Source organism: Arachis hypogaea, chromosome 16, assembly GCF_003086295.3.
Source record: "Arachis hypogaea cultivar Tifrunner chromosome 16, arahy.Tifrunner.gnm2.J5K5, whole genome shotgun sequence".
Taxonomy (NCBI): domain Eukaryota; kingdom Viridiplantae; phylum Streptophyta; class Magnoliopsida; order Fabales; family Fabaceae; genus Arachis; species Arachis hypogaea.
In genome coordinates, this window is record NC_092051.1 from 59,809,104 (window position 1) to 59,876,103 (window position 67,000).

Here is a 67,000-nt window from a genome sequence, read left to right on the forward strand (position 1 = left end):
ACCCATAATTGGAATCCTTCGGAACCTTGGGAAAGGAATGGAGGATTCATGCTAGAGAAGCTTTCTCACAGTGAATTGGATTGGGGTTTGGATGGATATTGTGACATGTAATCCTACCAAATTGTGGTTCATGAAACTGTGTGGTATAATCAGTGATCGAGCATCATCTCTTCTTATGAACATTTAAACCAAGGGATTGGGAATTTGTTCGTTTTTAGAGAGAATTGGTGAGCCAAGGGATTGGGATCCAATCATATAAGATTGCCAAGCAAAATTCAATGAATGCATTGGTTGAGGAAGGAATAAAAATGTTTTAATTCGGAGATCTCAATATCTCCTAACACCCAATGAATTCCCCATTTCTGATTTCTACTTTCTCTTTACATTCTGCAATTACATTCATGCAATCACCCCCATTCCCTTTTAATTTCAGCAATCTAGCTTCTGCTCTTTAATTCATGCAATTTAAGATTCCGCCATTTAAATTTCTTGTCATTTACGTTTCCCGCCAATTTTACATTCCGCAATTCTCATCTAAATCTTGATTCCGCTCAACTAGAACAAACTTCTAATCCGAATTGCTCACTCAACCAATCCTTGTGGGATTCGACCTCACTCTATTGTGAGTTTTTACTTGACGATAACCGGTGCACTTGCCGGAAGGAATTTTGCCGATCGTGCAATTTCCTAAATCGTAGCATAACAAGTTTATGCGCATCAAGTTTATGGCGCCGTTGCCGGGGATTGGTTTTCGATTGACAATTCTCCAATTGGAAGTTAACTAGATTGAGCAATTTTTCTTTTCTTTTGTTAATAGTTTTTGTTTCAGTTTATTACTGCTAATTTCTGCAAATTTTAATTTGTTTTCTTTGCTTATTCACTTGTTAGCATACTAACCACTAGCTGTTTGTGATATTGCCTCACTATGGAATTTCCACTATCTTTGGATGAGTATTGTTTGAGACTGAGCACATTGCAAAAAAGAAAGGAGTATCCATCATCTTTTGGTCAATCAAAATTCATGAGAAACTCTCCACCACCACAGAATGATTCATGTTATTATGCTCATGGTGGGTGGGAGTATCAGGAACAGGAAACGGGGTACTTCCCAGAGCCACAAAATGGTCCATGTTTTGGTGAATTTGATCACTACTCAAGTTGTGGCTGGGAAGATCAAAACCAAAGAGATTTCACTTATTCACACCCCATTCATCAAGAGCCATCACCTCTGAATTATCCAACCTCACCTCCTAGTTTTACATATCCAAATTCTTCATCACTTGAGCATTTCTCAGCACAAAATTCCTTCTCAAATTCATACAATTCATTTCACTATCCACAAGACTCATTCCACTACACACAAGAGTCATACCACTACCAACACTCCAACCAAAGACTCTATCAGCCCACACAAAACACATACTCCCAGCCACCATATCACAGCCAAGATAATCAACCTCATCAACCCAATCCGAACCAACAATTTCAAGATCAATTAAACAGGATAGAAGGAATGATTGCAACTATGGGCAGAGATGTGGCCGATTTGAAAAGCTTTAAGGAAGAAGTGATATCCAACTTACAAAATCATGGTGCTGCCATTCAAAAGCTAGAAGCACAAATTGGATATCTATCAAAGCAAATCCCTACCCACAATTCTTCTAGTGATACCATGGCAAACCCAAGGGAGGAATCAGAAGAACAAGAAAGGGAGAAAGTCAATCAAGGGAGATCACACTCCAATGACACAGAGAGTTGCAAAGAGGAAGGGTTCATTGAACCACAAATTCAGGAAGCTTTTGATGAACAGGATACTCCAACTGTCCAACAACAACCAAGTTCTGAGATCAAGGATGTGAAGGCAGTAGAAACAAGCACCAAAATAAGGATTGTGACCGAGAAACAAAGGATCATATCCATGAAGAAGAGAAGGTCGAAGAACAATCCAACTCCTGAGCCAACAAGCAAGTTCACTCAAGCCAATCACAAGGGAAAGCTTGCTGGAAAGAAGCATTCACAACAAGGGGCACTAACTAGCTCCTTTATCCACTTGAAGTCATTCCTCTTAACAAACTGGAAGAAGAGGAAGAAAGTCAGGAACAGCATGTCAAGCTAATGACGTTAAAGAAGCGCTTGTTGGGAGGCAACCCAACCAAAGGTAGTTTTTCTTTTCTAGTTATTTCAATAAAAGAGTTAAGTAGATTTATCTGTATTGCAAGGAGCTAAGTTTGGTGTTGCACACCAAAACAATTCAATGGTGAATGTGAGATTCTAAGTTTGGTGTTCCACAAAAAAAAAAACTTCATTAAAAGCACATTTCTACCTCAGCATGACTAGTCACTAGCTCCAACCAATCAGGGAAACTACTTAAACAATAGTTTAATTTCTAGTTCATAGTTTCTTTTTCTAGTTCATAGTTATTTTCTTAATAAAAGCACATGAGGTTTTCTGCATATGATCCCAATTGCTGCATATGGCAAGGAACTTAGTTTCGTGTTCACACACCAATCTAAGTTAAGAGGCCTACAAACATCCATGCATGCTAACCAATTCTCAAAGTGCTTGGGGAACAAGCAACTTCTAATAGCTTTGCAGGAAGACAATCAATCTCATGGAAGGAATATACATCATCATCAAAGAGAACACCAAGGCTAGGAAGGATGATGAACAACAAAGAAGATGCTAAAAGGTTGTATTGTCACTTAATTACTTGTACTTTGAATTGCTGATATTTGAAGTTTGCATGCACCCCTGCTTTAAGTTTGAGTCATTGCAGTTTTTGTTTGTCTGTTTGTTTAATTTTCAAATAAGTGATAGTCTAAGTGTCTGGATAACTTCATCTTCTTAAACAAATGCTTGCCATGCTTGTTCTGTTTCCATAAAATAAAAGAAATGTTTGAACAAAAGTAACTCAATTCCATTTGGTAAGAAATCAAATAAGATTAAGTGTTGGTATGCATGTTTGATTGAATAGTCAGCTCACTAAGAAATAAAGTTAGAATTGTCACTTTTAGTGGAAATTAGGATGCTGTCTATGGATCTTGATGAATAAATGTCTTTGGCCATGAAAAAGAAAGAAAAAGAAGAAGAAAAAGCCACTGAAAAAGGGCAACCAAAAAGCAAAAAAAAATTGAGAAAATAAGCTAGGCACCAATGGTTTGAACTTCTGAGACAAATGCCTGTGGTGTTTATGTATTAAGGATATGCTTGGATGAATAGGTTCTGAGGAGTGTTTCAACACTTGGTAACTTGGGTTAACTAACCCGGGATTATCAACCAAAAGTCCATTATCAAGAGCAACCTAAATACAAAACATTTAGTCACACAAAGAGGTGCTGGGCACCAATGTCTCAAGAAGAAATGTGAACTAAAATGCCTGTAGTGGATATGTGTAGTGCACTAATAAGAAAAAGAAAATGCCAAAGGCTTGAGCAACACATGACACTGAGCAACAAGGAGCAAATAAGCTCAAAGAAAAAGAAAAACAAAGAAAAGAAACTTGCCAAGGATATGTGAATAACAAGAGGCCATAAGCAGTGTTTTAGTGGAAACATAAAAAGTGACATTCTTACCTAAGAAACAATAAAGTGATGCTGCAACAACTTTCTGCATGAACACCCCATTAATCAATGTCAATTACTTACTGATATGGCTAATGAATTTACTTTCTGTTTCATTCTTTCTTCTCAATAATTCAGAACTTGCTTGGGGACAAGCAAGGATTAAGTTTGGTGTTGTGATGCCAAGGCATCTTAGGCTAGTTTCACTAGCCTTTTTCTTTTATTTTTAGTTGTTTTATGCATTTTCTAGAGCCTTAAGTAATCATTTTGGGCCAAATAGTCATGCTTGTCTTAAATCATTCAACATGAAGATTTTGATGCAAATTCCATGAGTTTTTAGTTATATTACTTGAATGCTATGAATGGAAGATTTCTCATGAAATTTTGCAAGACTTTGATGCAATTGTTTGGATGATTTCAGAGAAGAAGAGGCTAGGCAAGGAAGCAACAAAATCAATAAAGGAAGCTTGAATATCACATGTGGAGTTTAAGTTCCAGTTTAAGCTTAAACTGGAACTTAAACTACCAAGCCATATAATGCTGGAATTGAAGTTTAACCTCCAGTTTAACCTTAAACTGGAGGTTAAACGCCAGAAGTGAGAATCTCACCAGGGGAGCATTTCCACGTTTAACCTCCAGTTTAACCTTAAACTGGAGGTTAAACGCCAGAAGTAAGAAAGGCACCAGGAGCATTCCACGTTTAAGCTCCAGTTTAACCTTAAACTGGAGCTTAAACGTGTTCGACTATTTTTCTCCTCCAGGGTTGCTTTCTCATTTCCACGTTTAAGCTTCAGTTTAACCTTAAACTGAAGCTTAAACGTGCTCGAGCTTGTGCCTCCAGGGAGTGCCAGCGTTTAAGCTCCAGTTTAAGCTTAAACTGGAGCTTAAACGTGTTATATGGAACAGCTTGACCATGCCTTCTTCAAACATAAATAACTTGAGCTACAAAACTCCAAATGAGGTGATTCAAAATGCATTAAAAAGAAGACATCTAGAGCTTTCCAAGCATATATGGAATGCATGGTGGATACTAAAAATTGAGGGAGAAAACAGCCCCGTAATGTGCATAGAAGAGCATAGTACCAACATGCAATCAGGCCAGCTGACCTCTTCACCTTCCATGAAGTATAACTCGAGTTGTAGAAATCCAATTGAGGTGCTTCCAGTTGCGTTAGAAAGCTGACATCCATAGCTTTCCAACGAGGTATAATAGTCTATATTTGGCATCAAATTGGCAAGGTTGACAAGAGAACAAAGTGACGACTCAAGAAAGGGGGGTGCAACGTTTGAGTGTAGTTTAATGGATCATTATCCTTTTTGGATCAATTATGTCACTCTACCCTTCAAGCAAGCAAGGCCCATCAACAACACCAAATCAAGGCCACAAGAACCATCTAGAATAGTTTATTTTCATTTGATTGTAATTTGCTTTGAATTTCATTTTCATTTTGTAATTTAGGGAGCCTATTTAAAGGCCTTAGTTTCTGCATTTGAGGGGGACGGAGGATTGGAGGGGAATCCAGCCCCTGAGGGGGACTTTTTAGACTGGGGAACTTTTCTTTTCATTTTTGCTAGTTTTGGTAATTGAATTCAGAGCTATGACTCACTAAACCCCTTTCATTGGGTTAGGGAGCTCTATTGTAATTCAATGAATCAATAATAGTTTTATCTTCTTCTTCAATCTTTTCTCTTGAATTTTGTTAGAAAGCTTCTCGATCTAATTCCATTGGGTAGTTGTCTTGGGAAAGAAACTACCCATAATTGGAATCCTTCGGAACCTTGGGAAAGGAATGGAGGATTCATGCTAGAGAAGCTTTCTCACAGTGAATTGGATTGGGGTTTGGATGGATATTGTGACATGTAATCCTACCAAATTGTGGTTCATGAAACTGTGTGGTATAATCAGTGATCGAGCATCATCTCTTCTTATGAACATTTAAACCAAGGGATTGGGAATTTGTTCGTTTTTAGAGAGAATTGGTGAGCCAAGGGATTGGGATCCAATCATATAAGATTGCCAAGCAAAATTCAATGAATGCATTGGTTGAGGAAGGAATAAAAATGTTTTAATTCGGAGATCTCAATATCTCCTAACACCCAATGAATTCCCCATTTCTGATTTCTACTTTCTCTTTACATTCTGCAATTACATTCATGCAATCACCCCCATTCCCTTTTAATTTCAGCAATCTAGCTTCTGCTCTTTAATTCATGCAATTTAAGATTCCGCCATTTAAATTTCTTGTCATTTACGTTTTCCGCCAATTTTACATTCCGCAATTCTCATCTAAATCTTGATTCCGCTCAACTAGAACAAACTTCTAATCCGAATTGCTCACTCAACCAATCCTTGTGGGATTCGACCTCACTCTATTGTGAGTTTTTACTTGACGATAACCGGTGCACTTGCCGGAAGGAATTTTGCCGATCGTGCAATTTCCTAAATCGTAGCATAACAAGTTTATGCGCATCAAGCATGCTTCCCAAAATTTTTATTTGAATTATTTTATTCTTTTCAACTTTTCTACCTTTTTGTTTTTATCATCCATGTTCCCAATAGGTTTCCCACATGTAAACCATACACAATTTCTACCTTAGGCTAACCAAGGATTCAACTTAGGATTTTTAGTTTGTTTTTCTGCTTAAGGCTAGTAATGTGGTTTATAGAATAAAAGGGGATTTAAAGGCTCAAGGGGGCTAACAAGGGTGATGTAAAAGGTAAGCTATTTTGGGGTAAGTGAGCTAAAATCAAATAATGGCCTCAATCACTCTCTTGGTATGTATTTCTATTCTATAATTGGACATATAGATTAAAACAAAGTAAAGAACATCAGAATAAATAAGAAGGGCGGAACACACAGGAATAAAATATTATAGTTTGAATGTAACCATAGAATTAAGCTCAAAACTCACAGGCTGTGTGTTCTCTAGCTCAAAAATCATTTATCAGTTATGTATGTCATGCAGGTTCAGTTAAAAATTCCCATTATTCTCAATGTAAAACTTAAGGTGGCTTTAAAGTTTTAGTTTCTCCTTGATGAAATGTTGTTTACTAACTAACATGTAATGCTATATATACAAGTCGTGTGGATTATTTCTTATTATGTTCAAGTTCCTAGTTTACTTCCTTTTTATATTTTTCAATTTAAACTAAGATATCTTATGCTAAAAAGGGTAAACTATACTAATTAATCCACAATTTCTATAACTAATAAGTTAGAATTGCAACTAAAACTAAATGGCTAAAATATGAACTAAAGATGCAAAATGCAGAAAATAGAGTATAAATACATGAAAATAGCAATGTATAAGTACTGAGAAAAGAAAAATAAAAATAAAAAGAAAAATACAGAAAAAGAGCAAAATAAAATGAAAGAGTCTGTAGTGGTTCACCAAAAAATACGCCAGAGATGGCGACCTCCCCATACTTAAAATAAAGCATCGTCCCTGATGCTCACTCAAGCAGGGTGTGAAGGGGTGTCATCACTAGAAGGGTGGGTAGCTGGAGTCTCTGTGATGGTAGTCTGAAGATTTGCCTGCTGCAGAGGAGGTGCTGACTGGATAGGGATCTCGGGGTCTACAACCTGAATCTGAGGCGGAGCCTCCTGATGTGATGCGGCCTGCTCTGTGTCTGCCTGCGCAGCCTTGCTCTGTGGATGGGTTGCTGCCTCGTGATCATCCGCCTCCTCCTCAGATGCCTCGGATGGTGTGTCAGGCTCGGAGGGGATGTCGCCAGATCGTATCATTAGCTTCAGGTGCTCATAGTGTCGCTTGTTGCGACGCTCCATCTTGTCAAGCCGTCGAAACAAGCGGTGCACTAGATGATAGACGGGCTCTGGGGCAGGTGGAGGTGCAGTGGTGGTGGCAGGGGTAGCTGTGGAAGAAGAGGGGCCGGCAGATGGTGTGGCTGTCTCAACAGTAGTAGTGAGGAAATGAAGTCTGTAGCCCAAAGCCAGAAAGTTTCTACTGTGAGGGATAATCTTCTTGCATTCGACAGCAGGTGGCTTTGCATCAGCATCCTCCCAAGGTACGTCAGCTCGACGGCCTAGCTGTGTAATCAGATAGGGAAAGGGAAGAGTGCCTCGGACGTGGACCCTAGCCATATAGTACCGGATAAAGCGTGGCAGGTACAGGTCCTTACCCTCCATCACACCCCATAGGAGGGTGATCATAGCGGCTGGTATCTTATTCTTGTGAGTACTCGGCATAATGAAGTTGCTAAGTATCTGATGCCATAGCTGAGCCTCATCATTCAAGTAAATCCGCTTGATTCCCTTTGGCATGGTAGTGTTCTGACCCATAATGCAAGGAACGGTCAGGTCAAGAGCTATCCTGGCCTTGACTGCATCCCAATCAAACTTCATGAAGCGCATGTCCTCCTCAGCTCTTTGATAATCATCCAGCTAATCAGTTTTAGGCAGAAGTTTCTGAACATCTTCAATGGCCTTTTCAGTGACCAGAATCTGCTTCCCTCTGAGGTTCACTGCATCTGGGGAAGTCTTGAAGTAATTGCAGTAGAATTCCCTTACCCAAGATGCATTGACCTCAGTCAGGTTTCTTTCCAGGAAGAACCAGCCTCTTTGTTTGATCTGATCAGAGGTGTATTGCTGGACTTCTTCTGGGATCTTCAAAGTCCTCTCCAAGTATAGGTTCCTTTGCAAACACCAGATACTTCAGCTCACAGTATCGGTTTGCAAACTTTACTAGATCGTTAGCAGGGAGTAGCTGGTCAGCCTTCTCCTGCGGGGTAAAATTTTTCTCCCGCCAGGAGTCATCGTGCATGATGTCCATGATGGACATGGAGGATTCTCCTCTTTTACGTTTGCCAGTGGTCGCCTTTGCTTTTCCCTTTCTCTGGGAGGCAGACATCCTGAAAAATAGAAAACCAGGATATAATAAAAACAGGAAAACAAATAGGCAAATAGTCAAAAGAAACACAAAGTGGAAAAGGAGCAATAGGATAAGGAAAATGAGTTAAGTAAATGTGCATTAAGGATTGTATAGGAGTTAAAAGTTTGAAAAGAGGAATTCATAATCCAAAATGTAATAGAAGGCATGTTAATTAGGAAAAAATTATCAGTATACCATGGTTAAAAGATTAAAAAAAAAGTGAAAAACCAGAAGAGATGTTTTGAAAGGTTAGTTTGGTTAGAATTGAAAAAGAGTTCAGGAAGTTAAAATTAGTGAATTAGTGAAAAATGGGGTAAGGTAAGTGGCATAAGGATAAGTTTCTAAGTAACAAGCATTCATAATTAGAAGCTACAGGTAACTCATAACCAAACAAGGAAAACATGTTGATGATGATTCAGATAGATATAGAAATAGCAAAAATTGGAATAGAAATATCAAAAATGCAATTTATGAACCAGGAAATCAAAGAGAATGAGAAAGCTTGCCCTGGCATTCAGGAATTGGTTTGGTGATATCTAAGGAAAGCACAGTGGAAAATGCCAAAACCAAGACATGAATGGAAATATTTTACAGAAATTTGGGCAGTATTCCGGCTAAAATTGGATTATCCTGGAAAATAAACAGCAACAGAATAGTTCATATGAATCAAAAATAAAGCTGCAAATAAATAGTATGAATAAGAAAGAGCATAGAAGCATGAACTTGAAGAGCAGCATATGATCGTTACTAAACTTCACAGCAATAGTAGAATTGTAAATTGATAAAACAAGAAACACGAACAGTGCAATTAAACAGGCCTAAATCCACTAACCACATCCTAGGCTACCTAACAACCTAAAATCCACTACAACATGCATAACTAACTAGCCTAAGTATGAACATAAACAGAAAAAATATGAATTAACTACGAATGGATAGAAGGGTGGCGTGTGCGGAACTTGGTAGGCAAATTAAGGAGAGTGGGGCAGAGAGGTGGCTGGGGATGGTGGCGGTGGTGTCTGGCGTGGCGGAGGAGGCTGGCGCGGCGGCGGTGGCTGCTGTTCGGAGGAAGTGAGGGAAAAGGAAAGGAAATGGGGGTAGGGGGTAATAGGGGAAGGAAGGGGGCTGTGGTTGGCGCTGGGCAGTGGTGACGGCGGTGCGGTGGTTGTGATTGCGGAGGAGGGCAGTGGCGGTGGAGGGGGAAGAAGAAGGAAGAAGAAGAAAGAGGGGGGAAAGGAAGGGGGATGGGTGGCCGGCAGGGTGGCGGTCGTTCGGTGATGGTGGCTGGGTGGTGGTGGTGTGATCGGAGAAGAAGAGAGGGAGGAGAAGGTTTGGGGGGGCGCAAATGTTAGGGTTCGCGTGACTTGGGGGGTTATAAATTTGAATCCACGCGATCGCGTGGGGCACGCGGTCGCGTGGTTGGAGTGAAATGGGGGTCGACGCGATCGCGTGAGTGGCGCGATCGCATGGGATAGCTAAAAGAGTGAATGACGCGATCGCCTGGGGCATGCGATCGCATCGCTGGAAATTGTGCTAAACGCACGAATCCAGCGTTGTTTCAGCGCAACTCTCTGTCTCCTTTAGGAGTGTTGTGTAATCCATGCGACGCGATCGTGTCGCTCACGCGATCGCGTGGGATTGATGTTGTGCAAGTGACGCGAATGCGTCAGGGACGCGATCGCGTGGGCATTTTGTGCAAAACGCACAATGGCCGCACGATTCCAGCCTAACTTTCTGGACGTTGGGATTTTTATGCCGATCTCCAGATCACGTGGCCGCGTGAATGACGCGGTCGCGTGGGTAGTGTTTTTCGCAATTTGACACGATCACATGAGTGATGCGGTCGCGTCGCACACCATTTTTTTATGCAAAATACAGAATGCAATGCTAATATGAATGTTATGCATGATTCCAGGTTCAATGAAGTAAAATAAAATAAAACTCAAAAATAAACAAAACGAAATAAAATTAAAATTGAAAAAGGAACGATCATACCATGGTGGGTTGTCTCCCACCTAGCACTTTTAGTTAAAGTCCTTAAGTTGGACATTGGATGAGCTTCCTGTTATGGTGGCTTGTGCTTAAATTCATCCAGAAATCTCCACCAATACTTGGAATGCCAATAGCCTCCGGGGTCCCAAACTAGGCATGTGAAGCTTCTGAGCAGCTTCAAACAGATTGTCAGGCTCCCGGGGTGATGATTGTCAGCATAGATTCCAGGATCCCAATCTTTGCTTTTAAATCCGCCTTCGTCTTGATCTATACTTTTCCATCTGGGCGGTTTAGAAATTAGATTCTCACCAGAATAACCAAACGTTTTCCGAGATCCATCCGATTGATCATGATGCCAATCCGTGCACTTCGAGTCGAAGCGTGGAACCTTATTGAACCTTGTGCACCAGCTCTGAGTACGAGCCATTTCCTTTTTACTCTTAAAGCCGCAAAGAGCTCTAAGTTGGCCATCTGTTTCAAGCAAACCATATTCAAGTGGAAAAACACAGTTAAAGGTTAAGGATTGTACCCACTTGAAACTTGTATTGGGTGGTAATGGCCTTGGGATAGGTGGTTCCAGTGGTTCTGTGAGTTCTACTCCCTTGTACTCTTCTGTGAATTTCTCCACTTCTTTGCAAGATTCTTCAGATGTATCCATGTCCTGATCAAAGCCATTTATGTCTTCCTCATCACTTAAGTCATAGACCGGAGGTTGAGAGAAATATACCTCCGTATCATCTTCGTATTCACTTGGAGAAGATTCTTCGATCTCAGAGAATTCACTTGCGGATGCAAGCTTATTACTAGAAGAACTTGACTTGAGATTATCATTATCAAGGAGACTTGCATCTTGGGTTATTCTGTCTAGTTCTTCATGAAAGACTTGCTCTGGGGATTGCACACAATTTCCCTTAGCATCAATTGTAACGTCCTTGACAGAATGCTCCACAACCTTGGATTCCCATGGAGGTTCAGCGTCTCCTAAGTCTTCAACCAACTCTTCTTCTTTAACAATGACAGCTTCCTCTACTTGTTCCAGGACGAAGCCATGCTCTGTCTTATCTACTGGAGTTTCTAGTATCTCCTTCATGCTACGCTCTTCGTTAGATTGTCCACATAGTGCTATGGGAGGTTCTTGAATGCTTGAACGCCTAGAAGATAATAGACTTACTGCTTGCACCAGTTGATGAAGGGTTATTTGAAGTTGATCTACTGTTTCCTTGAGGCGAACTTCTGATTCTCGGGGTGATGGATTTGGACGTGGTACATTGGGAAGTGGTGGTGGGAGTAATTGGATTGGAATCGGGGTAAATGAGGATCATACGGTGGTGAATGGTGAAAAGGAGCTTGTGAGTGTGGTGGTTCGGAGTTATGTTGAGAGGATGGTCTATAAGCACAGGGTGGGGCTTATTGGTAATTACAAGGTTGTCCACCACGTCTATTTGCTTGGTATGCATTGTAGAATGGTCTTTGTCCATGATATCTTGGAGGGTGTTGTTGCCTAAAGGGTTGATCAGATCTTCTTGGCTCCATCCATCTTTGATTGGTCTGACCTTGATGCATGTTCCTATTATAACTTCCATTCCTTTCAATAACATTAGAACCAAACTCGAAGCGAAAAGGGTGAGAATTCATAGTGGCTAATAAAAATAAAAGGGGAAAATAAAGACAAATAACAAGTAAAAGAAAAATATTTACAATAACCAATAATAAGGCACACGATTGCAGTTCCCCGGCAACGGCGCCATTTTGAAAGAACTGAAGATTGATGGTTTAGATGTTATAGTAAACTCTCGTTGCAAGTATAGTTACTAAACCAAGCAATCAACCTTTCTCACAAACGTTTTGGTTGTCACAAGTAACAAACCCCTAAATAAATTGATAACCGAAGTATTCAAACCTCGGGTCGTCTTCTCAAGGAACTGCAGGGAAGTATGTTCTTATTATTGGTTATGGAGATTGTAAATTGGGGTTTTGAGAATGAGGAATGAATAGTTTAATTAGCAAATAAAGTAAATGAAGAACAAGCAATTTAAATGGCAAGTAAAATAAATAAATGACTGTAAATAAACTTTTGGCAAGGTATGAGAAATTGGAGGTCCTATCCTAGTTATCCTTATCAATGATGATGAGAATTGAATCTTAATTCCACTTTGTTAACCTTTACTAAGATAAAGGAAGGTCAAGGGATTAACTGGGTTGATCTTCGGATCCTATTTATTTCCTAAGAAATGATTGAGATTATTGAAGTTCAATTTAATTAACAAAGATAACAATTATCAATCATGTTTGAGTTTGATAACTCCTGAGTTACTGATTTCTTAACCAAGGGCAAAAGGAGAAAAGTAAATCTATTGGAATAAAAATGCCTTCAGATGGGAATAACAATAATGTAAATAAAAGAAAAGCAATAATAAACTAAAATACCTCAATTAACATTAATTCAAAGAGTAATCTGTAACATAGAAGAATTCATAAATTAAATTGCGAAAGTAAATAAAAGGGAAGATTGAACCTGATAAAGGGATAATCCTGAAAGCGAATAAAATCCTAATTCTAAATCCTAATCCTAAAGAGAGAAGAGAGAGGAGAGAACCTCTCTCTAAACTAAATCTAAATCATGAAAACTAACTAAAGTGGAGACTCTCCTTTGAATGGATGCATTCCCCCACTTCATAACCTCTAGTCTATGCCTTCTGGACTTGGATTTGGGCCAAAAAGGGCTTCAGAATTCACTATGAGCGTTTTCTGCAATTTCTGGTGTGTGGCCTCTGTCACGCGTCCGCGTGGGTCATGCGGTCGCGTCATTCGGAGTTTTTCTTGTCACGCGGTCGCGTCAGTCATGCGACCGCGTCATATGTGTTTCGCTCGAGACGCGCGGTCGCGTCAGTCATGCGGCCGCATCAATGCCTTTTCACGCTGGCATGCGGCCGCGTCGCCCATGCGATCGCGTGGCTGCCAGTTTCTTCAAAAACTCCGTTTTGTGCTTTTCTTCCATTTTTGTATGTTTCCTTTCCATCCTTTGAGTCATTCCTGCCTTAGAAGATCTGAAACTACTCAACACACTAATCACGGCATCGAATGGAAATAAAGGGTAATCAAAATAATTATTTTTAAGCATAGGAAACATGTTTTTCACATACATCACATAATAAAGAAGGAAAAGTAAAACCATGCAATTAATATGAATAAGTGGGTGAAGGATTGAATAAATCACTCAAACTAAGCACAAAATATATCATAAAATATGGGTTTATCAATCATGTCATGTTTTTCTATACTTTTTCATACAAGAAATTGATGATTAGTGCTAAAATATTGAATGCTTTTGTGCTTAAATGGTATATTTCTTTGATCTTTTGATTTTATAAATTTTGTAGGAAATAAGTGGAAAAAGAAGCAAAAAAAGCACAAATTAAGCTCAAAAAGAGAAAAGAAGAATTTTGGGGCACGCTTTGGAACCTTAGGCTACGCTTTTAAAAGTCATGGCATGATATATATATATGCATTAATGCCTTATGCATGCATTTAATTATTAAATCCAATGAACCATGGCATTAAATGAATGAACGCTAACGTTCATTAATTGGCATTGCTAATAAAGCCAATGAATGCATGCATATAATATTATTAAATCAATCCTTTGCCAAGGCATTAATGAAAGCATGCATGCATTTAATTATTAATGCCTTATGCATGCATGAATTAATAACTAAAGCATGCATTTCATTAGAATGAATGAAATGAATGAGCTTCACGTTAATTGGCATTACAAAGCCAATTAATGCATGCATGAAGCATTAAATCATTAATGCCAAGTGAATGAATGCAATGAATGAATGCTACGGCATTACTAAAGAAGTTAATGAAAGCATGCATACATTATTAAAGCCAAGGCATTAATAAAAGTAAAGCAAGGAAGCCTAGCGTTCACTTCCAAAGTGAACGTGGCGTTCACTTCCAAAGTGAACGTGGCGTTCACTTTGTTCACTTTTTCGGGCATATTGGGCTTTGGAAGCAAGGTGCAGCAAGGAAACAAAAGCCAGCGCTCAAGGAAGGTAACACAGCGCTCAAATAGTGAGCACCAAGAGGGAAATGTTGTGCACCATGAAAGGAGCGCTCAACAAGTGAACGTGACGTTCACTAAAGCAACGCCAGGAAGAAAACTTGCACACTGGGGAAGCACACATGACAAGTGAACAGGGCGCTCAATTACTCAACGGAGCGCTCCACTGGAGCATCACCAATGCACCTCCAACCCATTCATTCAAGGGCAAATCCAAATCAACCCATTTCATTGAAGCCCCAAAGCAAGCAAAGCCCATTGACATCACTCAAAGGCACAAGAAACAGTTAGATTAGGAATTTCATTTGAATTGTAATTTGTTTTCAATTTCAATTTCACTTTCATTTTGTAAAGCCTATAAAAAGGCATCAGTTTTATTTCATTAAGAAGGCTAGCTCTACTAGAGAGCAATAGGAGTAGGAGTAGGATAGAACAGAAAGCTCTCTTTGATACCCTTTTATTTTTCTGCACTTTCTATATTTCAATCTTGAATTCAGTTTATGCAAATTTCAATTTCTACAATCCTCAGCTCCAATTTCCTTCTCTGTAATTTTACTTCTCTATTTACATTGCTCCCAATTTACTTTCCTGCAATTCTGTTCTTCTGCACTTTCACATTTTTGTTTCTCTTGAGCTTGCTGTGATCTGAATTTACTTTTCATGCAATTTACAATTCCTGCAGTTGTCCTGAGTTTTTGATTCACTGCCTCTTTAATTTCCAGCACCTAATCCCATTTACATTTCATGCAATTTACCTTTCTTGTCATTTAAGATCCTGTCAATTTACATTCCTTGCTTTTTATGTTTCTGCTCATTTACATTCTGCAACTTTAAATTCACTGCAATTTACATTCTGTTATCAAATTTTCACTTCATTCAATACTGTTAGCTTGACTAAACTGATCACTCACTAAAGTTGCTTGATCCATCAATCCGTGTGGGATCGACCTCACTCTTGTGAGTTATTACTACTTGATACGACCCGGTACACTTGCCGGTGAGTTTGTGTGGAATCATTTTTCCCTCATCAGTCACATGTCCATTTATTTGAACTAAAACTAAGCAAATGAAACTGTTATTTGTTAAATACAATCACCAAGTGAAAAATCTGTCATGAATAGGGATTTCTTGGTGAGGTATTAACAAAAATAGTTAATAAAAGAAAGCATTAAAAATAGGGAAATGACTAAAACAAAGAGAAAGATAAAATTGTCTAACTAAAAGAAAGATAACACTGCAAAGGCATTATGATTATGCAGATAAGTGGTGTTGCTGAATAAATTGCATAGAAAATAAGTGGCACACCAAATTTAGAATCTTAGTGTGACACTTTTCATTTTTGATTTGATGCAATCATCCAGAAAGATTGAAAATAAATTGTTGCAGGGCAACACCAAACTTAGAATGTAATCATATGACAATTTATTGAAATTAAACAAAGCAGACAGAGAAAGTAAACAAAGCAAAGAAATAAAATGTTACCTACGGTTGGGTTGCCTCCCAACAAGCGCTCTTTTAGTGTCATTAGCTTGACATGTTGTTCTTCACTTTCTTCCTCTTCTTCTAGTTTGTTAAGAGGAATGACCTCAAGGGGGAAGAAGATTTAGCTATTGTCCCCTGTCTTGGTCTCTCCTCAGCAAGCTTCCTTTTGTAAGTTGCTTGTTTGAGCTTGCTTGATGGATCAAGGGTAGGATTGTTTGCAGGTGACCTTTTCTTGAATTTTGTCATTGGTATCTGGGTCACAATCCTCTTCTCGGTGCTCTTGTTAGTTGCCTTCACTCCTTGGATATCAAGACATGGTTATTGTGTGATTGTTGGAGCTTTCTCTTCATCAAGAGCTCCTTGCATTGGTGGTTCAATGAGCCCTTCTTCTATGCAAATTTCTGCCTCACTTGAGTATGGACTTCCTTGATTGTCTTCCTCACTTTCTTGTTCTTCCACTTCCTCTTTTGCACTCAACATTTGACTTAATAGCACTTTCATGGAGGAGGTTTATTGTTCTTCCCAAGATTTCTTTATCTCCTCTTCATATCTTTCAATCACAGATTCAAGTGTTGAGACTCTTTGGTTTAGGAAAGTTTGTGGGGGTTGTGAGTTTTCATGTTCCGTTGTCATCTCAAGTGGCTTCTGTAGATATGCATTTTCAGGTTCAAATACCTCCACCACCTCATTCTTCATTGAAATTTTTCTTGACACAAGTGCCTCTTCTTCTTGCTCTTCCACTTCCTCCTTCACATCCACCAATTGGTCTTCATCTTCCTTGCTCAGCAGTTCTAAGTTTCTCCTCATTTGCTCTAAGTGTCCATCCATCTTCTTGAAGAGGATCTCTTACTCTTTCCAGGATTGTTCTTGTCTTTCCAAGGATTCTCTAGTTCTCTCCCAAGAGTCTATGGCACTTTGCAGGCATTGTTTTGCTTGTAGAATGAGAGAAACAGATTGGGGTGGATTTTGTGGGTTTGTTGGTATTGTGGTGAAGTTGTGTTGAGGGATATGAAATGAATTTTGTGAGTAATCAGGTGTGTCTTGTGGTTGGTGAAATGAACTGTATGGATCTTAGAGGAAACTTTGTGTTGAGGTATAGTCAAGTGATGAAGAATTTTCAAATGAAAAATGGGGAGGTGAAGTTGGACAACTTTGCATAAATGAGTTGAAGCTTTGCTCAAGTGATGATGGCTCTTGATTAATGGAGTATGACACATTAGGTGCTCTTTGATTTTAATTCTCCCAAGCACAACTTGAAGAATTGTTGAATTTATCACATGATGGATCATCTTATGGTATTGGGGGACAATCTTGCAAGAATTTATTGAAAGCACACTCCAGTGATGATGTTTCTTGATTAGTGGAGTATGAACTATTGAATGCTATTTGGTTTTGATCCTCCCACCCACAACTTGAGTGATTGTTGAATTCATCATAGTGTGGATTATTTTGTGGTATGGAGGAGCAATCTTCCATGTATGTACTAACAGCATAATCAAGTGATAATGTCTTTGAATGATCAGAATGTGAATCATTGCAATTCCCTTCCCAGCCATCTTTTGTGTGCGTGTCATAACAGTATACGTCACTTTGTGGCTTTGGAAAGTAGTTCATTTCACTTGATTATTCATACATTCTTATTTCTTGGTGATACTCCCAGCCACCATTAGAATAATGACTTGAATCATTTTGTGGTGGTGGGAAATATCCCATATGATTCTCTTGCTCATCTTGTGGTTCTGAAGCATATCTCCATTGATTGGAGTGCTCAGAATCTGTTAAGTCTTGGTGATATTCCCATCCATCATTAGCATAATGACTTGAATCATATTGTGATGGTGGATAATATCCCATGAAATTTGTTTGATCGAAAGATGAGTTGAACTCCATTTGAATTTTATAAAACACATCACCAATGAAAATTGAAATTCATGTCATAGATGAGAATTTCTTAGTGAGACAATAACCCAAACACCTTGGTATCAACTCAAAGCAGAAAATTAAAAGAAAAAACAAAGAAAATGCTTAATCTAGACTTCTCACCCACTTAATCATTGTCGATCTATATCAATCCCCGGCAACGGTGCCAAAAACTTGATGAAGGAAAAATTCAATTCCACACAAACTCACCGGCAAGTGTACCAAGTCGCATCAAGTAGTAATAACTCACAGGAGTGAGGTCGATCCCACAGGGATTGATGGATCAAGCAACTTTAGTGAGGTGATTAGTTTATTCAAGCTAACAGTGGTGAAATAGGTGAAATTGAAGCAGCAGAAAGTAAATTGTAAGAATTGTAAATTGCAGAAAGTAAAATGACTGAAACTTAAAGAGAAAGAAAAGTAAATTGCATCAAATGTAAAGGGAATTGGGTGCTGAGAAATTAAATGAAAGTAGTAAATCAGAACTCAGAACAATTGCAGAAGACTTAAATTGCATGAAAAGTAAATTCAGATCACAGTAAGCTCAAATGTAAAATTGTAGAAAGTAAAATTGCAGGAGAGAAGTATCAGAAACTGAAATTTCATAAACCAAATTGACAATTGTAGAAAGATAAAAGTGTATCAACTATGCTAAGCTCTCTGGAGTCTCTAATCCTCCAAGAGAGATCTGGAGTCTCTAATCCTCCAGCCTGAGCTTCCTATTCTACTCCTACTTCTACTGTGCGCTTCCTTTTTCCTAACAGAACTAAAGCCTTTTTATAGGCATTCCTAAATTACAAAATGAAATTCAAATTGAAAACAAATTACACTTAAATGCAAAATTCCTATTCTAGATGATCCTTGTGCCTTTGAGTGATGTCAATTGGGCTCTGCTTGCTTTGAATTTCACTTGGGCCTGGAATCAGATAAATTGAGCAGAAGTGATGCTTCCAGGAGAGCGTAGCATTTTAAAATTGAGCGCAGCGTTCATTCACCCACGCATACGCATCCCTCACGCTTGCGCGTGCTTTTGCATTTTTGCCCATCGACGTGTACGCGTCACTTACGCGTACGCGTGATCTTCAGATTTTGAGCTTGTGACGCGTACGCATGCCATACGCCTACTCGTCATATCAACGTTTACTTTGTGAATGTAGCGCTCGCTTTGACAACGCTGTCCCATGCGTACACGTCACCTACGCATACGTGTGGTCTTCCAAAGTTTCACATTCGACGCGTTCGCGTCAAGCACGCGTGCGCGTCGTTTGCAAAACTTTGCCTCCAAATTTTAACTTGCTTGAAAACGCTCAGTAAGTAAACGTAGCGCTTTCTTTGCAAATGAGCGCTCTCTTTGCTTATTTCATGGGCCACACTTCCTTGATTTAGTCATGGGCCACGCTTTTAAAAATGTGGCCTAAGGCTCCAAAGTGTGCCTAAACTCCAAAATGTGCCCCAAAACTCTCTTTTCTCCTTTTTAGCTTATTTTGTGCTTTTTTTGCTTCTTTTTCTTCTTATTTCCTACAAAGTTTATAAAATCAAAAGATCAAAGAAATATATTATTTAAGCACAAAATCATTCAATATTTAAGCACTAATCATCAATTTCTTTTATGAAAAAACATAGAAAAACATGACATGATGACATGTCATCAACCCTTACCTTAGCCCCATTACAACCTTGAAAAGACCTTATGATGTTTGCATTGGTATACTAAATTTTGTTGATTAGTTAGATGAAGAACAAAGTCTTAGAAAGCATGACTAGAGAAGAGTAGAGTGATCAACCCTAGACACTTGAGATATTAGAGTGCATATACACTACCAATGAGGGTCCAATGCTTGATTCTATGTTCCCTGCTTTCATGAGCCATCTTCTTACAAGTTTACTTGTCTTTTATTGTATGGTTTGAATTAGTGAAATTTGATTTATATTTGTCTTGAAGAACTTGTTTACTTTCAACCAAGTAGACAGAAATATCTTAGCATATAGTTGCATTCATATATAAGTTACATTTCATGAGTCTTACTTTCCCCCATTCATTCTATATATCTCCTTGAGCTTAGCATGAGGACATGCTAATGTTTAATTATGGGGAGATTTGATGCACCACTATTTTGTGGTACATTTTGTACTTAATTGAGTGGATTTTATCCACTAAACTCACACTTATTCATTGAATTCACATGTTTTACATTTTCCTTCCCAATTCTGTGCTTTGATTAAAAACATGCTTCTTTGGCCTTAAATTACTAATCTTAATCCTCTCTTTTATACCATTCGATGCCGTGATCTGTATGTTAAGTGTTTTCAGGCTTTATAGGGCAGGAATGGCTTAGAGGATGGAAAGGAAGCTTGCGAAAATGGAAGGAACACAAGAAAATAAAGAGCTGACCAGTGAGGAACTACACGCGCGCGTACTTGTCGCGTGCGCGTGATTTGGAGAAATTCACAGCGACGCGTGTGTGTACCTGACATGTACGCGTGAGAAGCGATTTTCACGGTGACGCGTGCGCGTACCTGACGTGTACGCGTGACACGCGAAGAAGACCATCGACGCGTACGCGTGGCTGACGCGTACGTGTACGCGTGACATGCACCACGTGCAGAAATCTCAGAAAACACTAGGGGCGATTTTGGGCTGAGTTTGGACCCGGTTTTCGGTCCAGAAACGCAGACTAAAGCCAGGGAACAAGCAGAGACTCAAAACATATTGAAACATACTTTCATTTACATAATTTTAGGTTTTAGATGTAGTTCTCTAGAGAGGGAGGCTCTCTCATCTCTCTTAGGTTTTAGGATTTTAGGATTAGCTTTTCTTACTTTTAGATTCTATCTTAGTTTAATTAGTTTCTCTTCTACTCTTATTTATTCTAGCACTTTAGTTATCTATTTCTCTTGTTGGTTTGTTTATTTTTCCCAATTTAGTTTATGACTTTTCATGTTAGATTTGATTTTCTATATTTAATGAAATTTGAGGTATTTCATGTTTATTGCTTCTTCTACTTATGTTTTTATGTCGTGCCTTCTAAGTGTTTGATAGAATGCTTGGGAGAGTTTTAAATTAGCTTTTTACATTCTTTTAGCTTTGGTTGAGTAATTGGAGACTCTTGAGTTATCAAACTCCCTTGTTGATTGATAATTGTTATGTTTGCTAGTTGATTTGAATTCCACTAACTCTAGTCTTTCCATAGGAATTGACTAGGACCTGAGGAATCAAATTGATTGGTCCACTTGACTTTCCTTTATTTAGTAAGGGTTAACTAAGTGGGAGCAAGGAACAATTCTCATCACAATTGATAAGGATAACTAGGATATGACTTATAATTCTCATACCTTGCCAAGAGTTTTCTCAATTATTAATTTATTTTCTTATCATTTACATTCCTTGTTCAACCTTTCAAAAACCCCCAAAAGGAGACTTTTCCATAACCAATAATAACTACACCTCCCTGCAATTCCTTGAGAGACGACCCGAGGTTTAAATACTTTGATTTATATTTTTATTGGGTTTGGTTAAGTGACAACCAAAACTTTTGTACGAAAGGATTCTCTATTGGTTTAGAAACTATACTAGCAACGAGAACTTATTTATGAAATTCTTTACCGACAAAAATCCGTTCATCACTAAGCTAATTAAGGATACAATCCAAGGTAAATTATGGTTTTCCGCTTAAGGTTGTAATATGGTGATATTACAAACAATGGGGTTAATTAAGGCTCAAAGGGGGTTAACAAAGGTAGATGCAAGGGTAGGTCTATATGGGTGAGAGAGTTATACAAGGATGGCCTCAATCATGCTCAATGCATTCAAACATCAATCATCGGAAACAAAGAATCAAGCAAAACCAAGATTACAATCATAGAAGAGATATAGCACACAATGAACAAATTTGTGGTTATAAATTGTAACCACTCATTCAAGCTCAAAAACTCACAAGGTATTTTGTTCTCTCCTCTTCTATGTTCCATAAAAATTCATTCAAGCAAGTTTAAAAACAATTTTCCAAATCAATTCAATAGAATGCCCTAAAAATAAAATTCTTAGAAATCTTTGTTGTTTTTCACCAAAATTATTTCCTATATGTATGTATGATGTGATGGATGCAATTTTTCAAAATTTTCCTAGTTCTCTTCCTAATTTTCATCAACCAAAAACTAACATGAATAATTAGGACCAACATTGAACTAGGCACCATGCTATTCACATTATCCAATCACAACTTCTATCTATAAAATATATATCATGCAAAAGATGCAAAATGCAATAGATATGAACTATGAATAGTCTAAGATATATGTACTAGAAAAAAATGCAATGCAACAATCAAAAACACTCCAAATATCTACAAGAAACATAATAAAAAGAAACAAAAATAAAGTGCAAAGTGTTCGAAAAAGAGAATTTACACCCCAAAAAATGTCGAATCCTCCCCCACACTTAAGCGTTGCACGGTCCTCCGAGCACGAACCGATCCGGGGAGAATGTCTCTCAAGAGCTCCACCTTCGGTTGGCGGATGCAGGGGCTCGGGTTGTATTAAAATTGCCAAGTCCAATGCATTCTTGGCATCTTCATCCTCAGTGTCCTCCTCCTTCGCCGGCTCATCCTCAAAAAGAATGAATAAAGTATAATTAAGAATCATCGGGCAAGTAGCACAAAAAGGTAAAGGAAGGAGCAAATACATTGTATACTTGGAGCAAAAAGAAAACAAACAAGCATTTAATTGAGGAAGTTTGTATAGTGGTGCGGCATGATAAAAATTAGCCATGTGTGTATTTCAATTATGCGCGCGGTTGGAACACACACGGTTAAAAAGGCATCCACACAAAAAAAAAGTAAGCATGAGTTCCTCAATTAAATGGCCTAAGATGCAAGCAATAGATGAGCATCAATTAAGGACAAGCAAACTTAGGCAACTACCACAAGAGTGAATTGAGTTTAGAAATTATTGGATATTGAAGTTGTGCAAGTGAAAGGGCAAAATTGATATAAAATAGCACAGCAAACAATAACCAATTCAATGATGAAGAGAAACTACTTATTCATCTTTACGAAGAATCAAATAATCACATGTATAGGGTACTTGCTACAAAAAGCAACAAGTCTTGATAAGAATCAAGTCAAGTCAACTCAAACAAATGCAAAGCATTAACAAGGAGAAAATACCTTATGATGTGATTATATTGACTTAAAAACCATGATGAAATAAGCAATTCCATTCAATTCACTAAATTCAATACGTACTTGTTAAAAATTGCACCAAATAAGAGACAAAAAGTCAATTTCTAAATCAATTTGGTGCTAGTAACTCAAGACAATGAACAAGTACATTATTGAAATTCCAATCCCAAAATAACATCATAATCATTCAAAAGTTCACAATTCTTAATTAGAACGCCAAACAAGGATATAGTCTAATACATATGGTCGCGACAACACATGGAGTGCAGTGCACAAATTCAACAAATTCAAGCCAAAGATTCAAGCATGAACAACCCATAAGTTAAAAATTAAACACTTGCAATGCAACAAACAAACAATTAAGCAAACTTAAACAACCAAAGTTAAATCAAGAAAATAGAAATTAAGCAAGGAACTAAACATAACAAAGAAGATTAAAATAACAAAATTAAAAAGATGAAGAATAGAAAAGAAAGGGATAGGCAACAGTGGCACTTGTGTTAGCCACTGCGAGGCTCATGGCGACGAAACTTCACCGGAGAAGAGAAGAAAGAGAGAAGAAAAGAAAAAGAAAGAAGGAAGAAGAAATGAAAGAAAGAAGAAGGAAAAGAAGAAAAAGACAAGACAAGAAATAGAAAAAGAGAAGCGGCGGCGGTGGTGGCTCCGGCGATGGTTGGACGGCGACGGTGGTGGTCTCCGGAAGAAAGTGGTAGCTAGGTTGGGCTGAGGGGGAGTGAAGAAGAAGAAGAAGTGAAGAAGAAAGGAAGAAGGGGTGTGGAAGGGCTAGCGCAGCAGGGCACCCTTTCTTATTAACGCCCAGGACGGCACTTGTGCGTACGCATAAGGAAGTGTGCGTACGCACACCAGCAAAACTTGGGGGCGTTCAGATGCACAAGACGTGCGAGCGCTGCTGGCAGAGAGGGTCTAAAGACATGTGCGTGCACACAGGGCTGTGCACACACACAGAACACACTTTGTTTTAACAGGACAAAATGACCATGTGTGCGTACGCACAGGAGCTCGTGCGCATGCATAGAATGAAAATGTAGCGGGGTGCACGTGCATAGAGGGTGCGAGCGTTGTGAATAGAGCGTGTTACAATGGGTATGCGTACGCACACAGTTGTGCACACGCACAGATGGGGAAAAATAGGGGAAGTGTGCGTACGCACAAGGCTGTGCGCACGCACAGAACTCATTTTCTGCAACATTTTTAATGCCTCTAAGGCACCAACCATGATATCAATCAAAGGTTTTCAACCCCAAAACATATCATTCATCAAAAACACATGATCAAACATAAAATACCACTAATTTAAACCTAGAATGCAATCGAACTAAGCTAATCAAAGAGACAAAATTCAATAAACAAAAGCTAAAAGAAAGAAGAGTTGAAAGGATATTACCATGGTGGGGTGTCTCCCACCTAGCACTTTGGTTTAAAGTCCTCAAGTTGGACTTTTGGTTGAAGCTTGTGTCATGGTGGCTTATGCCTCCACTCATCCTTGAGTTGCCAACCATGCTTGCTCTTCCAAGACCCTCCAGGATCCCAAACGAAGTACATCAAGCTCTTAAGCAACCTCAAGCCGATAATTGGGACCGAAAATTGTCGATTGTAGAGTTGTATGCCCGGATCCCACACTTTGGTTTCTCTATCATCCTCTTGTTGACTTTCACTTATGCCTTTGAATGAACAACCTCTCCAAGCACCTTTGAAGCACCCACTTGAATCTTGTGATCCTCCCAATTGAACCTTACACCGTTTATGCCTTGAACTCCTTTGGGAACCAACACCCAATCTTTCACCATTTAGCACTCCAAGAAGCACCTTAAGTTGGTGATCCGTTTCCAAGATAGCAAATTGGTATGGGCCTATGAAGCTCATGGAGGAAATTGTCACTCATTCAAATTGCCCTTGAGTTGGAGTCACTCTTATAAACTCTTACATGTATGCCTCCACTTCTTGGATGATCACCTCTTTCTCACCACTCTTTTCTAGCTCTTCCCTTTCTATCTCAAACTCCAAGGGGAAAGCTTCCTCAGGATCATTGAGGAGGTTGACCAAGGTAGACAAAAAATCATTGATGATGCAATCCACTTCTTGATCAAACTCCCACACTTCTCCATTTAACTCTTTCGGTTCACTAGTTCTACCTTCCGTTACTTGTGACTCAAGCTTCAATTCTACTTCTTCAATTTGAGACTCCATGTTCCCCTCCTTACTCTACTCCTTAGTTGATCCTCCACCTTCTTCAAGGGGGATGTCTTGAGTGGTTGAGTGTAGTGAGGCCAAGTAGTTCATCGCTTCGGCTATGGTAGCAATGACCTCCTCTTGCTTCTTTCAAAACCCTTCTTGCTCTTGGAAGAATGCTTGAAGGTCTTGTTGTTCTTGGGGCAAGGGTTGGAGAATTTCACAATTTAATGGAAGAGAAGGTTCAAAGGTTGGGAGAAAGGTTGTATAGTAGGGAGGTGTGTTATGTGGGTGAGGGTATTGAGGTGGTGTATAAGGATGTGATGGGTCATATGGTTGATGGTAAGGTGTATAAGTATCTTGATTCCATGGAGGTGGAGGGTGTGGTACTTGAAGGTTTGGTGGTTGGGGGTCATGTTGGGGGTATCTTTCATATCTTTGGATTTGGTATTCACATAGGGGAGGGTTTGGCTCGTTGTAGTATGAGGGAGGTGTTTGCCATGAGTGTTGCTCAACGCAATTGGTTCCTCCCTAAATTGGTTCTTCCACTCCATAAAACGATCCCAATTTGAATTCATCATACCGTACAAAAGACTTACAACCAAGCTCCGAGCAACAAGGATGATAGCTCATAAAGAAAGTTGAAAATAAAAATAAAATGCATCAATAAACAAGAAAAACAAGAACACCTAAGTGTTAACCAAAAACAACCAAACAACCAAAAGGTAAGATATTCACACGATCAATATATTTACAACAACCTAAGATATAACACTAATTGCATCCTCGGCAACGTCGCTAAAAACTTGATGAGTGGACTATTGTCGATCTAGAATTTCTCAAAATAAGAATCTCTTCGTTGCAAGTATAGCCTAGACCAACAAACAATCCTCTCAATCAAAGTTTAGTTTTTTTCCAAATTCATATCATAACCGAGAGTAATGAAACCTCGAGTCGTTCTCCCTTGGAATGCAATTGGAAGTGTTACGCTCTTGGTTGTGGGGACAAAAAAGGGTTTTAGTAATCAAAGAACTAAAGATTAAAGGAAATCAAGAAATAAAAGAACTAAGCAATGATCAAAATTGGGAATTAATGCAAGTAAAGAGAAAACAAGATCAAAACATAGGGAGGATGCTATAAATGCAATAAAGAGCCTTGACTTGGGAATGAGAGAATCCAAGGAATCCTATCATCGTCATAACCACAACTATGGCAATTATGATGAGTCAATCTCGCCTAGTTAACCTCAAACATCGAGGAGTAAGTCAAGCAAGTATAATTGACCTTAATCCATAAGTCCTGGCTAACTTACCAAACTAGTTCGTAAAAAGCTAGCGTCAATGGAAACAAGACTCAACTAACTACCCAAGAATTGCCACTAAATGTTGGACATTATGACTCTAGTATCCTAGGAACTCAAATCCCAAGCCAAGGTATGAAAATCTACTCAAATTCTAAGGTTGGTATTTTCACAAACACCTTGTGGGCATAAAAGTAAAACATAGAAAACTGCAAAGACAAGTGAAAGCTATAACCAAAATATTCACAATATCAACAATTAACATTCAATCAAACATAAAGGAAGCATAAAACATTAAATTCATCTATCAAAATTCCAAGAAACCAAAATTGCATATATAAACAAAGCATCTTGAACCATAAGAAAATAAAAGCAAAAGTAGTGGAATTAAAGAGGAAATTTAAGAGTACTTACAAAAGATGAGAAAAATCCAAAAGTGAAGCTTGCTATAAAATGCTACAAGGAACCCTAATTAAAAACCCTAAGAGAACTCTCCCTAATCTACACTACTCCTACCCTTACTATATGAAAAATGTAAACATAAAGTTCTAAGTCCTAATGCCGTTATATGTGTTGATACTCCCTTCATATAGCACTTCAATTCAGCATTGGAGCTTCCAAAATTGGGCCAAAAGCCCTCAGAAATCGCGCAGCACGTGTTTCATTAATGAAACCACGTACAGAGTCTTATGCGTATGCACAGATGTATGCGTACGCACACTTTGCTGTTTCGCCACTTGTGCGTATGCACAGATGGTTGTGCACACGCACACATGCAAATTTCCTCTTGTGCGCGCGCCCAGGTACTTGTGCGCATGCACACTTGCCTGTGTGTGCTTTTCCTTGTTATCTTCATGTGTTCTCCCTTGTACATGCTTTCTTCCACTTTTGGCTATCCATTCTTGCCTAATTGACCTGAAATCACTCAACAAACAAGTCATGGCATCAAATGAAATAAAAGTGGAATTAAATTGCTCAATTCAAGCACAAAATTGCATGTTTTCATATTTAAGTCCAATTTAGGGATAAAACACAAAAGTATGCTATTTTGGTGCTTAAGTGTGAGTTTATGTGATGAAATCCATTCAAATCAAGCTAAAATATATAAAAAAATATGAACTCATCAGTATGCACAGGAGGTGGTCCAGGGTCTCGGCCTCCAGTCTCGCCACTACCCACTAAAAACGACGCTCGCAGCGGCGTTCGTGGCGGTGGATTTCCTGAAGAATATCCTGAACTAACTCATAAGTGGTTTGAGGTGCAGGTGTAGGTGCGGTACTGATAAAGATAGACGTCCGGTCTCCCGGTCGCCACTCTATCCCAGATAATGTGGCCAATCGTGTGATCATCGATGGAAAGGGGATGTTGTATTTCTGCTACTGGTTCACCTTCCACATCGACTCTCTAATGAGGGGCAGAACAGAGATCCTCTTACCCTCTAAAATGGCCCAAGGAAGAACTACCACTCTGACTCGGATGTGTGTAGCATGCATGCTCGGCAAAATGTAGTTGGCAATGATTTGTTGCTAAATCCTCGCCTTTGGATGTAAATGAGCACATGCAATACTACTGGGGACCGCATTCTCTCTCCGGTTGTATTCCCAACGGGCCTTAGGTAGGCCAATCCTCTTCAGAACAACATCCAATGATAACTTGCCCTGAGTCAAATCTGCCACTATCTTCGAGTAAGTGTCACGGCTCGGCAGAATATGCGAAAGCTGTAAGAGAGCCTCTAAAGCATGGGTGGAGGTGTCTAGCTGCACCCTCCTAAGGAAAACGGTGTCGGCGTCTCTCTTCAGCAGATTTCCATAGAATTCTTTGATCAGGTGTTCATTGATTTCCACCAAGTCGAATTCTATGAATTTCCACTGGTAAAAATCAAGTCTGTTGTGGATGGCTTTCGCATATTTCTCCAGCACGTTTAGCTTCCGCTCATAGTGGAAAGCTTTCTTTTCCAACTTTTTGTATTGCTCGCGGGCTTCTTCGGTAATAAAGGTATCTGGCAGAGTGCTCGGACGTACAGAGGGAGGAGCTAATGAAGAATCGGGCTCCTTACCCTTACGACGCATCCTGAAAACAGAGTAAAATAGAATACAACTCAGGAGAAAAGACAATTGGTATAAAAGCAAAAGTGGAAATAATCAAAGAATACAAATTAGAGCCAATAAGGTAAACAAAATCAAAGAATACAAATTAGAGCCAATAAGGTAAACAAACACTTAACTGAGGAAAACATATTGAAAGATGTGATATACTTCAAAAGAAAATATAGTTTTCCAAAATCAAGAAACCTAAGTGATAATTAAAGGAATGAATGATAATCAAAGCACAAACAACCTAGGTAGAGCAATGGAAGTAAATTGACCTAAAAACTTGGTTATTGCCCAATTGTGCTTTGAAAGTGTAAGATTTAACAAGAGTTGGCACAAAGAGAATATCCAATTTAATCTTTGAAGAACTTACTTGTTCACGTCAAAAATGAGAAAATAATCAACACACACAGCCCTTGTTCAAAAATCAATACTTGATGAAAATCAATTTGAATTGCTCAAAAAACCATAAAGAACAAGTGATTATATGTGATCATTCATATTCCAAACCAACATGAATAAGAAATTTTAGTCAATTCACTAAACAAAACATGGTATGCACTTTTGAATTCACACACCAAACAAATGATCAATGCTGAAAATTTCAAATTCATTTGGTGTTCCAAGCAAAAATAGCAACTAAGTGCATAACCAAAATTCAGTCTCAATCATCATAAAAAATTACATAAAACTGTACAATTATGAATTAGAATGCCTAAGGATAATAAAATTTAAAGCCCATGCTGATCAGACATAAGAATTAAACAAAAAGTTTCATTCAAGCAATTCATCAAACATATGGTGTGTAGGATTCAAAAGCAGCAGATTCAGTTCAATGTAAGCAGCAAGTAACCCAGAAAAATCAACCAGCAAACATTCAATCCAGAAACACAGATTAAGTAACCTAAGTCTAATATAAATACTAAAAATCATAATATAAAAGCAAGTAAAATAAAAAAAATAGAGATGCAGGGGAGAGAAACATGCGTTGACGAGAAGGGGAAAAAGACAGGATTAGGGAGCAGTAATGGTAGCATCGCAGCGGCACAAAGTTTCACCGCCGCTGGTGGTTGCTCGCCGAAACTCGAAGACGCGAAGTAGAGCTTGCGCAGAGAACAGGGGGTTCGTGCAGCGAACAGAAGAAATGGAGAAAAAAGGGGGATAAGGTGGGCAACGGCGGTCGCCGGTGGTGGTGGCGTCGGACGAACGGAGGGCTGGGTTCCTCGAAAAAGAGAGAAAGGGTTTGTGGGGGTTATGGTTTCTGAAGGCGCGATTGGTCTCCCCTTTCGAATTAACATTTGAAAAACGCCTTGTGCGTACGCACAAGGCAGTATGCGGGTGCACACTAGGGAAAAGAAAGGGTATGCACGCGCACAGAGGCATGCGAGCACTCCCAACAGAAGGGGTATCAAGGTCTGTGCGCGCGCACAAGATTGTGTGCGCACGCATACATGCGAAAATAAAGGGATGTTCCTACGGACACTAGTGTGCGTTTGCTATGAACAAGAGGGGTATAAAAGGTCGTGCACAAGCACGGGAAGGTTTTTTTTTTTTCAAGAAACCAGCTAAATGTACGGCCGCACAAGGATGGGACCATACACACAAAGGGAAAAAGGGTTAGGGTGCACACGCATAGGATGGTGCGAGCGCCCTGAACAGGAGGGGTGATAAGGAGTGTGCGTATGCACAGATGACAAAAAATGGGAGACGTGTGCGTACGCACAGGTTTGTGCGAACCTGTGCGTGCGCACAGAGTTCTGTTTCTGCAAAAATTTTAATGCCTCTAAGGCACATTATTCCACTAAGATTGCCTAGTCAACACCAAATTGCAACTAAACTAAACTAAGCAACATAACCAATTATTCAAGAAATAAAAGCTAAAAGAAAGAAAGGGTTAGAAGGATATTACCATTGTGGGGTGTTTCCCACCTAGCACTTTGGTTTAAAGTCCTTAAGTTAGAATTTTTGAGTGAAACTTATGTTATGGTGGCTTGTGCTTGCACTCCTCCTTGAATTGCCAAGGTAAGGTCAAATTAAAGACAAACTTCGGTGGCAGTTCCAAACTAGCCTTGAGGATCCATAAGTGTTGAGTGTTAAAACTAATGCCCGGATCCCATACTCTAGTCTCTTGTCCACCTTCTTGTTGATCTTCATTTTTGCACTTGGATGAACATTGTGTTAAATCACCATTAGAACACTTGGATACTCCCTGGGATCCACTCAATTGAATCTTGCACCATAGTTGAACTCTAAATGTTGAATTGGCTTCTTTGATGAACTTTCTATTTCCTTGCCAATTGACATTCTTCTCTTCACCATCTAACATTTCAAGAAGGTTTTGAAGTTGATAATCCGTCTCCAAGATGGCATATTGATGTGGGCCTAGAAAACTTGTTGGTACAATTTTCACCCACTCAATTTGCTCTTGTACAAGTACCTTCACTTCTCGGTAGTTGAACTCTTCCTCAACCTCCTTAAATCTTCCTCATTATCACTCAAGTAAAAAATTAGCGGTTATGTGAAGTCCACATCAACATCTCTTTCAAATTCGATCAAGGCAGGTTCATAAAGGTCATTGAAGGGATTGACCAAGTTGGACAAAAAATCATAGATGATGGAATCCACTTGATCAATTTCCATCAACTCTTCATTTACCTCCTCTTGTACTTCATATTGTGACATCTCATCTTCTACTTTATTTTGTAATTTTTTCTTCACTCGATTCCTTATATTCATCCACGAGAATTCCTTGGTTGTGGCATGAACGCAATGAAACTAACCGATCCAAGGTTTCCGCTAAGGTAGACATGACTTGCTCTTACTTCTTCCGGAACTCTTGTTGTTCTTGAATAAGCACTTGGAGTGCTTCTAGTGTGGCTTGATTCATATATGAAGATGAAACTTGAGATGATGAAGGTTGACAATCAAACTCATGAAGGTGAGGGTCTTGGTTTTGTATGTAGTGAGGTGATGGTGTATCGAATTGGTGGCTAGAAAAATAAGTGTTGGGGTTCCATGCTGGTGAATTGTGGTAATGGTGTGGATAAGTCTTAGAGAAAGTATAACAAAACTTACTAACAAAAGCAAACAAACAACCAAAGGTACTATTTACAATATTGACATATTCACAACAATGAAAAATATAACACCAATTGCATCCCCGCAAACGGTGCTAAAAATTTGATGAATGTGATTCACGCCGGTTTAGAATTTCTCAATAAAAGAATCATTTCGTCGGTAGCATAGTCCAAAGCGACAATTAAAAAAGTTTGATTTTTTAAATGAAATTAAAATAACCGAGAGTAGTTAAACCTCAGGTCATTCTCTCTAGGAATGCAATTAAGGTGTCACACTATTGGTTGTGAGGAAAAAGGGATTTTCAATCAAGGAACGAAAGATTAAAAGAATTAAGAAACGATAAAAAAGGATGTTAATGAAAGTCAAAAGGAATATAAGATCAAAATTAGTGAAAATGCTATAAATGCATAAAAAGCCTTGACTTGGGAATGAGAATTAAGGAATCCTATCATCGTCATAACCACAACTATGATAACTATGATGAGTCAATCTCGCTTCGTTAACCCCCAACATCGAGGAGTAAGTCAAGCAAGCATAATTGACCTTAATCCATAAGTCCTAGCTAACTTACCAATTAACTTGGTAAAAAGCTAGCGTCAATGGAAACAAGAGTCAACTAACTACCCAAGAATCACCACTAAATGTCAGACATTATGACTCTAGTATCCTAGGAACTCATGTCCCAAGCCAAGGTGTGAAAATCTACTCAAAATTACCAAGTGGTATTTTCACAAACACTTGGTGGGCATAAAACCAAAACATGAGAAATTGCAAAGAAAAATGAAAACTATATCCAAACTATTCACAAAATCAACTATAAACATTCAATCAAGCATATATAAGGCATAAAACATTAAATGCATCAATCAAAACTTCAAGAAACCAAAATTGGAAATATTAATGAAGTAACTTGAACCATGAAAAATGTAACAAAAGTATTGAAATTAAAGAAGAAATTAAGAAGTTCATACAATAAAGATGAGCAAAATCCAAGATCAAAACTTAACTATAAAATGCTACAATGGAAATAAAGTAAACCCTAAGAGAGAATTTTCTATCCACACTACTCCTACTCCTAATAATGCTTTCTATCTAATTTAACCTAATAGAAAACTACTACTAACTAATCCCTTAATATGTCTTCATTTTCCTTTGATATAGCACTCCAAAAGGCCTCAGCAACTCAAAAAATTGGGCCAAATGAGCCCCAAAATCGTGAGCCATGTGCTTCATTAATGAAGTCATGTGCAAGGACTTGTGCGTATGCTCAGATGCATGCATATGCACACTTGCTGGTTCACCACTTGTGCGCATGCACAGAGGGTTGTTGGTGCACGGATTCCCATACTCCGTACAACTGAACCAGCAAGTGCACTAGGTCGTCCAAGTAATATCTGAGGTGAGTCAGGGTCGATCCCACGAGGATTGTCGGCTTGAAAAGTTGTTTGTTTGTTTAAAGCACATAAAAGTAAAACAAAGATAACGTTACTCAATTGATGGTAAATGCAATGATAAGAAGATGGTTGAGGCCTTGGAGATGCTTTATTCCTCTGGATTACTCCGGTTTCACTGTCTACTCTAACTGTGAATGATTTCTTCTATGGCAGGCTGTATGTGATCAACGCCTTTTTTGAGGGGTAGTACGGATCCAGTCTGATTGAGGGTGAAGCTCTTGCAGTTTATTCCCCTTTATGATCCTACTCAAAACTCCATAGACAAGGTCAAATCTTCCGGATCAGAGAATGCTATGCCTTGGGTTCTAGCCTTTATCACAAAGACTTTAATCTCCCCATACCTCAGCTGAACTGGTGTCTCGAGAAGTCCCCAACGAAGTCGTGGCTGGATTAGCTGTCAAAGAGATGTCTAATCAAGCTAGTGGTTCATTGATATCCGATGAACGACGCTCACTGAACCCATGTAGAATAGAGATAACCTTGTGCCGGTTCAACTCATTCATAAGGTTGAAGAACGAAGATACATCTTAGAATAGAATCAAATACAGATTGGAAATAGAACAATAATACTTTTATTAATCCACAAAACTCAGCAGAGCTCCTAGCCTCAACTTAGGAGGTTTAGAAACTCAGACTGATAAAAAAATACAATGTGTAATTCGAAATATGCCAGGAAATATCAAAAGTCTCTAACAAGGAGTGATCTTCTCCTTTAAATACTAAACTAATGACTAAGGATTACATAAGAAGGGTAAAACAGTCTTTTAGTGTGAAAATCCACTTCCGGGGCCCACTTGGTGTGTGTTTGGGCTACGCAAAAGGATAAGCCACGTGCTAGGAGGGCTCTAGGGTGTTGAACGCTGGCTAGGGGCACCATCTTAGGCGTTGGACACTGGTCACTTCTCCCTTGGGCATTGGACGCCAGAATAGGGCAGATGGCTAGCGTTGAGTGCCAGTTTTGGGCTTTCAGTTCTGAAGTAAAGTATAAACTATTATATATTGCTGGAAAGTTCTGGATGTTAGCTTTCCATAGCCATTGAGAACTCTCCATTTGAACTTTTGTAGCTATAGAAAAGCTCTTCCGAGGGCAAGGATGTCAGATCTTGACAGCATCTGCAGCACTTTCTCTGCCTCTGAGTCAGACTTTTGCTCCAACTCCTCAATTTCAGCAAAAATATAATAAAACTTAAATAAAACATGCTAAAAACTATATGAAAATGATGTCAAAAAGCGTATAAAATATCCGCTCATCAGTTGTGCGTACGCACACTTGTCTGTGTGCTTCTCCTTTGCTTTCTTCATGTGTTCTCCTTCTTGCATGCTTTCTTCCACTTTTGCCTATCCATTCTTGACTCTAGGACTTGAATTCACTCAACAAATATATCACGACATCGAATGGAATAAAAGTGGAATTAAATTACTCAGTTTAATTAAGTATGCGTTCTCTAAAGCTTTTAAGATTACTCTGCTTGCTTGCTTTCTCATTAATAATACACATTATGATATTCTTACGAGATAATACTTTTGATAAATACTAATTATAAAAATAATTTATTTTAATATAAACGATTAATTTTAAAGAAGCATTTAAAATAATATTTATAATCTTCTTTTTAAAACTTAGTTTATAAAACCTTATTTTTAAACTTCTACTAATTACTTTATAAATCACGAACTCTTTAATATTCTATTCTTAACCTCAATATTTTATAAAATTATATTTGAACCCTCACTTATTTTCATATTTATAAAAATAACTCTGAATTTTTATGAAATATTCATTTTACCTCTAAACTTTACTTATTACCCAAAATACCCGAAAACTTATATAATTATAAATTTAACCTCGATCTTTTATCGAATTACATTTTCATATTTAAAAATAATATTTGTGTTGGTGAAAAATATTCTTTTCAAAATTAAACATTCTCTTGTGATCTTTCAAAATATATACTTGACTTTAAATCCGTTTTCGAGCTTTTTCGGTTACGGATCTTTCACAGCTTTTAATTTTAATCTTTCAACCACCAAATCTCATCAATTTTCTCAAAATACCATATCACAACAATCCCAAAACCGTTAAAACAACCATAACTGAGTTGTTCCTCATAGCCAAACCAACAAATCACACGCAACAATAATAATTCAACATAAACTCATTCAAACTCAAATAATAATCAACCAAATTAACATTCACTTATCAAATTCACATTTAATTATTATAAAGTTACCAAATTCTACTTCTGTATGAAATTAAACAACGAAAGCTCCGGAAAAGCTTTTTGTCCAAGCTGCTGAAGAGGAAAACGTCAGAAATCGTCTGTGTCTCCTAAAACTCTAATTGGCCAAACTCAAGGGTAAGGGGAGCTACGTCACTGTCAACTTTCACCGAACAAAAGTGATGCCAACGTGTAGAGGAGAAAGATACGAACACTTTTACCGGATTAGATTTTTTATTGAAATTGCGGAGCTCAATAAATCGAACGCCGAAAGTTTGGTATTCATGAAGAACACGCCCTTTCTCACTCTCGACTCTCTCTATAATAATTAAATGTGAATTTGATAAGTGAATGTTGATTTGGTTGATTATTGTTTGAGTTTGAATGAGTTTATGTTGAATTATTGTTGTTGCTTGTGATTTGTTAGTTTGGCTATGAGGAACAACTCAACTATCGTTGTTTTAATAGTTTTGGGACTGTTGTGATGTGTTATTTTGAGAAAATTGATGAGATTTGGTGTTTGAAAGATTAAAATTAAAATCTGTGAAAGATCCGTAACCGAAAAAAGCTCGAAAACAGATTTAAAGTCAAGTATATATTTTGAAAGAATATTTTTCACCAACACAAATATTATTTTTGAATATAAAAATATAATTTGATAAAAGATCGTGGTTAAATTTATAATTATATAAGTTTTTGGGTATTTTGGGTAACAACTAAAGTTTAAGAGTAAAATGGATATTTCATAAAAATTTAGGGTTATTTTTATAAATATGAAAATAAGTGAGGGTTCAAATATAATTTTATAAAATATTGAGGTTAAGAATAGAATATTAAAGAGTTCGTGATTTATAAAGTAATTAGTAGAAGTTTAAAAATAAGGTTTTATAAACTAAGTTTTAAAAAGAAGATTATAAATATTATTTTAAATGCTTCTTAAAATTAATCGTTTATATTAAAATAAATTATTTTTATAATTAGTATTTATCAAAGATATTATCTCGTAAGAATATTATAATGTGTATTATTAATAAGAAGCAAGCAAGTAGAGTAATCTTAAAAGTTTTAGAGAACGCAAACTTAATTAAAGTACTTTATAATTTTTTTCCATAAGACACTTAGGGAAAGATGAATGAAGAATGTGAAGTTGAGTTATGATAAAGAATTCAAAGATTGAAGAAAATAAGTAAGAAAATAAAAGAGAAAGATGAGAAAAGAAAAGAATATATTAGCTAAAAAAATCTCTGTCACAGGAAAGCAAAGAGTAAAGACTAAGAGAATCTAATGAATATCTGCCACAGAAGAACAGAGCATAGGAAAGAAAATAATGTATTAACTAAAGGAATATCTGCCACAAGAGAGTAGATCTCTACCACAGGAGAGCAGAGGGCAAAGATAAAAAGACTTTAAAAGACTGTCTGCCACATGAGAGCAGATGCAACTTTGTTTGGGTCTTAGTGCCAAATGTATAGTGGGAACGCCCACACACTGAGAACTGTTTTCCAAATGTAAGCATACTGAAATATACTTAAAAGTCACATGGTATGCGGCCTGGCCATAAGACTTATATGCACACTGTTTGCATTTGGAAAGCCATATCTGGGACTTGTACCCGGGTAATGTCGGGAGTGGGTAGGCAACCGACACATGAGCTCATGGCCTGCATAGAGATAGACATGTATCATACTTGTTTACGCATATTTGTTTGTGATTATGTTTTCTATGATTATGTGTGCTTGTGATTGGATTCTATGTTCTGTAATTGCTGAGTTAGATTATACCTTGTTGACTATTGTTATTGATTGAGAATATAATGAAACAAACTTAACTTCTAACCCGGACCCTACTAAGAACTCCCCAATTCTTACCCCCTATTTCCACCCCTTTCAGCTACAGGTGCGAAGGTTTAGTGCGGAGGTACAGGAGCATATATAGAAGATTAGGTTTACGAGTTGAGCTGTTAGATTTTATTTTTCTCTCGTTGTTTATTGTTTTAGTTTTTAGAGGGGTAGGATTTGTTTTTGAGAGCCTTGAGATATGTCTATGTATTTATTTAATGCTATGTGAATATATATATATTTTTGTGATTAAATAGTTTAAAGTACAGACTCATCATTTCCTGAAATAAAGCTTCGGTTCGTATTCACAAAGGCTCAATGTTAAATAAATATAGTATGGAATTAAAAGAGTAGAGGTAGGTGACACCCGGACTTTTAGTGCGATCATGAGGTGTTAAAAGTTAGGGTGTTACACCCTGAATGAAACCCACTCCCACCTCGGGTCGGGTTATTATCCATCCTGACCGGACAGGAACAGGTCGAGTACTTGCGAATTTCGGTACTCCTGTAAAATCTAACTATATATTGATACTCCATTTATTAATGATCAACCGCTAGCCATTGAATTACTACGCACGCAATACAAGATTCAAATTCTTAATACTTGCTTAAGCGAACGAGTGAGATGACCACTCAACAAACTCAAATTGGTTTAGACAAATACAAAATATTAAAAGTTCTTAGAGTTTAATTTTAATTATAACTTTATAAAATATTTATAATAGTTACTATATATTTTTATTTAATTTTTTTAATAAAATTTTTTATATAATTTTATATATTATTCCGTACAGTGTACAAGAACATATACTAGTTGATTAGTAATTTAATGTTGTTAGTTGATTTTGTTTCCACTAACGCTAGTCTTTCACTAAGCTAATTAGTGAATTGGTTGGGATTTGTGGATTAAGATCAATTATGCCTATTTGACTTTCCTCAATGTATAAAGGTTGACTACCTGTGATTAACCCTTCATAATTGTCATGCTTGTAGTCAATGACTAGGATAGAAAACCTTGACTCTCAACTCTTGTCAAGACCCTTTTCAGCATTTGAATCTCCTTTTCATGGTTTTACTTGCTTTTTGTTTAATTTCTTGCATGCTTCTTTAATCTTTTTGTTATTTAATTTTTTTGTTAATTGTGATAGAAAAATCCCATTTTCCATAGCCGATGTTATGTCCAGCTCACTGCAATTTGAATCGTTTGTAATAATGATATGTAGGGACACGCATACAAATGATATTACGATATGTGCCATTATCGTCCACATTGATATGCCACATATTTTTAACTAACGCATGGTCATTCTATTACACATGGTTGAATAATGTTAGATGTGGTATTGATACTCTCACAGTGCATATCGACATACAGTTAACGAAAAATAGTGAATGAACATTTAAGAAAAAAAATGAAGAGATCAATTCTCCAAAATACATAATTCATCTTGTTACATGAAAATCCATGTGTGAAAACATGGTCCTCATCTTGCATTACAGTTAACGAAAAATAGTGGATGAACATTTAAGAAAAAAAATAAAGAGATCAATTCTCCAAAATACATAATTCATCTTGTTACATGAAAATCCATGTGTGAAAACATGGTCCTCATCTTGCATTTTTTTTGGGACCTCGCGGTAGCTTGCTTCATTTTTCAAGTGATTTTGGATTAAAAAACTATTGAGGTGATATGAGATTTTTTAAAATTTTATTATAAAAATTGAATGTATGGCTTTATAAGACTCAAATTTTAACTTAAAATCAAGGTTAGAAAAATTAAATCGGTCATCAAATTATTTTATTTATTAGTTTATTAATTTATTAGTCCAATCAGTAGTTGAATGAAAGAATCGTTTTAAAATAAAATAATAAATAAATTATAAATAAATATTATAAAATATAATTATAATTTAATATAAATCTCTAATCTATTTTTCTCCATAATTTAAAAAGACTTTGTGATTGATTATTGTTAGAACTTAGAGGATTAAGGTTAACAAGATCTTTCTCACTGGGAGGATTGGGAGGCGAATTATTAGTCAGAGATACATCCTTCTTGATTAAAACATATAGATACATATATTATAAGAAAAAAAGATTTGGAGCAAATCCGAAAAACATAAATTGAATTGTACAGAAAAAAAAGGAAAAAGAAAAGAATAAAAAAAGGAAGAAATAGTGAACTACATTAAACCTATCTAAAACCCTTCTTGAGGGCAAATCCACGTTTTTCAGCAGCAACCATGGTGAAGGCCTACCTCCGTTACGAGCCGGCGGCATCGTTCGGCGTTATCGCCTCCGTCGAGTCCAACATAGCCTATGACAGCTCCGGCAAGCACCTCCTCTCTCCGGCGCTCGAGAAGGTCGGCGTCTGGCACGTCCGCCCAGGCATCTGCACCAAAACCCTAACCCCTTCCCCTGCCTCTCGCGTTTCCTCCCTCGCCGTCACGTCCATCGCCCCTGCCCCTTCTTCTTCCCAGGTACAGCTACGACACCGTTGATGGAATGGAATATTAACTGTGACGAGTTAGTTAGACAAGTTAGTTATGAGCTAGTTTGATTGCGGTTACTCTGTTTAGAGGTGCTGAAGTTATTCACCATTTAAGTGAATATTCAAAAAAGTGAATATTCAAAAAAGTGAATATTCTGAAGAAATAGAGAGAGTCTTTCTCCTTAGATTCTCTCTGAGTTGTGTTTTGCTTTCACTGTGGTTTGGTTTTCTCTCTTTTTCTTTCTCACAATACGTATGTGTATGTGGGGGGTTATTTGATGCAGGTAGCGGTTGGTTATGCTGATGGTAGCATAAGGATTTGGGACTCTGATGCGGGAACTTGTGAGACCACGCTGAGTGGGCACAAGGGAGCTGTCACTGCTCTTCGTTACAACAAGGCTGCTTCGGTGCTTGCTTCCGGGAGCAAGGACAATGATATCATTTTGTGGGATGTTGTTGGTGAGACCGGCATGTTTCGCCTCCGCGGGCATCGTGACCAGGTTTAGTTTGTTCATTTGTGAAACTGTGTTGAACACACGCTGATAGTAATTGGTTTGATTGATTATTAAGTCATTGTCAGTTGGTTTGTTTGTGGCAGGTGACTGATGTAGTATTTGTGGGGTCTGGGAAAAAGCTAGTTAGTTCCTCGAAAGACAAGTTCTTGAGAGTGTGGGATCTAGACAGCGAGTACTGTATACAAATTGTTGGTGGTCATCATAGTGAAATTTGGTCTATAGATGTTGATCCTGAGGAAAGGTATCTGGTCACTGGTTCTGCAGACAAGGTGCTCCGGTTTTATTCAATCAAGCATGAGTCTGTGGATGGACAATCTGTAAATGGGGACAGTGCAGTGGTTGGTGATGGAGGCTCTTCTGTTCAAAACAAATGGGAAGTTTTGAGGCAGTTTGGCGAGATTCAGCGGCAAAGCAAGGAGAGAGTGGCAACTGTGCAGTTCAGTAAGGCAGGGAAACTGCTAGCTTGTCAGGTTGCAGGAAAGACAGTTGAGATATACCGTATTCTGGATGAGGCTGAGGCGAAGAAGAAGGCAAGACGTCGGGTTCACCGCAAGAAAGAGAAGAAACATGCCAAAGAGGCTTTGGGGGGAACTGAAAATGGAGACATGAATAAAGGGGTTAAAGGAGATATAACTTCTGAGACTCAAGGGCTCATAGAAACAAGTAACCCTGCAGTTACTGTGCCCGATGTTTTTAAGCTACTCCATACTCTTAGAGCTAGCAAAAAGATATGCTCCATATCGTTTTGTCCAGTCACTCCTAAGAATTCACTGGCTAGTTTAGCATTGTCCTTGAACAATAATCTACTTGAGTTTTACTCCATTGAAAGCAGTGAAGCCACAAAAACACTTGCTATTGAGCTACAAGGACACCGTTCTGATGTTAGAAGTGTCACACTTAGTTCGGACAACAGTCTTTTGATGTCAACTAGTCACAATGCAGTTAAGATTTGGAACCCTAGCACTGGGTCATGCCTAAGGACAATCGATTCTGGGTATGGACTGTGCAGTTTAATTCTGCCCTCTAACAAGTATGGGCTTGTTGGAACTAAAGATGGAACCATAGAAATTATTGACATTGGAAGTGGCACTCGTTTAGAAGCAATGGAAGCTCATGGTGCTTCTGTCCGTTCAATTGCTCTCCTGCCAGATAAAAATGGTTTTGTCACGGGAAGTGCTGATCATGATGTTAAGTTTTGGGAGTACCAGTTGAAGCAAAAACCCGGTCAAGTATGCTCTTGACATCATTCATCATTTTTCTTTTACGCACTTGTTTGTTACAAGTAGATATCTCAATTTAATGTTTCTCATATTGCATATCGAAGACTTTTTGTTTCTGAATGATGCAAAATCTTATTGAGAATCTCTTCTATAACATATTTTCTGTTAGATATATTTAATTCCTAGATTTTGTATGTAATCCTTAACCACTAAGATGTTTTTGCTTTTCATGCACGTCTATATTGATAGGAACTTGAGATGTTGGGTAACAATTGCAGTGCACCCATTGAGTAACAAATATAAAGTAGAAAAAGTTAATAATGTTCAATATGTGATCTCCCCTCATGTTATATTAGCATTAGTTTGAGCTATAGCATTATGAGAATCAATAGAAGAAATGAATCAAATTTATCCTCTTATTTTCTATGTATTTTTTCACTCTTGTGTGTGCATGCTTGCACGTGTGTGCACATGTAGAAATGCCATAGGACAGGTGGCAGTTCATTATGCTGTTGTTTCGATAGATACCCCCCGGTAGTGCAAATTTGTTTTATTTTACTAGCTATCTATCTGGTCCTTCTAATTTGTTCCAATTTAATATAAATGAAATCATCTCAAGCAAACAATTACATTCCTGGTCATCTATTTATTTTCTAACACTTCCCCATTTTTTTTATTTCAGGCTACTAAGCAACTTAGTGTGTCAAACGTCAGTACAATGAAGATGAATGATGATGTTCTTGTTGTTGCAATAAGTCCCGATTCTAAATATATTGCTGTGGCGCTGTTAGATGGTACTGTGAAGGTATGATATCTGGATCTTATCCTGTTTGGCTTATAAATTTTTAAATATGTTCAGGTTGACAACTATTGCTCCTTAGCTTTTTATCTTTGTTTTTGAATCATAAGTTCCCTTCTGCCAATGGTTCCTTTTTCATTTCTACCTGCACCCCTCAAAATACATATTCTCAAGACCTAAATTCTTACAACTTCGGGGCGTTTGGAGCATAAGCATTTTTTCTTCTGTATATTGAGGCTAAACACCCTTTTGTGGTTTTAATAATTTTGTCCTAAGTCTCCAGTCCTTTGATGTTGCATGTCTTAATGTTGTATATGATTAAGGTTTGTATTTGATATATGTAAAGAGTCAATATTAGGTTTTCAAAAGGGTTCTTTAATTCCTTTATTTATTTTGTTTTCAGGTTCACTTCGCAGACACGTTCAAATTTTTCCTTTCATTATATGGCCACAAGCTGCCTGTTCTTTGTATGGATATCTCATCAGATGGAGATTTAATTGTGACTGGATCAGCAGACAAAAATTTGAAGATTTGGGGTCTGGATTTTGGTGATTGTCATAAATCCATTTTTGCGCATGCTGACAGGTGCATCATAATTTTCCATGATAATTATTTTATTTATTTCTTTGGTTATCCTTTTTCTATATTTGGGAGTAATGATGGAGCTGTAATTGAATTATCTGATGAAAGTTACATGGCAGTGTTATGGCAGTGCAATTTGTTCCGAAGACACACTATGTGTTTAGTGTTGGGAAAGATCGGCTGATAAAATATTGGGATGCTGATAAATTTGAATTGCTGTTGACTCTCGAAGGACATCATGCAGATGTCTGGTGTCTTGCAATAAGTAATCGTGGTGATTTCGTGGTCACTGGATCTCATGACCGATCAATCCGCCGATGGGATCGTACAGAAGAGCAGTTTTTCATTGAGGTATACAAACTTGTGAGATGGAGCTATTTACTTCTTTTTTTGCAGGGCACATGATATTGGCCCTGGTGGTAAATTTATAAAAGAAATAATTTGGATTTGATGCTGTTCTTCCTATAAAAAATTTGCTTAACCATAAATTATTTGAATTGCAGGAAGAAAAGGAGAAAAGGTTGGAGGAAATGTTTGAGGCTGATCTTGACAATGCTTTTGAAAACAAGTATGCACCAAAGGAAGAAGTACCGGAGGAGGGTGCTGTGGCTTTAGCTGGGAAAAAAACCCAGGAGACCCTTACTGCCAGTGACTTAATTATCGAGAGATTAGACATAGCAGAAGCTGAGAAAAAGCGTATTGCAGAACATGAGGTATACAGATGTTCTCTCCTCAAGAACATTTGTAGTATAAATGAATGCTTTATCTCATTATTGATTCTATAAATGTCTTAGATGGTTAGACACATAAAATCTTCAAATTATGCATGAAACCTGCTGAACTTGGTTGGTTAAATGGAACAAATGACACCATTTATCTGAATTCAAAGCTAAAGCCATTGTCTCGATACATAGCATTCAGTTATGCATAATTAATTAATTTATAATTGAAGATACCATCCATTCATTTTTAGTGCCAAAATAAAAGCGAGACCCAATGAGGATATACTTTGACTTGTCTGCAATTTCACAATATTAATGTGGCAATTATCGGATTTTCTTTTACAGGAGGAGAAAAATAATAAAAATGCTGCTGCATTCCAAGCAAATCCGCTTATGAATGGCCTTTCCCCTTCTGATTATGTTCTTAGTGCATTCTCAGATATTCACTCCAATGATCTTGAGCAAACATTATTGGTATGTTTAGCACCTTAGCATCTGAACTTTTGTTCAATGTTGAGAAATGTTGTTAATTAAATTTAGGCCATGTATCTGGTTGTTTGATTCACTTAAACTTGATCACCTCCCTTAGTTCTACTATGTATTTTCTCACTGGAGCACCAGAGATGAGCAGTTCCAATATTATGATTTTCTTGTAGCTAAATCTAAATTATATTACCTTAAACTCCTAAATTGTTGAACATAATCATGTCTTTTGTAAATGACAGATTTAAATAAACCCTTAAGTGACACTAAATGGCTATGATCGACAATGTACTATTTTTTAATTTTTGCAGGTTTTTCGTTTTTTTTTTTTTTTAAATTAATGTTGTTTGCAAGTTAAACACATTGTATAATTCTTATTCATGAATGTGGAGTATTTCTTTCCCTTGATACTATTAGCAAAAATCTGGAAGTCTAGAATATAAAGCAATCAAGCTCTGTGGAGATGTGCCATGAACGTTGGAAAATGTTAGTTATATAATAATGAAACTATACTTGACATGATTGTAAGTTATTTTTCAAGATTGTCAACGTCAAATATGGCTTTACCATTTCTTTTTGCAGGCTTTACCCTTTTCTGATGCTTTGAAACTGCTGTCATACTTGAAGGATTGGACTTCATATTCAGATAAGGTAATTTGATTAGCCCATTCATGCTGTAGTTTCTTTTAAGGAAGTTTCTCCTGTACCCTTATCTTATTTGTGGTTCAGAAATTTTCATATGTTAATAGTGTTTATAAATTATTTTTTAAACTATTAATTATAAAAGGGTTACTAGTACTAGATTCTCATATAAGCAAGGATACTGAAGAATGTACCATAGTTCAAATATTGTTGTATAATGATAAATGAAACTACAAGAAGTAGCACCAGATGCATTAAAATTAACTCAAAAGTTCTAAAGGATCTTTTCTGAGTTGTGAGAACATGTTTTCCTGATAATGGCAGGTTGAGCTTATTTGCCGGATAGGAACACTACTGCTGCAGACACATTATAATCAGCTGCTTACTACACCGGCTGCTAGACCTATTTTGACTGCTTTCAGCGACATTTTTTATGAACATGTCAAGGTAACTATGCTAGGGTTTCTGCCTGTTGCACACCTGGTTTGATAGTAGCAGACGGGGTATGCCTCGTCGTTAGCTTCCATTAACTTTTTCAATCATTGATTCTTATGAAGTTGGGATGGGAAAAGATTGCTTCTTTTTGAAAAATGAAACAATCTTTGTATATACAAAATGGCACAAGATGAAAACTAGCTGAACCTACTCTTATTTTTAGTCTTGTTTGAGATGCATCGAATACATAAGGATGTAGAACTTGATGCCTTTGATGCCGATAGGCGTCGAGAGAATTCAAGGATAATTCAATCATATCAAGGTTTCTTATAAGATTCCATATGAATATCATACCTAGTAATTATGGCTCACCATGGTAGTATTAATAATGTTAATTATTTATTTATTGTAATTTGAACCGGAGGGACTGTTTTTTTGTTTTTTAATATTAATTTACTTTATAAGCAGTTATTGACTATTTTATATTATATTACAGGTGGTGAATTGAATGTTTTTTCTTGAACATCCTACTAAGAAGGATTTTTACATTAAATATTTCCTTGAGGGCTCTATGTTTCTGTAGAAATAACCGATAAATGATATAAGTGATGAACTTGAATGATTCTGTTACGTACCAGGTTTATTAGAAATTAGGGACCTAATTGTAATTGAGTGAATATGGGCTAAGGTGGGGTTCGTAACTAACTTGCCTAGCTGGAAAGTGACTGAGAGAGAGGGAGCATTCTGTTATGAGAGAGAGGTGGGAACTATAAAGGGCTGTGGGAAGTCATGAGAGGGCATGAAAAAAGAGAGAAAAGATAGGATTAGGCACTAGGAGAGAATCAGGTCTCTCAAATACCTGATGCTTTTGTCACTCAGTCCTTTTACTGCATAATACAAGCAAATACTGGAAATTGGATGATATCTCACTGATATCACTGCATGTCTTGCTCTTTTACTACTGTTTCATTCTTCCACTTAATATAGATGCTAGGTTCTTACAGATTCACTGACAAGTGTTGAATCCTTGGGTCAGGGATGGAAAGATATCTTTGGTTTTAACCTTGCAGCGATGGATCATATCCAGGTTTGTATTGAATTCTGCAATTCTCTTGCTCACCATTGATAAGAAGGGCTAATCAATTATGAAATGACCTTTGCAGCAAATTCTGGCTACGAGATCAGATGCTATTTTCCGTGATGCAAGATCTAAACTACTAGAGATACGTGCTAAACAATCGAAACGTGTAGCAGAAAGGTCCGACACTGGAGAAGGGAAGAGGAGGAAGAAGTAGACATAGTTATCTACATATTTTTGGACATAGTTTTGTTTGTGATGATATATTATTCATATGAAGTTTCATTTAGTAGGGGGAGGTTGACCCTGGAGTATCAGTTTTTGATGACATCGCAGATTCAGAGTTATCACACATTTTCCGTAAAAGGAAAATGATGAGTACAGGTTCCACCACCAGAAACGGCTTATGGCTTTCGTTAGCAAGTGACCCATTTTACTTGAAGAACTGGAGGACGTGCTCAGTTACTAGATAATTAATGTTTCAACCTGCATTCCATCTTTTGATGTCATGTTGATATTTTCATTTGAAGAGCAAGTTTTCCAGAATGTATCATTACTGTTGTATGCGGCTGAAGAAGAAAAGTGTCGATTCTTTAATACAGTATGTGTAAAACATGACCTGCATAATTTAATACAAATTTTGTCTCCATAATTAGTTTTCCTTTGTTGGTGAGAAGAATTTTCATTTACTAAAGTGCCGGTTCAAGTTTCCTCCCAAACGAATTTTTTTTTTTTTTTGAAGGAAAGAAACTCAACACAAAAAGGTGGAGTAGAAGACAACAAACTCCACATAAAACAAGCAAAAGAAAATAACCAGCACAAGAAATACTAATAGTTATTCTCTTTTTATCTTTGGTATTGCCATCAATAACAAAAGAGTTTCATACCTAACCGCTTCTTGTAGTCAAGAAAGGATAAATTGATAATGTTGTCAATCCTTTTTCTTTTATTCTGGAAAATCTTTCTATTCCTTTTCAACCAAATATTTCAGATAATCGTAAAAAAACACACCATCTATCTGTTGCACTCTTCCTTGCTAGTTGATATCTCAATTCAACTTTAAAAATATTCCTTTAATGTTTCCGAGCAAGACCAACGCCTTCCAACAAATGATATCCATGCATACCAAACTTGCCAAGAAAAATCACAACCAAGAAACAAGTGGTGACCATATTTGACACCTTTGTTACATAACACGCATACAACATCTTCCTGGTTAACAACCCTAAACCGACTCAGCCTCCCCTTCGTATTGACCCTGCCGGTCAAAACAAACCAGACAAACAGTTCCACTTTTGGTGGAACTAGACCTTTTCAAATTGCCCTAGTAAAGTTATAACTTGTTATATCCTCCAAAATCAATTCTGCCTGCAAAACCTGCACAAAATAGTTAGTAGAAAATACACCTTGTTTATCAAATTTTCACACAACTCTATCCTCTCTATCATATGCAAGTTTGACTACACTTGTGGTATCATGCAACTGGTTCACTAGATTCAACTCCCATTGGAAGTTTCATATCCACTCTAACCGATCCTAGAACCCACGATCCCCTATTATGGATCCTCTTTGATTTGAAACTGAGAAGAGCCTCGGAAATTGATCTTTCAAAGAACTACCACGCACCCAGACATCCTCCTAGAATCGAGTCCTTCTTCCATCACCAACTTCTATAGACAACCCAGTAATCATCTTCTGTCTTATTTGTTGATTCTTGAACTATATATAACAAATATCCTTCCACAGGCCCCCTAAACAGGTAATACCTAGGAGGAGAGTAAGACATTTGGGTTCAGGTTATTACAAGAGCAAACTACCTTCTTCCACAACAGATACTCCTCCTTTAAAAAACCCTACCACCACTTAAACAGAGCTGTGTTGCGCACCATGGCATTCCCGACTCCCAACCCACCAAACATTTTGGGAGCCTGCACCACCTCCCACCTAACCAAGGCCATACCATGCCTACCATCCCCCTTACTCCATAGAAATCTTCTCTGTAAGGAAATTAGTTTTTTTGCAACAGCCTTTGGCATCTTATATTAACTCAAATAATATACAGGAAGACTATTCAATACAGATTTAATGAGCACCAACTTACCGATTTTATTGAGAACCTTGGCTTTCCAGATGCTAGGCTTTCCCTCCACTTTATCTATAATGGACTTTCAATTCTTAACAAACCTCAGGTTAGCTCCTAACGAGAATCCCAGGTATTTAAATGGGAGAGCTGATGCGAATTTTACAAATCACAAAATACCGGTAAGTACACCGAGGCGTATCAAGTAATACCTCAGGTGAGTGAGGGTTGATCCCACGAGGATTAAAGGATCAAGCAAACAATGGTCAATTAAATACTCTAGTCAGAGAATCAAGAACGAGGATTTTTAACGCAAGTCATAAGAGATTGAGAAAAAATATGATTTAAAAAGAGTTAAGGTTTCAGATATGTTAAAACTTTTTGGAAAAACGTTTTCACTTTCCACCTTGATTGAACAATGATATTTCTATGGAAAATCATAAGTAATTAAACTCCAATTCCTTGGTAACTTAATTTCTCCAATCCAAATAAATTATCAATTCCTTGATTAATTAATTAAGACAAGAGGTAAAGAGCGTTCACTAATTCAAAAACCACACAATTCTGAAGAATTAAACTTGGTTGATTCGATGTCACTTATCAGATCCAAATCCAAAACTTAAGAATTATGATAAGAAGTTTTCAAACTTAATTCAATTAATCATTTTTTCAAGGTTTTAATAGAATTCAAATAAGAAGAGAATTATTTTCCAACACATTCAAATCTTTGGTATGAAGAACGAAATATTTTCTTAAGGAAACATCAACGCATAAATCAAGATAGAAAAACTATCAATTCATAAATCAAAAGAAACAAATAATTTGAAGGTCCCTCCCAAACTATTTTTTGGACCCTTATATACTAAAGAGAAAAACTAAACCTAATTATTAAATTCAAAAATTTAAATTCAAAATTAAATAAAATCACATCTAATCTTTCGCATTAAATCTTGAGATTTGTATCTTTTCTTCAAGGCTAGAGTGATCCCAAATTGCATACTAAATGGGCTTGAAGTGGCAAAAAGAATTAATTGTAAAGATTGGGCCAAGCGACACGCTTTTCATGTTAAAGCCACGCTTTTGCATGCAAGTGTTACGCTTCTTGGGTGTTGGTCTTCTTCGGCATGCAATGCCCTCCTTGGGCGTGTGGAATGATGGGAGGAATACCGTCGGTAAGGAATTTCCTAAGATTTTCGCATTGCAAGTATAGCCCTCAACCGACAAATAATCCGCGAATCAAATTTTGAAGGAATTGGTTGTCACAAGGTCAACCCCAATAAAAGTAACCGAAGTATTCAAACCTCGGGTCGTCTCACAAGGAATGGGCAAACATGTACTTCAACATTGGTTAGAATTCCGGGGTTGTAAGTCATGAGCAAGAAATTAAGCTAAGAGTCCTAACAAGCAAGTAATCTTAAAATGTAAGAAACTAATTCAAGTAGCTAAGCAAGGTATGAGAAATTCAAACTAATAAGAGGACGAGTAATATAATTCTAATCTAAAACTAACAAGTAACTATGACTAGAATTAAGCAATTGAAATTTTGGTTTTCAAATATGAATAATAAAAGCAACTCTTGGCTACGCATGGGAATTGAGATCGCCATCCTTGTCTACATACCAAATATTGATAATTATGAGGTACCAACCCATTAAGTCTACTTCTCAAAAGCCTTAAGTACGTAGTGTCCACTTCTAGGCTTGAAGTACGTCAAATAGGTTTGATCACATCAACCCATAAGTCCCATCCTATCTACTAATTAGATTAGTAGTGGATTAGTGTCAATGGGTATCAAATTGATCACCAAGGGTTCTCAAATCACCAATTCAATGAGACCCAATGACTCAAGGTCACTCAATTCCCTTAGCTTAGGCCAAGAGTAAAGAAAACTACTCCATAATCAAAGGAAACATTTCATCAAACACATGGTAAACATTACTAAAAGACATATTCAAAATGCAATTGAATTGAAATTAATAAGTACCCACTAACAATTACCAATGTAAAATTACTCAAACAACACAATTAACCATGGAAATCATCAATGTAACATGAACAATTCAAGATCCACAAGATTCATGAAATGGGTAGAAAATGACAATTGACAAGAAAACATAAAGCTAACACAAGATCTAACAAAATTATACTAAGGAATTCAAATTAAGTAATCAAAACTAATAATTCAACAAGATCCAATTCAGAATTCACAAGGGAAGATCAAATCAAACTAGATCTAGAGAGGAACAAGGGTTTCTCTCTCTAGAAAAACGAAAAATCCAAAAACTAGCTAAAAATTGTGTCTAAGTGTGAATGAATGATCCTCCCCTTTTCCCCGAGCATCCTTGGGTCTTTTCCATGCAGAACCAGCTTGAATTTGGGCCTTTTGAGCCTCAGAAATCACCAGGCACGATTTCCTTTAATGAGGTCACGTGCAGCTTATTACGCGTACGTGCCATGCACGCGTGCGCGCTGATTGATTTTGCGATCCACGCGTGCGCGCCATGTACGCGTGCGCGTCGGTGGGGTCTTCTCTAACCCGCGCGGATGCGCCGAACTTTGCACGCCGCTTCCAGCTGTCCGCACCCACGCGTGCATGCGAGGTGCGCGTGCGCGCCCATGCTGAAATTCCCAAAATTCACATCTTCATGTTCCTTCCTCTTGTGTATGCTTTCTTTCTCTCTTCTAGGCCATTCTTGCCCTATAAATTCTGAAATCACTCAGCAAACACGTCACGGCATCGAATGGTAATGAAAGAGGATCAAAATATAGCAATTCTAAGGCAAAAGAAGCATGTTTTCCATCATGAAGCAATATTAGGAAGAGAACATAAAACCATGCAATTCTTGTGAATAAGTGTTGGTGCGCAGAAATCGTGATCGTTCATTCCTTGGTAACGACGACAAAAACTTAATACGCACGTTCATAATTTTAGTTCTTTGTCACAACTTCGCACAACTAACCAGCAAGTGCACTGGGTTGTCCAAGTAATAAACCTTACGTGAGTAAGGGTCGATCCCACGGAGATCGTCGGCTTGAAGCAAGCTATGGTCACTTTGTAAATCTTAGTCAGGCGGATTCAAATGGTTATAGAGTTTTGATAATTAAAAGATAAATAAAACGTAAAATAAAGATAGAGATACTTATGTAATTCATTGGTGAGAATTTCAGATAAGCGTATAGAGATGCTTTTGTTCCTCCTGAACCTCTGCTTCCTGCTGTCTTCATCCAATCATTCCTACTCCTTTCCATGGCAAGCTTATGTTGGGCATCACCGTTGTCAATGGCTACATTCCGTCCTCTCAGTGAAAATGGTCCAAAATGCGCTGTCACTGCACGGCTAATCATTTGTCGGTCCTCGGTCATACTGGAATAGGATTCAGTAATCCTTTTGCGTCTGTCACTACGCCCAGCACTCGCGAGTTTGAAGCTCGTCACAGCCATCCCTTCCCAGATCCTACTCGGAGTACCACAGACAAGGTTTAGACTTTCCGGATCTCAAGAATGGCCGCCAATAATTCTAGCCTATATCACGAAGACTCTAATCTCATGGAATGGAAGGCTCGGTTGTCAGGCGAGGCAATCATGCGTCATGAACCAGGAGGCTAAGAGATACGCACTCAAGCTATTGCAAGTAGAACGGAAGTGGTTGTCAGGAACGCGTTCATAGGTGAGAATGATGATGAGTGTCACGGATCATTACATTTGTCAGGTTGAAGAACGATGTATATCTTAGAGAAGAAATAAGCTTGAATTGAATAGAAAAACAATAGTACTTTGCATTAATTCATGAGGAACAGCAGAGCTCCACACCTTAATCTATGGTGTGTAGAAACTCTACCGTTGAAAATACATAAGTGCAAATAAGGTAGACATGGCCGAGTGGCCAGCCTCCTATGGAGGTCTAGAGATCTAAAAATGATTAAAAGATGTTCCGAAGATGTTAAAATAATAGAAAAAAGTTCTATATATACTAAGCTAGTTACTAGGGTTACAGAAATAAGTAATTGATGCTGAAATCTACTTCCGAGGCCCACTTGGTGTGTGCTTGGGCTGAGCATTGAAGATTTCACGTGTAGAGGTCTTCCTTGGAGTTAAACGCCAGTTTGTAACCTGTTTCTGGCATTTAACTCTGCTTTGCAACTTGTTTCTGGCGTTTAACTCCAGAATAGGGCAGAAAGCTGGCGTTGAACGCCAGTTTGCGTCATCTAAACTCGGGCAAAGTATGAACTATTATATTTTGCTGGAAAGCCCAGGATGTCTACTTCCCAACGCAATTGAGAGCGTGCCATTGGGAGTTCTATAGCTCCAGAAAATCCACGTTGAGTGCAGGGAGGTCAGAATTCAACAGCATCTGCAGTCCTTCTTCAACCTCTGAATCTGATTTTTGCTCATGTCCCTCAATTTCAGCCAGAAAATACCTGAAATCACAAAAAAACACACAAACTCATAGTAAAGCCCAGAAATGTGATTTTTATTTAAAAACTAATAAAATTATACTAAAAACTAACTAAATCATATTGAAAACCATGTAAAAACAATTCCAAAAAGCGTATAAATTATCCGCTCATCACAACACCAAACTTAAATTATTGCTTGTCCCCAAGCAACTGAAAATAAAATAGGATAAAAAGAAGAGAATACTATAAATTCCAAAATATCAATGAAACTTAGCTCCAATAAGATGAGCAGGACTAGTAGCTTTTTGCCTCTTGAATAGTTTTGGCATCTCACTTTATCCATTAAAGTTCAGAATGATTGGCATCTATAGGAACTTAGAATTCAGATAGTGTTATTGATTCTCCTAGTTCAGTATATTGATTCTTGAACACAGCTACTTTATGAGTCTTGGCCGTGGCCCTAAGCACTTTGTTTTCCAGTATTACCACCGGATACATATATGCCACAGACACATAACTGGGTGAACCTTTTCAGATTGTGACTCAGCTTTGCTAAAGTCCCCAATTAGAGGTGTCCAAGGTTCTTAAGCACACTCTTTTTTTTTTTGCTTTGGACCTTGACTTTAACCGCTCAGTCTCAAGTTTTCACTTGACACCTTCACGCCACAAGCACATGGTTAGGGACAGCTTGGTTTAGCCGCTTAGGCCAGTATTTCATTCCTTTGGGCCCTCCTATCCACTGATGCTCAAAGCCTTGGATCCTTTTTATTACCCTTGCCTTTTGGTTTTAAGGGCTATTGGCTTTTTGCTCTTGCCTTTTGGTTTAAAGAGCTTTTGGCTTTTTCTACTTGCTTTTTCTTTTTCTTTATTTTTTTCGCCATTTTTCTTTTCTCTTTTTTTTTCGCAAGCTTTTGTATTCACTGCTTTTTCTTGCTTCAAGAATCATTTTTATGATTTTTCAGATTATCAAATAACATTTCTCCTTTTTACTTATTCTTCAAGAGCCAACATATTTAACATTCATAAACCACAAAATCAAAAGACATATGCACTGTTCAAGCATTCATTCAGAGAACAGAAAGTATTGTCATCACATCAAAATAATTAAACTAGTTTCAAGGATGAATTCGAAATCATGTACTTCTTGTTCTTTTGTAATTAAAACATTTTTCCTTTAAGAGAGGTGATGGATTCATAGGACATTCATAACTTTAAGGCATAGATACTTAAATACTAATGATCATGTAATAAGACACAAACACAAACATAAACATGAAGCATAATAAACGAAAAACAGGAAAATAAGAACAAGGAGATTAAGGAACGGGTCCACCTTAGTGAGGGTGGCGTCTTCCTCTCCTTGAAGAACCAATAGTGCTCTTGAGCTCCTCTATGTCTCTTCCTTGTCTTTGTTGCTCCTCCCTCATAGCTCTTTGATCTTCTCTAATCTCATGGAGGATGACGGAGTGCTCTTGGTGTTCCACCCTTAGTTGTCCCATGTTGGAACTTAATTCTCCTACGGAGGTGTTGATTTGCTCCCAATAGTTTTGTGGAGGAAAGTGCATTCCCTGAGGTATCTCAGGGATTTTATGGTGAGGAATTTCCTCATGCTCTTGTTGAGATCCATGCTCTCTTGTTTGCTCCATCCTTTTCTTAGTGATGGGCTTGTCCTCTTCAATGAGGATGTCTCCCTCTATGTCAATTTCAGCCAAATTGCAGAGGTGCCAAATGAGGTGAGGAAAGGCTAACCTAGCCAAAGTGGAGGACTTGTCAGCCACCTTGTAGAGTTCTTGAGGTATAATCTCATGAACTTCCACTTCCTCCCCAATCATGATACTATGGATCATGATGGCCCGGTCTATAGTAACTTCAGACCGGTTGCTAGTAGGAATGATTGAGCGTTGAATAAACTCCAACCATCCTCTAGCTACAGGCTTAAGGTCCAGTCTTCTCAATTGAACCGGCTTGCCTCTTGAGTCAACTTTCCATTGAGCTCCTTCCACACATATGTCCATGAGGACTTGGTCCAACCTTTGATCAAAGTTGACCCTTCTAGTGTAAGGGCGTGCGTTTTCTTCCATCTTTGGCAAGTTGAATGCCAGCCTTACATTTTCTGGACTGAAATCTAAGTACTTTCCCCGAACCATGGTAAGCCAATGCTTTGGATTCGGGTTCACACTTGATCATGGTTCCTAGTGATCCATGCGTTTGCATAGAACTCTTGAACCATTAAGATCCCGACTTGTTGAATGGGGTTGGTGAGAACTTCCCAACCTCTTCTTTGGATCTCATGTCAGATCTCCAGATACTCATTCTTTTTGAGCTTGAAAGGAACCTCAGGGATCACTTTCTTCTTGGCCACAACTTCATAGAAGTGGTCTTGATGGACCTTTGAGATGAATATCTCCATCTCCCATGACTCAGAGGTGGAAGCAATTGCCTTCTCTTTCCTCTTTCTTGAGGTTTCTCTGGTCTTAGGTGCCACTGATGGTTATGGAAAAATAAAAAGCGATGCTTTTACCACACCAAACTTAAAATGTTTGCTCGTCCCCGAGCAAAAGAAGAACGAAGGAAGGAGAAGAAGAAGAAAAATGGAGGAGAGGGAGAGAGGTGTGTATTCGGCCAAGGGGAAGAAGAAAGGGTTGTGTTGTCTGAAAATGAAGAAGGAATGAAGGGTTTATATAGGAGTGGGAGGAGGTTTAGGGTTCGGCCATTAGGGTTGGGTTTGGGAGGGAAAAGAGTTTAAATTTTTGGAGGTAGGTGGGGTTTTTGGGGAAGAGAGGATGGATGTGAGTGGTGAAGAGGTGATAGGGAAGAGTGATTGAGGTGATTGGTGAGGGGTATTTGTGGAAGAGAGTTATGAAAAGGTGTGAGGAGGAGAGAAGAAAATGTGGGGATCCTATGGGGTCCACAGATCCTGAGGGGATCCTGTGGGTCCACAGATCCAGTGGGTCAATGATTTAACATCCCTGCTCTATTTAGGCGTGTAAAATGCCCTTAGCATGCATGTTTGGCATTAAAGGCCAGCTTGCTTCTTGTTTTTGGCGTTAAACGCCCAAATGTAGCCTGTGTCTAGCGTTTAACACCACTTCCATGCTCTGTTCTGGCGTTAAACGCCAGTCTGGTGCTTGTTTCTGGCGTTTAACGCTAGCTTGATGCTTCTTTCTGGCGTTAAACGCCTGTTTGATGCTTCTTACTGGCGTTTAAATGCCAGTAAGTTCTTCCTCCAGGGTGAGCTATTTTTAAAGTTGTTTTTCATTCTATTTTTGATTTTTCAGTAGTTTTTGTGACTCCACATGATCATCAACCTAAAAAAACACGAAATAACAATAGAAAATAAATAGATATAATTAAATAACACTGGGTTGCCTCCCAACAAGCACTTCTTTAATGTCAATAGCTTGACAGTGAGCTCTCATGGAGCCTCACAGATGTTCAGAGCATTGTTGGGACCTCCCAACACCAAACTTAGAGTTTGACTGTGGGGGATTTGGTTGACTCTGTAGTGAGAGAAGCTTTTCATGCTTACTCTCCATGGTTACAGAAGGAGATCCTTGAGTTTTAAACACAAGATTGTCCTCATTCAGTTGAAGGACCAACTATCCTCTGTCCACATCAATCACAGCTCTTGCTGTGGCTAGGAAGGGTCTTCCAAGGATGATAGATTCATCCTCATCCTTCCCAATGTCTAGGATTATGAAATCAGCAGGGATGTAAAGGCCTTCAACCTTTACTAACACGTCCTCTACTTGTTTATAAGCCTGTTTTCTTGAGTTGTCTGCCATCTCTAAAGAGATTCTGGCAGCTTGCACCTCAAAGATCCCAAGTTTCTCCATTACAGAGAGTGGCATTAAGTTTATTCCTGACCCCAGGTCACACAAAACCTTCTCAAAGGTTATGGTGCCTATGTTACAGGGAATTAGGAATTTACCAGGATCCTGTTTCTTTTGAGGTAATTTCTGCCTATCCAATGCATTTAGTTCATTGGTGAGCAAGGGAGGTTCATCTTCCCAAGTCTCATTACCAAATAATTTGGCATTCAGCTTCATGATTGCACCAAGGTACTTAGCAACTTGCTCTTCAGTAATGTCTTCATCCTCTTCAGAGGATGAATACTCATCAGAACTCATGAAGGGCAGAAGGAGGTTCAATGGAATCTCTATGGTCTCTAGATGAGCCTCAGATTCCTTTGGTTCCTCAAAGGGAAACTCCTTATTGGTCACTGAGCGTCCCAGGAGGTCTTCCTCACTAGGATTCACGGCCTCCTCCTCCTCTCTGGGTTCGGCCACACCAAGTAATGTAATGGCCTTGCACTCTCTTTTGGGATTCTCTTCTGTATTGCTTGGGAGAGTACTAGAAGGGGTTTCAGTGACTCTTTTACTCAGCTGGCCCACTTGTGCCTCCAAATTTTTTATGGAGGACCTTGTTTCATTCATGAAAATTAGAGTGGCCTTAGATAGATCAGAGACTATATTTGCTAAGCTAGATGGATTCTGCTCAGAACTCTCTGTCTGTTGCTGAGTGGATGATGGAAAAGGCTTGCTATTGCTAAACCTGTTTCTTCCACCATTACTAAAGCCTTGTTGAGGCTTTTTTTGATCCTTTCATGAGAAATTTGGATGATTTCTCCATGAGGGATTATAGGTGTTTCCATAGGGTTCACCCATGTAATTCACCTCTGCTATTACAGGGTTCTCAGAATCATAGGCTTCTTCTTCAGAAGATGCTTCCTTAGTAGTATTGGATGCAGCTTGCAATCCATTCAGACTCTGAGAAATCATATTGACTTTCTGAGCCAATATTTTATTCTGAGCCAATATGGCATTCAGAGTATCAATTTCAAGAACTCCCTTCCTCTGAGGTGTCCCATTACTCACAGTATTCCTTTCAGAAGTGTACATGAACTGGTTATTTGCAACCATGTCAATGAGTTCTTGAGCTTCTGCAGGTGTTTTCTTTAGGTGAATGGATCCACCTGCAGAATGATCCAATGACATCTTTGATTATTCAGACAGACTGATAAACCGCTATTTTATGGTTTATATTGTGTTTAATTGTATGGTTTTATCAATTCTTTACCCACTTATTCATATGATTAGCATGCATTTATAATTCTTTCCCAAAATCATTCCATGATTGAAAATTTGCTTCCTTGGGATTTTTAATTATGTATTTTAATTCTCCTTTATTCCATTCGATGCCGTGATCTGTGTGTTAAGTATTTCAGGCTTTATAGGGCATGAATGACTTGGAGATTGGAAAGGAAGCTTGAAAAAGTGGAAGGAACACAAGAAATGGAGGAGATGACCAGCGAGAAGTGACGCGGACGCATGGCTCACGCGACCGCGCGGATCGGAATTGCACAAGTGACGTGGAGGTGTGGACGACGCGCACGCGTGGCAAAGCAAAACGCCGAATGACGCGTCCGCATGAATGACGCGATCGCGTGACACACGCGATCTGCAGAATCTGCAGAATTCGCTGGGGGCGATTTCGGGCCCTGTTTTGACCTAGTTTTTGGCCTAGAAAAGCAAACTATAGCCAGGGAACATGCAGAAACGAAAGGGGAGATTCATTATAGACAATTCTCAGTTTTAGATCTAGTTTTTACTCCTCCTCTAGGTTTTCTCTTTACACATTCATAGTTCTTAGGATTTTATTTTTATTGCTTTTCGCATTGGGATATTGAGAAGAGTTATTACCTCAACAAGACTTCGTTATTCTCATTTGTTTTCTTTACCTGTCTCTTACTCTTCCATGTTCTTTGTTTACTCAGAATTAGTATTGGATTCTTTTTAGAATTTATTAATACAAGAACTATTTTTATTTCTAATTGATCCCTTTGATTATTATTTATCATGTCTTTCTATATTTCCCTTTCCTATGTTATGAATTCTACATTTACAATGAGCGAGTAGTTCCGTAACTTGGATGGGAGTTGATTTAAAGGAAGACCTTGAGTTGGAATGCTTAAAAGAAAAATTGTAATTGGGTTTATTGTTGGATTGTCCTTTAGTCACTGACACCAATCCTTTTCAATTGAGAGGATTGGAATTTGTGAATAGATATAGCTTTCCAACTTGCTTGACTTTTCCTTACCTAGTAAGGGATAACTAAACAGAACAACCCTCAATTATCAATTAATCTTGAGAGTACTCTAACAAGAATAGGGCTTCCAACTAATCTACTCCCAGTCAAGGTTTTTATTTAAAATTACATAAATTCTCCAATTTAATTTCCTGTTATTCAACTCAAACCATTTTTGAAAACATCTGATTAATAAAATAGCACATCTCTCTGCAACTCGTTGGGAGACGACCTGGGATTCATACTCCCAGTATTTTAATTTAAATTTTGTGACAACCCTTCTAAATTGATAAGCGGATTTCTGGTTGGTTAAGAACTGTACTTGAAACGTATTTCTTATAATAATTTCTTAACTCGCCAATTTTCGCCACGTCACAGACCATCATAGAATATATCCAGGATGGTCCATTCTGAAAGCATGTCAGAAGGACACTTCTTGGTCAGTTCCTTGTATCTCTTCCAAGCTTCATAGAGGGATTCACCTTCTTTCTGTTTGAAGTTTTGAACATCCACTCTAAGCTTGCTAAGCTTTTGAGGAGGAAAGAACTTGGCTAAGAAAGCCGTGACCAGCTTATCCCAAGAGTTCAGGCTATCTTTAGGTTGAGAGTCCAACCATATTCTAGCTCTGTCTCTTCCAACAAACGGGAAAAGCATAAGCCTGTAGACCTCGAAGTCAACCCCATTGGTCTTAACAGTATCACAGATCTACAAGAATTCAGTTAAGAACTGAAAAGGATCTTATGATGGAAGTCCATGAAACTTGCAGTTCTGTTGCATCAGAGAAACTAATTGAGGCTTTAGCTCAAAATTGTTTACTCCAATGGCAGGGATTGAGATGCTTCTTCCATGTAAATTGGAATTTGGTGTAGTAAAGTCACCAAGCATCTTCCTTGCATTATTGTTATTTTTGGCCATGTCTCCTTTTTTTTCGAAAATTCTGTCAGATTTTCTCTAGAGAGTTGTGCTTTAGCTTCCCTTAGCATCCTCTTCAGAGTCCTTTCAGGTTCAGGATCAGCTTCAACAAGAATGTTCTTATCCTTGTTCCTGCTCATATGAAAAAGAAGAAAACAGAAAAGAAAATATGGAATCCTCTATGTCACAGTATAGAGATTCCTTTATGTGAGTAGAAGAAGAAAAGAATAGAAGAAGAGAAATTCGAACACCAAGAGGAAAAGAGGGTTCGAATTTGAGATGAAGAGGAGTGTAAGTAAATAAATAAATAATTAGAAGGAGATGAGAGGGAAGAATTCGAAAATTAAATAAATTAAAATAAAAATATTTTTGTTTTTAATTTAAAATTAAGGTTAGAATTCGAAAATAAAAAGAAGGAAAATGAAATTAAATTAAATTAAAATTTAAAACAACTAGTTAATTAAAAAGGAATTTTGAAAAAGAGGAAGGAGATTTTCGAAAATTAGAGAGAGAGAGAATTAGTTAGGTAGTTTTGAAAAAGATAAGAATTAAACAAAAAGATAAGATTAATTGAAAAAGATTCGAAAATCAATTTTGAAAAGATAAGAGGTTAGAAGAGATTTTGAAATTGATTTTGAAAAAGATGTGATTGAAACTTATTTTGAAAAAGATTTGAAAAAGAAATTTAAAAAGATGTGATTTTGAAAATTAAAGTTGATTACTTGACTAACAAGAAACAAAAAGATATGATTTAAAAATTTAAAGATTGAACCTTTCTTACTAGGCAAGTAACAACTTAAAATTTTTGAATCAATCACATTAATTGTGAGTAAAGATTTTGAAATTATGAAACAAAATAAGAAAAAGATTTTTGAAAATCAATTTAAAATTTTCGAAACTATGAAAGAAAAAATGAAAAAGATTTGAAAAAGATAAAATTTTTAAATTAAAAATTTGATTTGACTCATAAGAAACAATTAAATTTTAAAAAGTTTTGAAAAAGTCAACTCAAATTTTCGAAAATTTATGAGTGAAATAAGGGAAAGATATTTTTTTGATTTTTGAATTTTTAATGAAGAAAGAGAAAAACAACCAAAAGACTCAAAACATGAAAATTATGAATCAAAACACATGATGCATGCAAGAACACTTTGAATGTCAAGATGAACACCAAAGACTTATTTTTGAAAATTTTTAAGAAAAGAAAAATATGCAAGACACCAAACTTAAAAATTTTTACTCTTTAGACACTAATAATTCAAGAATGCATATGAAAAATAAGAAAAGACATAAAACATAAAATTGCAAAGATCAATCAAAGAGGATCATCAAGAATAACTTGAAGATCATGAAGAACACATGCATGAGTTTTCGAAAATTTAAAGAAAAATAAAAAGCATGCAATTGACAGCAAACTTACAATTTGACACTAGACTCAAATAAGAAACACAAAATTATTTTTTTGGTTTTATGATTTTATTAATTTTTTTGTATATTTTTTAAAAATTATTTTGAAAAAGAAAATAAGGATTTCAAAATTTCTAATGAGAATTCTAGGAATCATGCAATGTTAGTCTAAAGCTCCAGTCCAGTAATTAGACATGGCTTACTAGCCAGCCAAGCTTTCAGTGAAAGCTACAGTCCAAAACACTAGACATGGCCAATGGCCAGCCAAGCTTCAGCAGATACAAATCAGGCATATAACAGCTGATTAGATGAGAGTCCAAGGACTCTTGCCATGATGAGTGGAAGCCTCAGTCCAAAAATTTAGACATGGCTTGATAGCCAGCCAGGCTTCAACAAATCATGAAGAAACTCTAGAATTCATCCTTAAAAAATCTGAAGCCAAAGAATAATTTATTTTTAAATTTTTTTTTGGAATTTTTCAAAAATAAAAAGAATAAAAACAAAAACTTAAAATTAAAATAAAATTACCTAATCTGAGCAACAAGATGAACCGTTAGTTGTCCAAACTCGAACAATCCCCGACAACGGCGCCAAAAACTTAATACGCACGTTCATAATTTTAGTTCTTTGTCACAACTTCGCACAACTAACCAGCAAGTGCACTGGGTCGTCCAAGTAATAAACCTTACGTGAGTAAGGGTCGATCCCACGGAGATTGTCTGCTTGAAGCAAGCTATGGTCACCTTGTAAATCTCAGTCAAGCGGATTCAAATGGTTATAGAGTTTTGATAATTAAAAGATAAATAAAACGTAAAATAAAGATAGAGATACTTATGTAATTCATTGGTGAGAATTTCAGATAAGTGTATAGAGATGCTTTTGTTCCTTCTGAACCTCTGCTTCCTGCTGTCTTCATCCAATCATTCCTACTCCTTTCCATGGCAAGCTTATGTTGGGCATCACCGTTGTCAATGGCTACATCCCGTCCTCTCAGTGAAAATGGTCCAAAATGCATTGTCACTGCACGGCTAATCATCTGTCGGTCCTCGATCATACTGGAATAGGATTCAGTAATCCTTTTGCGTCTGTCACTACCCCCAGCACTCGCGAGTTTGAAGCTCGTCACAGCCATCCCTTACCAGATCCTACTCAGAATACCACAGACAAGGTTTAGACTTTTCGGATCTAAAGAATGGCCGCCAATAATTCTAGCCTATACCACGAAGACTCTGATCTCATGGAATGGAAGGCTCGGTTGTCAGGCGAGGCAATCATGCGTCATGAACCAGGAGGCTAAGAGATATGCACTCAAGCTATTGCAAGTAGAACGGAAGTGGTTGTCAGGCACGCGTTCATAGGTGAGAATGATGATGAGTGTCACGGATCATCACATTCATCAGGTTGAAGAACGAGTGTATATCTTAGAGAAGAAATAAGCTTGAATTGAATAGAAAAACAATTGTACTTTGCATTAATTCATGAGGAATAGCAGAACCCCACACCTTAATCTATGGTGTGTAGAAACTCTACCGTTGAAAATACATAAGTGCAAATAAGGTAGATATGGCCGAGTGGCCAGCCTCCTATGGAGGTCTAGAGATCTAAAAATGATCAAAAGATGTTCTGAAGATGTTAAAATAATAGTAAAAAGTTCTATTTATACTAAACTAGTTACTAGGGTTACAGAAATAAGTAATTGATGCCGAAATCCACTTCCGGGGCCCATTTGGTGTGTGCTTGGGCTGAGCATTGAAGCTTTCACGTGTAGATGTCTTCCTTGGAGTTAAACGCCAGTTTGTAACCTGTTTCTGGCGTTTAACTTTGCTTTGCAACCTGTTTCTGGCGTTTAACTCCAGAATAGGGCAGAGAGCTGGCGTTGAACGCCAGTTTGCGTCATCTAAACTCGGGTAAAGTGTGGACTATTATATATTGCTGGAAAGCCCTGGATGTCTACTTTCCAACGAAATTGAGAGCGTACCATTTGGAGTCCTGTTGCTCCAGAAAATCCATGTTGAGTGTAGGGAGGTCAGAATCCATCAGCATTTGCAGTCCTTCTTCAACCTCTGAATATGATTTTTGCTCAAGTCCCTCAATTTCAGCCAGAAAATACCTGAAATCACAGAAAAATACACAAACTCATAGTAAAGTCCAGAAATGTGATTTTTATTTAAAAACTAATAAAAATATACTAAAAACTAACTAAATCATACTGAAAACCATGTTAAAATAATGCCAAAAAGCGTATAAATTATCCGCTCATCAAGTGTGAAAAATATTGACAAAACCCCCCAAATTCTACACAGTATAAACCACAAAATTGGGGTTTATCAAATCTCCCCACACTTAAACGAAGCATGTCCTCACGCTAAAAATAAAAAGACCAAAGATCATGGTAAGAAAGGGTTCATGAAGTGCAAATTACCTAAATGAATGCATGCAACTAACGTAAAAGCATCTATCTACTTGGTCAAGGGTAAATCCATCATCCAAGAACACATATGAGCATGCGGGGTGAAAATGATATGTAGTTCATAAATCTTACCAATTTGAACATCACTATGCAGTTGGTGCACGAAATTGTGATCATCAACAATGGCGCCAAAGACTTGGTGCTCTCAAACGTGAATCACACTTTGTCACAACTTCGCACAACTAACCAGCAAGTGCACTGGGTCGTCCAAGTAATAAACCTTACGTGAGTAAGGGTCGATCCCACGGAGATTGTCGGCTTGAAGCAAGCTATGGTCACCTTGTAAATCTCAGTCAGGCGGATTCAAATGGTTATGGTGAATTAATAATAAAAATATAAATAAAATATAAACTAGGATAGAGATACTTTTGTAATTCATTGGTGAGAATTTCAGATAAGCGTATAGAGATGCTTTCGTTCCTCTTGAACCTCTGCTTTCCTGCTGTCTTCATCCAATCATTCCTACTCCCTTCCATGGCAAGCTTTGTGTAGGGCATCACCGTTGTCAATGGCTACATCCCGTCCTCTCAGTGAAAATGGTCCAAAATGCGCTGTCACTGCACGGCTATTCATCTATCGGTTCTCGATCATACTGGAATAGGATTCAGTCATCCTTTTGCGTCTGTCACTATGCCCAGCACTCGCGAGTTTGAAGCTCGTCACAGCCATCCCATCCCAGATCCTACTCGGAATACCACAGACAAGGTTTAGACTTTCTGCATCTCAAGAATGGCTGCCAATAATTCTAGCCTATACCACGAAGACTCTGATCTCATGGAATGGAAGGCTCGGTTGTCAGGTGAGGCAACCATGCGTCATGAACCAGAAGGCTAAGAGATATGCACTTAAGCGATTGCAAGTAGAACGGAGGTGGTTGTCAGGCACGTGTTCATGGGTGAGAATGATGATGAGTGTCACGGATCATCACCTTCCTCAGGTTGAAGAACAAGTGTATATCTTAGATAAGAAATAGGCTTGAGTTGAATAGAAAAACAATAGTACTTTGTATTAATTCATGAGGAACAACAGAGCTCTACACCTTAATCTATGGTGTGTAGAAACTCTACCGTTGAAAATACATAAGTGATAATGGTCCAGGCATGGCCGGATGGTCAGCCCCCATAAAGGTCTAAGATAGCATAAAACTGATTAAAGATAGATCCGAAGATGTAAATACAATAGTAAAAAGTCCTATTTATACTAAACTAGTTACTAGGGTTTACAGAAATGAGTAAATGATGCAGAAATCCACTTTTGGGCCCACTTGGTGTGTGCTTGGGCTGAGCATTGAGCTTTACACGTGTAGAGGCTTCTCTTGGAGTTGAACGCCAGTTTGTAACCTGTTTCTGGCGTTTAACTCCACTTTGTAACTTGTTTCTGGCGTTTAACTCTAGAATAGGGCAGAAAGCTGGTGTTGAACGCCACTTTGTGTCATTTAAACTCGGGCAAAGTATGGACTATTATATGTTTCTGGAAAGCCCTGAATGTCTACTTTCCAACGCAATTGAGAGCATGCAATTTGGAGTTTTTTAGCTCCAGAAAATCCACTTCGAGTGCATGGAGGTCAGAATCCAACAGCATCTGCAGTCCTTCTTCAGCCTCTGAATCTGATTTTTGCTCAAGTCCCTCAATTTCAGCCAGAAAATACCTGAAATCACAGAAAAACACACAAACTCATAGTAAAGTCTAGAAATATGATTTTTATTTAAAAACTAATAAAAATATATTAAAAACTAACTAAATCATACTAAAAACTATGTAAAAACAATGCCAAAAAGTGTATAAATTATCTGCTCATCACAACACCAAACTTAAATTGTTGCTTGTCCCCAAGCAACTGAAAATAAAATAGGATAATAAGAAGAGAATATACTATAAATTCCAAAATATCAATGAAACTTAGCTCCAATCAGATGAGCGGGACTAGTAGCTTTTTGCCTCTTGAATAGTTTTGGCATCTCACTTTATCCCTTGAAGTTCAGAATGATTGGCATCTATAGGAACTTAGAATTCAGATAGTGTTATTGATTTTCCTAGTTCAGTATGTTGATTCTTGAACACAGCTACTTTATGAGTCTTGGCCGTGGCCCTAAGCACTTTGTTTTCCAGTATTACCACCGGATACACAAATGCCACAGACACATAACTGGGTGAACCTTTTCAGATTGTGACTCAGCTTTGCTAAAGTCTCCAATTATAGGTGTCCAGAGTTCTTAAGCACACTCTTCTTTTGCTTTGGACCTCAACTTTAACCGCTCAGTCTCAAGTTTTCACTTGACACCTTCACGCCACAAGCACATGGTTAGGGACAGCTTGGTTTAGTCGCTTAGGCCAGGATTTTATTCCTTTAGGTCCTCCTATCCACTGATGCTCAAAGCCTTGGATCCTTTTTATTACCCTTGCCTTTTGGTTTTAAGGGCTATTGGCTTTTTGCTCTTGCCTTTTGGTTTAAAGAGCTTTTGGCTTTTTCTTTTGCCTTTTTTTTTTCGCCAATTTTCTTTTCTCTTTTTTTTTTTTCTTTTTTTTTTCGCAAGCTCTTCTCTATTCACTGCTTTTTCTTGCTTCAAGAATCAATTTTATGATTTTTCAGATTATCAAATAACATGTCTCCTTTTTCATCATTCTTCAAGAGCCAACATATTTAATATTCATAAACAACAATTTCAAAAGACATATGCACTGTTCAAGCATTCATTCAGAAAACAAAAAGTATTGTCACCACATCAAAATAATTAAACTAGTTTCAAGGATGAATTCGAAACTCTGTACTTCTTGTTCTTTTGTAATTAAAACAGTTTTCATTTAAGAGAGGTGATGGATTCATAGGACATTCATAGCTTTAAGACATAGACACTTAAACACTAATGATCATATAGTGAAGACATAAACATAAATAAAACATAAATCATAGTAAACGAAAAACAGGAAAATAAGAACAAGGAGATTAAGGAACGGGTCCACCTTAGTGAGGGTGGCGTCTTCCTCTTCTTGAAGAACCAATGTTGCTCTTGAGCTCCTCTATGTCACTTTCTTGTCTTTGTTGCTCCTCCCTCATAGCTCTTTGATCTTCTCTAATCTCATGGAGGATGATGGAGTGCTCTTGGTGCTCCATCCTTAGTTGTCCCATGTCGGAACTTAATTCTCCTAGGGAGGTGTTGATTTGCTCCCAATAGTTTTGTGGAGAAAAGTGCATCCCCTGAGGCATCTCAGGGATTTCATGGTGAGGAATTTTCTTATGCTCTTGTTGAGATCCTTTCTCTCTTGTTTGCTCCATCCTTTTCTTAGTGATGGGCTTATCTTCATCAATGAGAATGTCTCCCTCTATGTCAATCCCAGCCGAATTGCATAGATGGCAAATAAGGTGAGGAAAGGCTAACCTTGCTAAAGTGGAGGACTTGTCAGCCACCTTGTAGAGTTCTT

At 37.8% G+C, this 67,000-nt stretch overlaps 1 protein-coding gene and 1 non-coding gene across 2 annotated transcripts; both read left to right on the plus strand.

The window, feature by feature from the left end:
• The first annotated feature begins 39,231 nt into the window (after positions 1-39,231).
• On the plus strand, positions 39,232-46,879 carry LOC112754292 (uncharacterized). Its single transcript, XM_025801888.3, has 12 exons — positions 39,232-39,740; positions 40,036-40,251; positions 40,350-41,495; positions 42,169-42,291; positions 42,689-42,870; positions 42,987-43,218; positions 43,371-43,580; positions 43,935-44,063; positions 44,655-44,723; positions 45,039-45,161; positions 46,186-46,236; positions 46,313-46,879. Exons 1-12 carry the CDS (start codon positions 39,504-39,506, stop codon positions 46,442-46,444), a joined length of 2,850 nt encoding a protein of 949 aa, XP_025657673.1. The 5' UTR covers positions 39,232-39,503; the 3' UTR covers positions 46,445-46,879.
• A 12,326-nt stretch (positions 46,880-59,205) lies between these two features.
• On the plus strand, positions 59,206-59,313 carry LOC112760234 (small nucleolar RNA R71). Its single transcript, XR_003180684.1, has one exon. It is a non-coding gene; the product is annotated as a small nucleolar RNA R71 (small nucleolar RNA).
• Positions 59,314-67,000: the final 7,687 nt, after the last annotated feature.

Coding starts and splice junctions, on each gene's coding strand:
- LOC112754292 (XM_025801888.3), top strand. CDS start 39,504: ATGGTGAAGGCCTACCTCCGTTACGAGCCGGCGGCATCGTTCGGCGTT. Junction 42,871..42,986: donor ATTTTTGCGCATGCTGACAG/GTGCATCATAAT, acceptor GTTACATGGCAG/TGTTATGGCAGTGCAATTTG. Junction 45,162..46,185: donor TTTTTTATGAACATGTCAAG/GTAACTATGCTA, acceptor TCCTTGGGTCAG/GGATGGAAAGATATCTTTGG.